The sequence below is a fragment of the Elgaria multicarinata genome, chromosome 11, assembly GCF_023053635.1.
Source record: "Elgaria multicarinata webbii isolate HBS135686 ecotype San Diego chromosome 11, rElgMul1.1.pri, whole genome shotgun sequence".
In the NCBI taxonomy this organism is placed as follows: Eukaryota; Metazoa; Chordata; class Lepidosauria; order Squamata; family Anguidae; genus Elgaria; species Elgaria multicarinata.
Window position 1 is genome coordinate 40,285,077 of NC_086181.1, and position 65,569 is coordinate 40,350,645.

At 50.7% G+C, this 65,569-nt stretch overlaps 3 protein-coding genes across 5 annotated transcripts; 1 reads left to right on the forward strand and 2 right to left on the reverse strand.

The window, feature by feature from the left end:
* Positions 1-204: 204 nt before the first annotated feature.
* Positions 205-21,657, forward strand: TOX4 (TOX high mobility group box family member 4). The gene is made up of 9 exons (XM_063137840.1): positions 205-318; positions 7,595-7,663; positions 9,049-9,291; positions 11,164-11,427; positions 12,510-12,791; positions 14,452-14,532; positions 15,669-16,373; positions 17,903-18,066; positions 21,258-21,657. Exons 1-9 carry the CDS (start codon positions 313-315, stop codon positions 21,319-21,321), a joined length of 1,878 nt encoding a protein of 625 aa, XP_062993910.1. The 5' UTR covers positions 205-312; the 3' UTR covers positions 21,322-21,657.
* A 1,982-nt stretch (positions 21,658-23,639) lies between these two features.
* On the reverse strand, positions 23,640-40,280 carry METTL3 (methyltransferase 3, N6-adenosine-methyltransferase complex catalytic subunit). Its single transcript, XM_063136469.1, has 11 exons — positions 40,153-40,280; positions 38,577-38,779; positions 36,503-36,895; positions 35,052-35,227; positions 33,279-33,495; positions 31,202-31,389; positions 29,930-29,968; positions 29,484-29,592; positions 26,364-26,429; positions 26,137-26,249; positions 23,640-23,904 (listed from the first exon to the last, which is right to left on the reverse strand). The coding sequence occupies exons 1-11, from the start codon at positions 40,244-40,246 to the stop codon at positions 23,793-23,795; spliced, it is 1,710 nt and encodes a 569-aa protein (XP_062992539.1). The 5' UTR covers positions 40,247-40,280; the 3' UTR covers positions 23,640-23,792.
* A 5,780-nt stretch (positions 40,281-46,060) lies between these two features.
* SALL2 (spalt like transcription factor 2) lies at positions 46,061-58,754 on the reverse strand. 3 transcript variants are annotated; one of them, XM_063138565.1, is made up of 5 exons: positions 58,563-58,754; positions 58,044-58,079; positions 52,950-55,276; positions 50,051-50,488; positions 46,061-46,360 (listed from the first exon to the last, which is right to left on the reverse strand). In XM_063138565.1, exons 1-4 carry the CDS (start codon positions 58,675-58,677, stop codon positions 50,063-50,065), a joined length of 2,904 nt encoding a protein of 967 aa, XP_062994635.1. In that variant the 5' UTR covers positions 58,678-58,754; the 3' UTR covers positions 46,061-46,360; positions 50,051-50,062. The 3 variants fall into 3 exon arrangements, with proteins under 3 accessions (XP_062994635.1, XP_062994634.1, XP_062994636.1); XM_063138564.1 differs by having other exon boundaries at positions 50,036-50,488; XM_063138566.1 differs by lacking the exon at positions 58,044-58,079 and having other exon boundaries at positions 50,036-50,488; positions 58,563-58,753.
* Between the last annotated feature and the right edge of the window lie 6,815 nt (positions 58,755-65,569).

The following is a 65,569-nucleotide window of genomic DNA, read 5'->3' on the forward strand; positions in this document are numbered from 1 at the left end:
GAGCGAGCGCGTGGTGTGAGGGAAAGTGGAACGGCCGCTCCTCTTCCCCACCACCACCACCACCACCACCACCACCCCGGGCCCCCTTCGCTCCCTCCTACCCGCCCAGTCACGGAAGGGTTAAACAGGAGCTTTTTTAAAAAAGCCCCCCGGAACGTCGGGCGGAAGTGACGCAGGTTACCGGCCCTGGGTTGGGTGGGCGGAAGAGGTTTCCGGCTCCGGGAGAGGAACTGGGGGGAAGAAAGAAGGGGAGAGGGGGAGAGTGCGGCGGGATCTCCCCCTCTCTTCAGCTGAGGCGGCTACGCGGAGGCCATGGAGGTGAGAGGGCGAAGGGGGTCGGGTGGTGGGGGTGGTGGAAAGAAAGGTAATCTAGTTAGGAGGGGAGGGGGGGTCTGTGCCTTTAAAGAGGAGGGGGCGATGAGATACCCCCACCCCCCACACGGCATGGCTGCGGGGAGCAAAGGCACGAGAGGGAAGATGGGGCTGTGTGGCTGCTTGTGGTTCCCAATTCCCCCCCCCTTGAAAGCAAGGAAGGTCTCTCAAGCAGCTTTCTCCAATCTGGCCCCTCGGCGACCCACCCCCAAGCCTGGATGTGTCGGAACTACATAATGCGGCATCACGTGCAAATCGCGTGTAAGATAGACCTGGGGCTTCCTGAGCCCCTCCCCCCCCCACACCGCCCCCACCCACCCCAACCACTCTTCACCCTTCTTCTTAAGACTGGTTGTGAAGAGTTGTGCTGGATCCAGCCACAGCCCTTGAAGCTGGTCTCTGGAAGATTCCGGACGGACAAAAAGAAAGCCCTTCTTTGCACATGGTTAAACGATGGAATTCGCTGCTACGAGATGTGGATGGCTTTAAAAAGGGGGTTGGATGCATTCCTGGAGGAGAAGGCTATCAATGGCTACTAGCCCTGATGGCTGTGTGCTAACAACAGTATCAGAGGCAGTAAGCCCATATATACGCCAGTTGCTGGGGAATATGGGTTGGAGGGTGCTGTTGCACTCACGGCCTGCTTGTTGGTCCCTGGTCAAAAGCTGGTTGGCCACTGTGTGAACAGAGTGCTGGACTAGATGGACCCTTGGTCTGATCCATCATGGTGCTTCTTATGTTCTCTGTCTAAACCAGGATCGTGTTCCTCAAAGTGGCCGGCCAAATGCCCAAGGGAAGCTAAGCAGGTTGTGAAAGTGATACCTCCCCCCAAGTTTATTTATTTCATTTCTATGCCGCCTGATAGCCGAAGCTCCCTGCGCACTTCACAAAGTTGCTTTCCCCCATCCTGCTTGGTACTTGGAGGTGGCTAATAGCGATGGATGGATGCATATAAAGCAGTAGGCCTGGTTGAAGAAAGAGAAATGCAGGCTTGGGGAATGAAAGGATGGTGGGTGCTGGTTAAAAAGCAGGAAGGCGCCATTTAGCTGGAGGGAGTTAGGGGAATGCAGGAAAGTGGCACGATATGGGGTCAACCAAGATCTATTGGGATGCATTATTGGAGAAGGGATTCTGCATGGACATGTTGTGTGTAGAGTGAAACTTGGACTGGTAAGGATGTAGCATATCTTGTGTGTCTGTGGCAGGAGAGTCCATGTACATTGGAATGGGCATGAGAGTTTTATCAGGAAGCAGGATAATATCTATAGAGTTGCCTTGGGGGTTTGGAGATAAAAAAATTAATCCCTAGATTGTTTTTTTTTTGCTCAAATGGGTTGGAGTGTGAGAAAGCTGGCTAAATGACCTCAATTAACCTCAGGGGGAAAGCCCTGCCCTTAAAACAGAAGCTGTGGTTTCTCTTTCATTGTGGGAATTTTCTTCATTGTGATGCTAATGAACTTAGGCTGAAATTGATCATGGGATGTTCTCCAAAATGGGAGCATCAGGACAAATTAAAGGTCACACTTCTTCACACGGCAGGAATTCTCTTCCACAAGATGTAGCGATGGCCACCAATCTGGATGGCTTTATTTTATTTTATTTATTTATTTATTTATCATACTTATACCCCGCTCCTCAGCCAAAAAAGGCTCTCAGAGCGGCTTACACTTAGGAAAAAAGACAGTCCCTGCCCTCAGGCTTACAATCTAATAAAGACATGACACACAAGGAAAAGGAGTCAAGGAGGGAGGGAGGGAGGAAAGGCTTTAAAAGGAGGTTAGATAGATTCCTGGAGGAGAAGATTAGCAATGGCTATTGGTTCTCATAGCTATATGCGATGAGAACCTATATGCTATATGCTGGTTCTCATAGCTATATGCTATGAGAATCTTGCAATCTGTCGGGGAAGCTTTAGGGTGGATTCCTGCATTGAGCAGGGGGTTGGACTCGATGGCCTTGTAGCCCCCTTCCAACTCTGCTATTCTATGATTCTATGCTGCTCTCCAGTATCAGATGCAGTAAGCCTAAGTACATCAGTTGCTGGGGAATATGGGCTGGAGGGTGCTGTTGCACTCATGTCCTGCTTGTGAGTTTCCCATTGGGGCACCTGGTTTGACACTGTGTGAACAGAATACTGGACTGTGTGGGCCTTTGGTCTGATCCACCATGGCTGCTCTTAAGTTCTTTGAAAATTATTAGGGAGAGCCTGACATGCATGCAAAGGATTCTTTACGAGACTGTAATCTCTCTTCTCTATATCCAGTTTTGGCTTAAAAACTTGTGTCCATTTCCCCCACTCTCTCTCCATATCTTTTTTTCAGGAATAAAGAAATACTCCAAATGGAGATACCTTGTTGGCCAGAGTATAGTTGTTGTGTCCATTCGCTGAATGCCATTTGCTCATACCTGTTCTCTCTAGTGCCAAGGAAAGAATAGATAATTCTATTCTTTCCTTGGTATTCTTTCCATACCAGAATAGATTTGGGTAGCAGCTGGTTTTGTGCATGACTCCTCTCCATTTTTGCCTGGTTTGTTCAGTCATCCCACTGTGGGCACTTCGGGTTCACACATGTTGCCTCTTAGTACGTAATGACAACCCATGGGCTGTTGGAGACGAATGGCAGAAAGCTTGCAGTGTAGATTAACTGTAGGTCGTTCAGCCTCTCAACAACCCAGCACTATGGGTTCCCACATCATGCTCAATAACCTGGCCAGTCTGTCCTGCTTGCGCACAGCAACTTGTGGGTTGTTTAGCACCTGAGCTGTCATTATGTTCAAACCATGTCACTTTGTTCACCTGCGTTTCTTCTTTCTATTTCTGTTTGTTCAGATGGCCTGTCTTGAACTTTGAGTGATGTATCCTGCCTTTTTTGTGTGTTTCTGTGTATGTTGCAAGGGTAGAGGGGCCAGGCATTGGATCCAATGAACTTTGAGTCCTTCCAAGCCTGTGATCCCACAGAAAACTGTATTGCTCCATGGTAGCTGAGCTGCATGATGTATGTAGCTGTTACCCCCCCTGCCCCAAAAGGCAGGCTAAATTGCCTTTTCTTTTCTTTACTCTTCAAACTGTGTGAGGTAGTAACATCTTTGCTTATCAATATGGGCAAGGCAGCGATTTTTCCTGTATAATATTGCCAGGATTCGATCATTTTTGTCTGTCTCTTCCGCCAAGACGCTTGTTCATGCACTGGTTATTTCACGGTTGGACTACTGCAACCTTCTTCTCTCTGGCCTTCCTTCTTCTCACATCAGTCCGTTGGTTTCTGTTCACCACTCTGCCGCAAAGATCATCTTCTTGGCTCGCCGCTCTGACCATGTTACTCCGCTTCTGAAATCTCTTCATTGGCTTCCAATTCACTTCAGAATCCAATATAAACTTCTCCTGTTAACCTTCAAAGCTTTTCACGGTCTAGCTCCTTCCTATCTCTCCTCTCTCCTCTCACACTATTGCCCCGCTCGTGCTCTTCGCTCCTCTGATGCCATGTTTCTCACCTGCCCAAGGGTCACTCCTTCCCTTGCTCGGCTTCGTCCATTTTCCTCCGCTGCCCCTTACGCCTGGAATGCTCTTCCAGAACATTTGAGAACTACAAGTTCAATCGCAGCTTTTAAAGCTCAACTAAAAACTTTTCTTTTTCCTAAAGCTTTTAAAACTTGATTTTGTTCTGACTTTATACTGTTAGTTTTACCCTACCCTGTGCCTGCTTACCCTACCCTGTGCCTGTTTGCATTCTCTTCCCCTCCTTATTGTTTTACTATGATTTTATTAGATTGTAAGCCTATGCGGCAGAGTCTTGCTATTTACTGTTTTACTCTGTACAGCACCATGTACATTGATGGTGCTATATAAATAATAATAATAATAATAATAATAATAAATCCAAAAAGCTCCCTGGAACATGTGTCTGAGTGGAGGTCAAAGTGCCACCCAGCTCGTACTTTACTGCAAAGTGGCTCAGGGTAAAATGGTGACGGCCCATGAAAACTGACTCTGGTCTGTTCAACTCTTTGCCTTTTCCTGCTGTAGAAGACTTGTACACTGAGTTGCCTGCGGAGGACTGTAACTTGGGCTTTTGAAGCGGCTGGAAGGCTCAGCAAGTTCTGAAATGACATTTGTCTTTCGCTCTGTGTGCGCGTATACATAGCTGTTTGGAGACCGCTGCATAGAGCTGGACGGACTTACAATCCTAATGTCCGTTCTTACCTTCCGGTCTGTGCCCTCTTGCGACCTGGCCACAAAAATGGGTTGAGGGATCTCCTTGTGCGGTTGTAGCGTACCTTCTGCCATTCCCCTGAACGACGTGTATACCCAGGAGCTTGGAACATCAAGGCAGGCACGTTCCGGAACAAGTCACAATACATGTGCACATAAACCTCAGTTTTGGCACTCTCAGGATGGGATGACCTTGGGTTGAAAATGCTAGAATCCCTTTCCTGGTCTCTCCCCGTTCATCTGCCCTGTTTTGGTACAGGGAACATAAACCTACGAATCTGCCTTGTACTGAATCAGAGCATAGGTCCCTTAATCTTGCCCCCTGGCTGCCAATTGCCTGTCAGGGTTTCAGACAGAAGACTTAACCATCACCTCCAATCGGATCCTTTTTAATTGGAGATCCTCGGGGGTTGAACCTTCTGCATGCAAAGCGTGTGCTCTACCACTGAGCTGTATAATCTCTCATGTTGCGTCCCAGCCTGCTCTTGCGTGGGCTAGTGGTGATGGGTCATTCACTCTTTCTTTGCTTCTACACAGTTCAGCGTTGGATGTTCCCGGAGGCTGTTCATTGGGCCTCGTCGAACTAATGTAGCAATAATTGATTGTACCAAATCTGATAGGGCAACCTTCCCCAACTTGATGCCCTCCAGGGGGGGTTGGACTACAACACCCAGCATACCCCAGCTGACTGGGGCATACTGGGTGTTGTAGTCCAACCCCCCTGGAGGGCATCAAGTTGGGCAAGGCGGCGATAGATCGGGTTGCAAAGCTGATCTCCCCGCCTTGGTAAGATGGCCAGGCTCGTACTTCTGTGCTCCTTAGCCGCTGTTGGATCTGCACTCATTTGCAGTTGAAAATGCTGATCTTAGTGCTGTGAGAAGCTTTGTGTGCCGATTCCTGCACCACAGACAGCAGGTTAAAGGCGCATCAGAAGTTTTGCCACGTATTTTTCTTGTCCGTCGACCACGCCAAGCTTTGGGTCTCCGGGGCCTCAGCTTTGGTTTGTTTGTGAAACGGGGCAGCTGTATCCAGTTCCACCCCATTGCCCCTTGGCAGAAGCATCTTTTCAACACAGAATCATAGAATAGTAGAGTTGGAAGGGGCCTACAAGGCCATCGAGTCCAACCCCCTGCTCAATGCAGGAATCCACCCTAAAGCATCCCCGACAGATGGTTGTCCAGCTGCCTCTTGAATGCCTCTAGGGTGGGAGAGCCCACAACCTCCCTAGGTAACTGGTCCCATTGTCGTACTGCTCTAACAGTCAGGAAGTTTTTCCTGACGTCCAGCTGGAATCTTCATTCCTTTCTCCTTCCCAAGTGTTGCTAGGGCCATGAAGCCGCTCCCTGCCCACCCACCCTCCCACCCCAAGCTATTCCGCTCAGGCAAAGTTGCACAAAGATGTAGGATGGGGGATAGATTTTGTCGGGCAGCCACCGGCCGCTGTACATAGGTCTGATAGAGCTGATCATCAGGTTTCGAGGGACTTGATTGATAATGTCTTCATTTTTAATGTATTTGCTGAGTGGCACAAAGAGAATGATTTAGAGAGTGGCCTAAGTCACAGCGTCGTATAGAGATTAGTGCAAAGGTAAGGCCGGTTGGTGATTTCCACATGTTTTGGACTACATGTACCCTAAGCCTAATCCGGCATGGCCAGTGGTTACGGATCCTGGGAGTTGTATTCCATAGCATTGGAGGGCTGCAAGTTGCCGACCCCTGGGTTTAGAGTGTCACGCTGGACCTGGGTTCTAGTTCTCTTTCTCAGCCATGGAGCTTATAAAGCGCTCCTGGACCATTCACTACCTCTCCCTACCTTGCAAGGTGGTTGTGAAGACAAAGGTTGGCAGTGGGAGAGCCATGCTTAACAGTCTGCGTGCCTCGGAAGGGAGGGCAGGATATATGGCTCAGGACTGGAATACGTGGTGGAGCACCTCTCCTGCCACAAATCCACCCAAACATCAGGAAAAACGTCCTCACTGTTTGAGCAGTATGACAATGGAACCAGTTACCTAGGGAGATCATGGGCTCTCCCACACTAGAGGCATTCAAGAGGCAGCTGGACAACCATCTATCAGGGTTGCTTTAGGGTGGATTCCTGCATTGAGCAGGGGTTGGACTCGATGGCCTTTTAGGCCCCTTCCAACTCTACTATTCTATGATTCTATGAACAGTCATGGCCTAAGGCCCTCATCCAAGTGCCTCCTCTGAGAGAAGCTAGGAAGGTGACAAAAAGCGGGAGGACCTTTTCGGTAGTGGCCCCCCAGTTTTGGAACGATCTCCCTGATGAGGCCCCTTTTTTTTTGCCAACGTTGTTATCTTTTCGGTGCCTGGTTCAGGCCTTCCTCTTCTCTCAAGCATTTGGCACCATGCAATCAGGTTTTAACCAGGTTCTGGATTTGTTTTATTGCTTGTTTAAAGTTGTGTTTAGGTATATGTCTATCTCTGTACGTGCGGTCTGTTTCTGCGGTTGTATGTAAATGCTTTCTATAATGTATTTTTGAGGTTTTAATCTTCGCCCAGAGAACTTTGGCTGTTGGGCGGTATGGAAATGTAATAAATGAAATTTCAAATACGTAATGAATAAAAAAGATTCGGTCACATATTCTGGATAAAGAGCCGGTGTGGCGTAGTGGCTAAAGTGTTGGACTGGGAGTCGGGAGATCCTGGGTTCTAGTCCCCACTCGGCCATGGAAACCCACTGGGTGACTTTGGGCCAGTCGCAGGCTCTCCGCCCAGCCTACCTCACAGGGTTGTTGTGAAGATAAAATGGAGAGGAGGATTATGTACGCCACCTTGGGTTCCTTGGAGGGAAAAAGGCGGGATATAAATGCAATATTAAATGAATGAATAAAAATAATGCGGTCCAGAGGTGGTGCTCAGAACTGACTGCTTTAAGTGCTCTTGATTTGTGAGTGGGCCTGCTCTGTGGATTTGTTTGGCTGTTTTTGACCAGTTGCCATACACAATAAGGCCATAGCAATGGGTTGCTAACATTTTCCATTCTCTCCTCAGTTCCCTGGAGGAAATGAGAATTACCTGGCTATCACCGGGACGGCCCACCCCTTCTTGTCAGGGGCTGAGGTGAGATCATGCGGGCTGCTTGCGCAGGCAACGGGACGGAGGGAGGGCCGGGGATGTGACGTCTACATGCTGCATGACAGGCATCCATCGGGTTTGCCAGCCACAGCTCAAGGGGGAGCTTGAAGAGACGCCTTACAAGCGGAAGGGCCCCAGTTCAATATCTGGCAGATGGAAAGGAGTTGTTTCATATAAAAAAGTACTCTAGGCAAGATACTCATTCTCACTATTGATACACTTTTCCTTATCCCGTATTTGGGTATCCCGAGTGAATTTGTGTGTACAGTGGCTCTGATAATTAAGTTTATTGAGTTCCTAAGCGAGGGAGAGTTATGAAGCCCTAAATGTCGCCAAGGCTTAGTAATCCACACCAAAGGAAGTTTCTTTTCTAGACTGGCTTGTGTATAACTGCAGATAGATTGACTTCAATCACCTCTGATTTATGATCGTTTGCTTTGTACCCAGAGATTATTTCTGGTAGTGCTGATAGTGGATTTATTATGTAGAGGACCGTATCACCTACAAACAAGCCTGCTTGATGTTCTGTATGTCCAACATGTATTCCTTGACTGGGTTCGGATGACACAATAGTCAATGGTGGGTTATTGTGTTGTGTGTCGGGACTATTTCACACCACGGTTGGTTTTTTCGGCCAAAATAACCAACACAACTAACCAACGCTGTGCAGAGTTGATTATTTGAACAGTCGTTGGTTATTGTGCCGTCTGCCGGGCACCGTTGGCTATTTCTGCGCACGCAGTTGGTTATTTTCGGCAACAACAGAGTCCCATGGTAAGAGTGACCAAAGCGGCAGCTGGCACCCTAGGCCAGCCAGCAGAACTCCCAATGGCTGATGGGATACCAGCAGGAGGACTGGAGGACTGGAGGGGGAGAGGGCAGGGGATGTGTCAATCAAACACTGTTGACTAATAGTCAACTTGACGCTGGCCTTAATCCACACCACAGTTGATTATAATCATTTTGTGTGGGGATCACCCCCTCGATAGCCAACTGTGGAGTTCAGTATTAACCCACCATTGACTACTGTGTTGTCCGAACGCAGCCCTTGAATACATGGATTAGCAGTGGCAGGAGAGTCATCAGCTAAGACGTACGGTAACGGAGATAATGGGTAACTTTGCTTTGTTCCCCTCCATAACTGAGAAGTTCATGAATTGTGATTATGACCAGAGACAAATGTTTGAGGACTTCAGTAACTGGATATGACGGGCTTAAAAATCAGGTGATGGGGAAAGACCCTTCCCAGCCTGGGAGGTTCTGCCAGCCATTGTAAATGATACTGGGCCAGTGGGACGATGTCTCCCCTGGTTTGGGGCACCTTCCGAAGTTTCTGCGCCTGCATCAAAGTCTCTCCTTTCCCCACTCAGACCTTCCACACGCCAAGCCTCGGGGACGAAGAGTTTGAGATCCCACCCATCGCGCTGGACGCCGACCCCTCCCTGGCCGTTTCTGACGTGGTTGGCCACTTTGAGGACCTGGGTGACCCCGTGACTGCCCCAGATGCCACTTTCTCGGCCCAGTATGGGGTGCAGGCGCTTGACATCCCCGTGGGCATCAGCCACGGCCTCATGGAGCAAGGGGGCGGGCTGCTGAGCAGCGGGCTGGCCATGGTGAGTCCGGTCGGTTTTCGCGTTGCCCCGGGAGGTGGCGTTAAGGGCAAGGTGAGGGAGCGGATCGGGTCTGCAGCAAGAATATCGCACTGGTGAGATTAGGGGCACATTGCTGTTCTGGCCAAATCTGGTTTATGGGTTGGCCTACCTCTCACTGGAACTCTGCAAAAGATTCTTCTCGCCCAGGGGTGTGCTATTGTTTTTGACTCTGAGATCCAAGGTAAAAAAAAGTGGACCACCTTGCTAGCACTATCAAGGAAACACCTTCCTTACCTCTCATCAGAGATTCGAGAAAAGGAAAGGGATTCTCTTGCTAGCACTAGCTAGAGAGTGCCTGGGTGTTCCCTCCTAGCGCTAGCAAGGGAATCCCTTCCTTATCTCTCATCAGAAATTGGAGATAAGGGATTCCCTCGCTGGCACAGAAAATCTCAGGCAGTGCCGCTGTGATATTTCCGGCAGCAGCAGGTGCAGCGGGGGTCCGGTGGCTGCCAAAAACTGCTTGGTGGGCTGCATACCACCCCTATTCTAGCCCAAGGCAAACTGGTTCCAGACTTAGCTGTCCTGAATGATCACTGAATGTTAGCTGCTGCCATTAGAGAGGAGGGGGGAACGGACATGCAATTTCTCCTGCCTTCTCTCCCTCAACCCACCGATGGGGGTCTATTAACAGGGCCTTTAAGGCCCCCAATGGCGGGCTGGGGGAGAAACGCGATTCCCCCCTCCACTCTAATGGCAGAGGCCGCCATTAGAATGGAGGGGGGAAATACGTGATTTCCCCAGCCCTGGGGAAATCACGTTCCCTCCTGCCCCACCCCGGTGCCAATCGTGGCCTTACGGGCCCTCTTGGAGTGGTGCAGAGGGAGGCAAAACACGCTTTCTGGTGTCTCTGCAAAGTGAGCGATTCCCCTGCACATGCTAATGGTGTGCCCAGGGGAATTGCGCACTTCACGGAGGTCCTGGAAAGCGCACATTTCTAGTCGAAAAGACTAGCTTCTAAATCCTAGGCACATCACGGTCCTGGCTTATTAGACTCCTACTTCGGTATACCAGATTCCTAAAAAGCACATGAGACTGGCACAAGTATTTATATAGTTGCACGGCAAGTGTGTAACGTTTTGTTAAAGAAATCCGGTAAACTTTCCAATACGTCTTGCGAACCATAAGCCAATTTAGGTGTCCCAGCAAAGCGAGCCGACGTGCAGACTCACATCCGCACACAACGAGATGCGTGCTGGGTGGGACGGAGAGAAGCCGTTCTACAGGCACGCAATACCACAAAACGTTTATTGCTCAATCCACAGATCATTGCAACACGTACAAACTTGAAATTTTACTATACTATTATACGATACCACATATGGTTAAAACAACAACATCCCCTCGGATGCTGAGGTTGTGCCTCTCTACTAACAACTTGGGAGTGGTAGGTACTTATTCCCCTGGTATGCTGGGTTTCTGCCTTCGGCTCGCCTCTTGACTGGTTTCCACCTTTGACAATGCCTGTCCATCCGTCCCAATGGCCAGCTGTGGTACCTTCATCCATCACCCTGGTCAGGCCCCTGCGGCTTCTGAGGGGAATGTAGGGAGTTTCCTTGCTTTATCTCCTTCTCCAGATGTTTTCAGTTGACTGCTACGCTTCCTGTTTTCTCCGCAATCCACACACCACATACTTCGGCATCCTCTACCTTCAGCCGTTAACTTTCCCACTCACAATTCCTCATTCACGCTTAAAACAGGTCAAGAGAATGCGAGGCAAAGCAGGCCCAAAGCTTTTCGAAACGGAACACCGGCTTTGTGGATTTGTGGCTCCTTACTTTCATGAGACCGTCTCCATGACCTCATGTATTTCTCCCCCCCCTACACCCATTACAGGACTTGGATCACCCCATGGGGACTCAATATAGTGCCAACCCGCCCGTCACCATCGACGTGCCCATGACGGACATCAGCTCTGGCCTCATGGGGCATGGGCAGCTGACCACCATCGACCAGTCAGAGCTCAGCTCCCAGCTGGGCCTGAGCCTGGGGGGTGGGGCCATCCTGCCCCCCGCTGCCCAGTCGCCTGAGGAGCGGCTCTCGCCCACCCCCTCGCCCGCCAGCTCCATGCACGAAGAGGAGACGGAAGAGATCAGGCGGGTGAGTCTTGGACTGCTTGTCGCCGGGGGCCGTGTGTGTGTGTTTCCTGAAGCTGCTGCTGGCCAGATTGCGGACACCTAGAACAGATGTGCAAATATGAAGGGCTCCATGCATTTATTTATGAGACAGAGAGAGACAGGCCTCACTCACAAACTCAAATGGCAAGGCAGAAGAGGGGAAGGGCAGGGGAGGGCAGAGGAAGAGGACAGCGCCTAGTTTCTCAAGGCCAGAACAAGGCACTGAGTTATAAGAGGGCATTTAAATGCATTTTGGGCCAGGCTGATCTTCCCTTGCTGGGGTTCTGAGCCCATCGGGCCTGTTCAGAAGACACCTTAAACCCTGCTGGTTAAGGGTTTTGGTTAAAACCCTTAACCAAAACCCTTAACTATGGGTTAAGGGATGGAGAAGAGATCCCGGCCCTCCTTGGGAGGAAGGGCATGTGCTTTTCCGATCCTTCTCCCCGAGTCAGGCGGGGAGCCTGTATGCCTCCAGCAGTTGTTGGACTCTTCTCTCCCATCATCCCTGGCAGTTAGCCATGCTGGCTGGGGCTGACGGGAGTTGTTGTCTACCCCGATCTAACCGTTATGTGTCTTCTTGGCCGGTTCAATAAAAATGCAGACTCACCTGACATGTGTCCTGGCAGCTGTTCGCGTATCATGACATCTCTGGGGCACCTTGTGAATTCTGTCCATCTACTGGCTGCCCCCTGGGGGCTCTCCCCTATTTGGTAGGGGGCGTTATTTCCCAAGAGCTGTGCTCCTTTTCTAAAAGCAAGGCGGTGCATGCTATCTCCTGCCCCCCGCCCCAGCTTTCTCAAAATCCTCTTTTTCCTTTCCAATTAACGGCCTGCTTCCCTTCTTTTGCACTGTGGTTAGGCTGTTTCCTGTGGGTTGCTTTTAGATCTGCCAGCCCGGCTTATCTGCCTCTTGCCCTTCTGTCTTTGCTGCCTCGCGCCCATTGCCAGCATCCCCTGGCAGCAGCTGGGTGCGAGTGAGCAAAGCGGGGACCCGCTTCCATCTTCCCGCGGGTTGAGTCTCCGCACCACGGGGCCCTTTCTGACCCTCTCCTTCTCCGCCCCATAGCAAGTTTCCGTGGCCAAGCCGGCCGTGACGCCTTCCGTGGTGGCCCCCGCGCCGGTGGCTCCGCCCGCCGTGGTGCTGGACGCGGTGAAGAAGCCGAAGCCGGCCAAGAAGCAGAAGAAGAAGAAAGACCCCAACGAGCCCCAGAAGCCCGTCTCGGCCTACGCCCTGTTCTTCCGCGACACCCAGGCGGCCATCAAGGGGCAGAACCCCAAAGCCACCTTCGGCGAGGTCTCCAAGATTGTCGCCTCCATGTGGGACAGCTTGGGGGAGGAGCAGAAGCAAGTATGTGTGGAAGGGGGGGAGAGGGTTTGGGGGAGGAAATCCGAATGGGGCTGGAGACTGAGGACGGAGGGGTGGGGAAGGAGGCGGCGTTTCTGCGAAAGCAGCAGAGGAGAGGACCTTTGGGTGCTGGCGAAAGCAGGACTCTGTTCTTCTGCAGCAGGGACAGGCAGAAGGTGGATCTCTGTGGGATTTGCAGCTGCCGCAAAACGACCCTCCCCAAATTACCCTGCCGGAATGAACAAAGCTTGGGAGAACCAGGAGGGGATTTGCGGTCGGAAGGGGGCCGTGAGTGCCGTTCGTTTCTAGCACTCGAAACCAGTTCCTGGCCTCCGCATCCTTGAGTTGGAAGTTAGCGCCTTTTGCACCAGGCTGACGTTGGGGGATTTGGGGTTCTGGTAATCCCTCCCAGCCAAAATGGATCCTTCAAGCCTGGTTTTTGCCCACCTCTGTTCTATAGCAGCATTCCCCAACCCAGTGCCCTCCAGATGTGTTGGACTGCAAGTCTCATCATTCCCAGCCAGCATGCTGGCTGGGAATGATGAGACTTGCAGTTCAGTCTTATCTAGCTGGGAGTGCAGGGAATCGAACCCGGAACCTTTTGTGTGCCAAGCGTGTGCCATCTCCCTGCTGCATGGGAGAAGGAAGCAGCAATTTGGAGGCAGGCTTGATTTCTGTACCAGCGCCTCCGGGGCATATCGCCACCAGCTACAAATATCCTTTGCTTTAGGAAGAGGGTTTTTTTAGGGGAGTGGGGAGAGAATTCTGTTTTGAGGTAACCCGGCATCTGCAGTCTTGGTAAGTTATAGGCCTGGTTTGCACGATCACCGCAGCCCACAACAGTGGGTTGTGTAACTTGAGGTCAGCCATTTTGAATATTCACCTGCCAGCGGCAGGTTGCCATGGTTTCTCATGTCTTCCGAACTTGAGTGGCAGGAGTTCTTTCTGAGGTTAGCCCTCAAATAACCCAACAAGTGACCGTGGGTTATAGGGATGGTTGCTTAACCCTCAAACAACCCCCAGCACCTGGGTTCAGACGACACGATAAACCATGGCAAAACCCCAAGGGTTTTTTTTTTTAATATTCAAAATGGCCGCCCACATGACCTCCAACCCACTGGGCTGTGGTGATCATGCGAACCGGCCCATTGCTGTTGCCCAATTCAAGGAACCGTAGTCGATAAGCTAATTTGAAGTCTGCGTAGGAGCAAAACCAACTACGTAGACCTCAAGAAAGCATCTTTTATTTGTAGGTGAGGCAGCCATTGTCATAGGAGAGGTCTCTTCCTTCTCCCTTAATGCAGGAATGACGGCCTCTTAAACCGCCTGTGTTTTTTTAAAAAATAACTACGACGTGTTTCAGAAAACAACACTTTTCCTTTAATTTAAATCTGCGGACCGATGAGTTGCAGGATCTTTTTAGCCTGTCAGCGTCTCCTTCATCAAACCGACGGAGCCTTTTGCGGCCTTACTTACGTGGCGTGTCCATGGGTCACTAGTCCTTGTTTTGTCTGGGCGTTCTCCTCCTTGCTCATCGTGGCAGGGGCTCCAAGAAGCCCCGTGGCAAGCACCGGAGGGGGTGGTTTAAGCGGGCGGCAAAGAGGTGAGGGTTCAAGGGGAATCCGGTACCTTGTGCAACGGCCTTCATTCCCTTCCCCTGCAGGTTTACAAGCGGAAAACGGAGGCAGCAAAGAAGGAATATTTGAAAGCCCTGGCGGCCTACCGGGACAACCAGGAGTGCCAGGTATGAAGGACCGGCCAGCTGGCCTCTGCCAGCCTCGCTTCTTTCCCACCTGGGAGGGCTTACCTGATGCGTGTATGGATAGAGGTGAAATGGACATGGGCCGCTATGCCCAGGGTTAGAGGGTTTGCATGGCAGGCCAAATCTAATCTACCTGGGGTCCTGGTCTGCCCCTGTGGGTTTCCCTAGAAGGCCGTGCCCTTCCTGTCCCCCAACGGTTGGATGGTTTCCTGGCGTTTGCACATTCTTTCCCCCCATTCTCAAAGGTTGAGCCACCTCCCCTGAGGCAGACAGAGCTTTGAGTGACAATAGGGTGGTGTTTTGGCCCCGCCCCTTTTGGCATTGGCCCCGCCCACCCCCTGGAATGCAGCCCCCCCTCTGAGACGGAGTTGGGCTCTTGGGCCCAAAGAGGTTCACCACCCTTGCTGCCCCAGATGGAGCCGAGGGCCCATCCGGCACCGAAAGGTCTCCTTTAACTGGCAGTTGCAGAAAAGGGTCTTTCCCCATCGACTGCTACCCGGTCCTTTTCAGCTGGAGGGGCCAAAGATTGAAACCGGCACCTCCTGCGTGCAAGCCCCACGCTCTGCCTCTCCGCGACGTGCCACGTTTGATGGCTCGTTCTGTGGCGCTTGTGACAAGGGGCCAAAAGAAAAAAAAAAGTGGGGGTGTTGCATCGCCAGTCTCTGCTTCCTGTTGGCGTGAGGATAGAGGAGGACTTCGCTGCCTGCTTCTGTTTCATAGGATCTTGACCCCCCCTTTTCCTAAGAGGCTTGGGAGCGGAACAGCTGTGCCTTCCCTCCCTGCCCCCTCTGTGTGGGGCAGGGCTAGAGAGGGGAGCCCTTGTAAGCACTCTTGGGTAAGGGGTTGGCAGTGTATTATTCCCCCCCCCCAAATGCTTAAAACATGACTGACCTGCCATTTCTTTAATTTTCTTTTTCCTTCCCTTATGACGCCTGTTGCCTCCTTTCCTCCCTTTTTTAAACACACCCAACAGACCCGGAGGTTTCGAATTAGATCCCCGAATTCCAGCGAGGGCGAAACCAGAGGGTGAACGTGTAGCAAGCCAGTCCCACCCCCACCCCCCGGGTCGTTTGGGGCCGGTTCTCACCTCCCTCCTCTCCCCGCTTTCCTCTTCGCAGGCGATCATCGAAACCGTGGAACTGGACCCCATCTCCTCGCCCTCCGAGCAGCCGGCCCCCGCGGCGGAGTCTGCCTCTCCGCCGGCGCCGGCGTTGCCCGCCCCGCCGGCTCTCGAGAGCCCCCCGCCTCCTCCTCCGCCGGCCATCGTCTCCACCCAGCCCACCGTCGTGGTGACCTCGGGCACGGGCCCCCAGTCGGCGGGCCAGACCAGCATCACCAAGATCATCATCCCCAAGCAGATGCTGCCCTCCTCGCTGGCTGTCACGTCGCAAGGGGGCGTGGTGACGGTCATCCCCGCCACCATGGTGACCTCGCGGGGGATCCAGCTGGGGCAGCTGCAGGCCGGGACGGGGACCACCCAGATCGTGACCCGCTCCGTCTTGGCGGCGGCGGCAGCAGCGGCCACCTCCATGCACCTGCCCCGGCTCCAGCCCCCACCTCTCCAGCAGATGCCTCAGCAGCCCCCGGCCCAGCCGGTCACCATCCTGCAGCAGCCCCCTCCCCTCCAGGCCATGCAGCAGCACCCCCTGCAGCAAAAGGTGCGCCTCAACCTCCAGCAGCCCCCGCCCCCGCTGCAGATCAAGATCCTGCCCCCGCCCGCCCTGCAGATCCAGCCCATCGCCCTGCGGACGGAAGAAGGCAGCCCCGAGCGGCCCGGCGCCGACCTCCACCCTTCCCCAGAGCCGGTTGACGTGGTGCCAGAGGTAAGTGCCTGCGGGAGAAGGGAAGCGGGTGAATCGAGAGCGCCTCTGAGCGCGTGCTGGGCTCCTGCGGGTCACCGGGTATCCCTGCGACGAAAGCCCGGCTTCCGACGGCGATGAGGGGCCAGAGGCCGTGGAAGGGAACGCGCAGAAGCCTCTAGCGCTGGGAGCTTCCAGGCCGCCTGGCGTCGGCGTGCTAGCACACCGGGCCCGGTTCCCGGAATAAGGGGCGAGTGGGACTTAGGACCTGATAATACCCTTCCCTCTGTCTTCTCTGTTCCGTGTCGGAAGCCTCAGTCGAGGGACTCGTTCTCGCCATCCAGACTGTCAAAGCACTCGCCCCATCCAGGCGAGAGAATGGAGAGGCGGGGGGCGGGGATATGCCGGTGCACCTCTGCACGTCAGGAGGCAGAGGAGCAGAATATCTGGCCCACAGGCCAAATTTGGCCAACGCGGGATCTCCAGGGTTTTCCAAGGTGCCCATCACCTTCCCTCTGGCCACCTATCATTTGAAGGATCCCCGGTATTTGTGCTCCCCCTCCCCTCTGTTTTAAAAGGCTGAAATGCCTCTTCTATGCCTAGGATTGCATCCATAGTTACTGGCAATAAGGTAAAATTGTGCTGTCATTCTGGCCTCCACTCCCCCCACCCCACCGCCCTTCTCTGGAATTGAATTTATTTATTTATTACATTTTTATACCGCCTAACAGCCAAAGCTCTCTGGGCGGTTCACAAAAGTTAAAACCATCATAAAACAACCAACATGTTAAAAGCACAAATACAAAATACAGTATAAAAAGCACAACCAGGATAAAACCATGCAACAAAATTGATATAAGATTAAAATACAGAGTTAGAAAAGTAAAATTTATATTTAAGTTAAAATTAAGTGTTAAAATATTGAGAGAATAAAAAGGTCTTCAGCTGGCGATGAAAGGAGTACAGTGTAGGCGCCAGGCGGACCTCTCTGGGGAGCTCATTCCACAACCGGGGGGCCACAGCGGAGAAAGCCCTCCTTCTAGTAGCCACCTGCCAATTTGTTCCTTGGGCCAAAAGAGCTTTGACCCCCATCTTAAGGAATGCCTCAAGTACCTGTTCAAATAAGCACATGGCACAGGCCATCGCCCGTCTATACATGGACATTGTTCACCTACATGTTCAAATCCCCCTGCTTGAAGGAAGCTAGCATGGGTGTTTGGGAACCTTGGCCCAGGAAAGAAGACTGTACCTCCCTTGACGTTTCTGTTGGCTGAAAGAAACCTCTCCCCAACCAACGCTGGGTGGTAACTGCATTCAGTCAGGCTGCAAATAAATCTGCCAGGTTTCTCAGCCGTCCCATTTTTAACGGTGTTGACCTGAAGGGGGCAGAGGAGGAGGGGGGGAAAGAGGTACGAATCTCCTCTTTCCAAAGGCTTCCTCCCTGCGTGCACCTGCTCGCTTGGAGGGAATTTCTGCTCGCCCTAGCTGCATGAAACTGATGAGGGTCGTCTTCCTTTCCTTTTCCGTCCCCCACTCCTTCCCCCCCTCCCCAGGTGGAGTCTCCGACGCCGATGCACGTGGAGCTCGTGTCCGAATCGCCGGTGGCCATGTCCCCTCGGCCTCGCTGCATCCGCGTGGGCTGCGACAACGCCCCTGTGGCCAACAGCGACTGGGACAACGAATACTGCAGCAATGAGTGTGTGGTTAAACATTGCAGGTGTGTGTGTGTGTGTGTGTGTGTGTGGGCTGCAGGCCTGTCTGATGCCAGGGGGCGGTACAACGACTGACCGTTCCAACCAAACAGGATCAGAGGGCCGGCCTACAGAGGACATTTCTCTACTGCCAGGTCTAAAGCTTTAGCCCGCCTGCTGGGGGCGCTATAGGGATATGGAAGGACAGGATTGGTTGTCATTTGAAATGGCTTAGGTGGAATCTGAACTCGTCACGGAGGTCTCCTCGTTTGCTCAGTCTAGCAGGGAACCTCTCCGTACTCAAAACAGTGAGGACTCTACGCTGAACTGTCATTTTAAAGTCACAAAACAACTGAATGTGTTACAGGCTAGCCAGATCTTCTACCGTAAGAACATAAGGAGAGCCCTGTTGGAACAGACCAATTGTCCATCTAGTCCAGCACTCTGTTCACACAGTGGCCAACCAGCCATCGGCCAGGGACCGACAAGGCAGGACATGGTGCAACAGCACCCTGCCACCCATGTTCCCCAGCAACTGGTGCACACAGGCTTATTGCCTTGAATACTGGAGATAGCACACAACCATCAGGGCTAGTAGCCATCGATAGCCTTCTCCTCCAGGAATTGATCCAACCCCCTCCTTTAAAGCCATCCAAATGGGTGTTCATCACCACAGCTTACGATAGTGAATTCCATAATTTAACCTTCCTCTTATTTTTCCTGGATCTCCCTCCAATCAGCTTCATGGGGTGACCCCCTGGTTCTAGTATTTTGAGAGTGGGAGAAAAATGTCTCCCTATCCCCTTTCTCCACATCACACATAATTTTCTCCACTTCTATCATGTCTCCCGTCAGCCACCTTTTTTCCAAGCTAAACAATCCCAGTATAACCTTCCCTCATAGGGGAGATGCTCCAGCCCCTTGGTCATTTTAGTCGATCGTGATGTCCAATTAGTAGACTCCCCGGTCCCACGCATATAAATCTGAGCAAGGGGCCTCAGCTGCCTCCAACGAAATGAGCCAAGCCCCATACAATTTGGGAGAAGATGGAGGGAGCACGTGATTCAACAGGGTCCGGGAGAAACATTTCCCCCCCAGTTCTCCATCATTAGTCGCAGCACTACAAAGGTGAACGTTACCAGCTGGGGGAGTGCCAACAGAAACCGCGCCAAACCTGGCCTGCTGGCAAACCAGAGGGAGGCACCGGCACGCTCAGGGGAGAACTGACAATTGCAGACTGCAAAACATCTTTTTTTAAAAGAACAAAAAACCCACTAATGCACGCCTTTCCACCCCAGAGAGCCAAATGAGAATTGAGAATGATCCGTAACCGAGGAATATTGTCAGTTGGAAAAGACAGAGAACAGGAGGGAGGGAGAAGGCTGTGCTCAAGCTCTTTACAGCACCTGGGAGCCCTCCAGGTGTGCTGGTGGAAGCTGTTGGGAGTTGTAGGCCTACACGTTAAAACATAAGAGCCCTAATGCTGGATCAGACCAAGTAGGCTGACCATATGAAAAGGAGGACAGGGCTCCTGTATCTTTAACAGCTGTTGGAATTTCAGCAGATGTCATTTGTATATATGGAGAACCTGGTGAAATTCCCTCTTCATCACAACAGTTAAAGCTGCAGGAGCTATATTAGAGTGACCAGATTTAAAAGAGGGCAGGGCACCTGCAGCTTTAACTGTTGTGATGAAGAGGGAATTTCACCAGGTTCTCCATATATACAAGTGACACCTGCTGAAATTCCCTTTTCTATGCAACTGTTAAAGATACAGGAGCCCTGTCCTCCTTTTCATAGGGTCACCCTATGACCAAGGGTCCATCTAGTCCAGCACTCTGTTCACACAGTGGCCAACCAGCTGTCGACCAGGGGCCCACAAGCAGGACATGAGTGCAACAGCACCCTCTTACCCATGTTCCCCAGCAACTGGCATACATTAAGGTGACCCTATGAAAAGGAGGACAGGGCTCCTGTACCTTTAACAGTTGTATTGAAAATGGAATTTCCTCTTCATCACAACAGTTCAAGCGGCAGGTGCCCTGCCCTCTTTTAAACCTGGTCACAGTATAGCTGCAGTATAGCGCCTGCAGCTTGAACTGTTGTGATGAAGAGGGAATTTCCCCAGGTTCTTCATATATACGAATGACACCTGCTGAAATTCCCTTTTCTATGCAACTGTTAAAGATACAGGAACCCTGTCCTCCTTTTCAGAGGGTCACCCTAGCATCCATAGCCATTAGAACTAGGGGCCATTGATAGCCTTTGCCTCCAGGAATTTATCCAACCCCCTTTTAAAGCCACCCAAATTGGTGACCACGATTACATCTTCTGGTAGCGAAGTCCATCGTTTCACTTGAAAAAGTTGCTCTCTTCTATCCGAACGGAATCTGCCACTAATCAGCTTCGCGAGATGACCCCACTGGGTTCTAGTCTTATGGGAGAGGGAGAAAAATGTCTCCCTCTCCACATTCTCTACACCGGGCATAATTTTGTACACACCTGTCATGCCTCTCCTCACACGCCTTTTCCTCCCCCAAGCTGAACAATCCCAGCTGTTGTCTAGTATCCCTGAAGGATATGTCTGGCTGGCAGGAATCCTGAACACGGTTCTGCTAGGATGTGACATGCTGCAACACTTTGTTGTAGCTCCCACTTATGCTTGAGGATTCCAAGGTACCCTTATACATTTTTGGAGTTAGAGAACAGCGTTTCCCCTCTTTTGGGATACATTAGAGGAGCCCTGCTGGATCAGACCAAGGGTCCATCTAGTCCAGCACTCTGTCCACAGTGACCAACCAGCTATCGACCAGGGACCCACAAGCAGGACATGGCTGCAACATCACCCTCCCACTCAGGTTTTCCAGCAACTGGTGCGCACAGGCGTACTGCCTCTGATACTGGAAGTAGCACATAACCATCAGGACCACTAGCCATTGATAACCTTCAGGAATTTGTCCATCCCCCTTTTAAAGTTGTGCTGTGTGAAGGACTTCCATTCATTTGTCTTGGATCTCCCATCAATCCGCTTCAAGGAATGACCTCATTGGGTTCTAGTCTTATGATAGGGGGGCGGGGAGAGAGAAATTGGGTTCTAGTCTTATGATGGGGGGGGGGGAAGAGAGAAATGTTTCCTCAGCTATTTTAGAGTAGATGCAGAGATGTACTAGGAAGCTTCATCTCAACGCTTTCTGCCTCTTCTCTCTCTCTCTTGCAGGGATGTGTTTCTAGCTTGGCTGGCCTCCCGCAATTCCAATAACAATGTCGTCTTTGTGAAATAACCCTCAGCCTTTTGGTGGGTTGGGAGGAGAAGAAAACGACAGTTTCGTGTTCCCACGCACACCTTTTCCAAGGACGACCAAAAAAGAAGAAGAAAAAGAATCGCCATGCAACTGTGGGGGGGGTTCGGGGACATGCAGCAGAATTGTTCACCATCCACGGAGCGTCAACAAGAGAAGACCACGTCTCTTCTGGGTGGGAGGGAACCGTTTGGGAACTGCAGACTTATTCCCCCCCCCTCCTCTCATTTTTTTTTCTATACACTGTCCCTTGATATGTTTCTCGTGATGGAGGCGATTAAAGCTGGACGAGGGATATGGGCGACGTCCTGCCATGTACTTCTTGGGGATGGGATTTTTGTTGTTGTTGGGGGGGGGGAGCAGCAGAGAAAGGAGAAATCCTTCACCCTGGGGTGAGTGTTGTGAATGGAATTTTTCCCTGTATCAAAGGGGTGGAGAGAAACAAATTTCCTAGAACAATGTCAAAAAGGTCACCCCGAAGTGGTCAGGGCTGAGTGATCTCTTCAGTTTGGCAAAGTACTGCAGTGACGGACGGTGAAGGAGAGCAGCTTCCTTTTTGACGTGGGTGATGGGATATGCTTTTGCTGACATGCATCCACACACCGGCCCTTAGGCGAGCAGAGCTCCATAATTTCTCTTGCCGTGGGCTTCCACTGCTGTAGCGGCAGAGAAAACAACCTTTGCCTTTTCCACAGCCCCCCCCCCCCCAATTTTTTGGGTCAAAGCCTGGAATCTGTTTTGGCTCGGTGTTTTCTAGGTGCAAGTGTAGGCTCAGAACGAGCCTCTGCTTCTCACTGCTGAGAAATGAGAACCAGGCAGGAGAAGGCTGGTGGGTTTGCAGCTCTGCCTGATGGCTGTTTAGAGCTTGGATGGCCGGCAGGGGCACAGAGGCAGAGACAAGCCCCTGCACCTGGAGCGCCAACCTGGAGACTTGGTACCTGAGCACCCGACAAGCACAAAGCTGAAACCAGCCTTCTGGCCGCCCACCCATAAGACACAGAAGGCAACGGTCCTATACCCGCAGTGTAGTGGTACTGAGCGCCGTGAATTTGAGTGAGCTTTCCTGCCCCCTCTTGCTTTAAGCCAAAAGGGAGGCGGGTGGGAGGGGGGGCTTCTCATGGCATTCCTCAGGCCTCCCCAGGACCAAGCTTGAGCGTGGAGAGGGGAGCAGGATTGGACTCCCTGATCTCCCCCTGCCCTTTCAGAGGCACCCCCACTCACCCAAGGTCAGGAAAAGCACTCCTGCCCTTTTGCAGGAGGGGCCTGATCTGGATAGCTAGGGGTGGATGCCTGTAGGGGCATAGCTGGTAGAGATTATCCCAGAAACCCTCCCTCTCCTTTCACCATTAGGGCCTAGGATAGTAACCCTATACCCTACAAAAAGGGAAGGGGAATGCCTGCCTCTCTAGATGTTGTTGGACTACAACTCCCATCAGCCCTCACCATTGACTGGGCTGCCTTGGGGCTGAGGGAAGTTGCAGTCCAACATTTGAAGCGCCACACAGTGCCCATCTGTGCCCCTGGCCACAACCTCCCGCCTCCCTCCCCAAGATGGTTTGGACTTCAACTCCTATTAGCCCCAGGCAGCCTGGGGAACGGTCAGGAGAGGCCTAAGCTGCCTCTCCCGTGCAGTTGTGCTTCCCTGCAGGTGGTTCCTGGCTCTGCCCTGCTCATTTCCCAGTAACGCGCCTGTAGACGCGGAAGGAAAGACGGCCCAGCCAGGGCTTTTCCTGTCCCTCTGCTGCATGGGTGGAGGAATGTGCAACCCACTCGTTCCCATCAGCCTTAGCTAGCAGAGGGAATGGTAGCCATTGCAGTCAAACAGCATCGAGAGCAGGCTTCCCCAACCTGGCGCCCTCCAGGTGTGTTGGACTACACCCCCCATTATCCCCAACCAGCTATGCTAGCTGGGGAGGATGGGAGGATGTAGTTCCACGCCTCTGGAGGGTGCGAAGTTGGGAGAGGCTGCTGTAGAGGATAAGAGATTTTTTAAAATGTATGTATTCATTCCTCCAAGGTGGCCTACATAATCCTCTCCATTTCATCCTCAACAGCAACCCTGTGAGGTAGGTTGGGCTGGAGAGTCTGTGGCTGGCCCAAAGTCACCCGGTGGGCTTCCATGGCCGAGTGGGGATTAGAACCTGGATCTCCGGACTCCTAGTCCAACACTTTAGCTGCTATGCCACACTGGCCTGTCTCTTCCTTATTGTAAGAGGCGGAATGAGAAAATACGGGGGCTGAGGGACGTAAAGACCACATATCGAGGAACACCGGAAAGCAAAGGTTGATTCCCTAACAGCTCTGGAAAAAAAATCCATTTTATTAAAAAACTAAAGATCGCCATACATAGCCTTTCCTTTCTCACTCACGATGCACCATAACAGACAAGTCTTGGTCCATAGCATGGGTGGGTGTCTGTGGGTGTCTTCACCCACCACTCCCCTCCCCTCCCGCTACATGTTCTTGGGCTTGGAGATGATGCCGTCGGGGTACCGCTGCTTGAACTGGGCCACCACGTCTGGGTCCAGCAAGTGGATTCCGTCCAGCTGGTTGCCGAGGGTGATCCTAAGGGGCGAAAGAGGGAGATTACAGGGGGGGGAGAGGCGGCCTTCACGCCACAGGTAGCAGTCCCACCTCAAGGGTTCGTTAAAGGATATACATCAGTGGTGCAACACGTCGAGGCCAGAGGCCAAATCCAGGCCTCCCTGAGCAGCCACGCTCTCCAGCCAGCCCACAACCATTCCTGGCTTTCATGCCGGTTTCCCCCCTCCGTTCTAAAAGGCTAAATCGCCTCTCCTAAAGCTTAGTTGCTGGTAGTAAGAAATTAAGGGCGCAATCCTATGCATGTGGAGACAGGGGGGAAAAATCCTACAACTCCCAGCATGCCCCAGCCAGCTGGCTGGGGCATGCTGGGAGTTGTAGGATTTCCCCCCCGTCTCCACATGCATAGGATTGCGCCCTTAATTCTGTTAATGACTATTTAGAATTCATGGTCCAGTATTCTACCTACATGCTAAAGGTATCAAATCTAAACCTATTAGAACTGCCTGAACAAGCCCTGTTAGAACCTGGCTGTCTCAGGAACTGCCCATCTCATTATGAACCTGCCCAGGTATTTGGATCAGCAGGAAAGGCCTATTGGAAGACACCTGTACCCACCAAGGCCCATTTATCTGGGATGGGTGAAAGAGCTTTTGCCTAGGGTGACCCTATGGAAGGGAGGACAGGGCTCCTGTATCTTTAACAGTTGTGTTGAAAAGCATTCCAGCAGGTGTCATTTGTATATATGGAGAACCTGGTGAAATTTCCTCTTCATCACACCAGTTAAAGCTGCAGGTGCCCTGCCCTCTTTTAAATCTGGCCACAGTATAGCTGCAGTATAGCTCCTGCAGCTTTAACTGCTGTGATGAAGAGGGAATTTCACCAGGTTCTCCATATATACAAATGGCACCTGCTGAAATTCCCTTTTCTATGCAACTGTTAAAGATACAGGAGCCCTGTCCTCCTTTTCATAGGGTCACCCTAGCTTTTGCCTGTGTTGTTCTCAACTGTGGAATGTGCTCTCTCAACAACTACGATCACCGCCCCCTCTCCAAATTGGCTTTTAGAAAGGGTGTGAAGACACATGATTTCAAAGTAGCATTGTAAGCTACGTAGGTGCTTTAATTTCTTAGGCATGTTAAGATAGAAAAAAGTCCTACAGGGTTGTTGTTGTGAGGTTAAAATGGAGATAAGGAGGATTATGTACGCCGCCTTGGGTTCCTTGGAGGAAAGAAGGCGGGATAATAACAACAACAATAATAATAATAATAATAATAATAATAATAATTAATAATAATAATAATAATAATAATAATAATAATAATAATAATAATACAGCTCCCAGCAGGGCTAACTGGGCAATGCTGGGAGTTGTAGGACTTTTTTTTATGTCTCAACATGTATACTATTACGCCCTTGGGCCTGGCCCATCATTGGACTGAGCTTCTCCAAAATGGAATTCAGCTCTTTGGTCCATCTAGCAGGCTGCTCACACGTTTGGTAGACATTTGGAGCCTGAAAGAAAGGGATTAGAATCAGAATAGCAGAGTTGGAAGGGGCCTAAAGGCCATCGAGTCCAACCCCCTGCTCAATGCAGGAATCCACCCTAAAGCATCCCCGACAGATGCTTGTCCAGCTGCCTCTTGAATGCCTCTAGTGTGGGAGAGCCCACAACCTCTCTAGGTCACTGGTTCCATTGTCATACTTCTCTAACAGTCAGAAAACTTTTCCTGATGTCCAGCTGGAATCTGGCTTCCTTTAACTTGAGCCCGTTATTCTGTGTCCTGCACTCTAGAGGATCGAGAAGAGATCCTGGCCCTCCTCTGCGTGACAACCTTTTAAGTATTTGAAGAGTGCTATCATGTCTCGCCTCCGCCTTCTCGTCTCCAGGCTAAACATGCCCAGTTCTTTCAGCCTCTCTCCCGTCTTTCCCACAATAATGGTCAGCAACATGGCTGGCTGTTTATGAGCCTGGGATAGCCTGGGCTTGAAGAAAGATCGGGTCAAGATAAGGGGAAGGGAATCTGGTTGGTTGGTGCCAGCAAGCTTCTTTTAATCAGATCCCCTAAAAGGAAGATCTCATGGAAGAGTACCTCTCTACAAGGAGAGGCGGGGAGAGAGAAGCCTTTCGGAATTTTAAAAACGGAGGAGCAAAGCAGCGCTTCTGAAATCTGGCCTAAAAACGCCGCGAGGGGTCTAAAAACGAGGGATCTGATTGGTGGTTCAGAGACACGGGGTGGTTCGGGGCCCGCTTACCAGTTGGGCTGCACGTTGTGGGGTCTTCCGAAGAGCTCGATCTTGCGGGTCCCCGGTGAGAGACGCTCGATCATGCCGTAGATCTCATCTGGTTTGTGGCTGGTGGAGCGAACCTGCAAAGCGTGGAGAGGGGCAGCATCTTAGGGAGAGTAAATACGGGGATGGGGGGAGGAAGCCACAGGGGACACACGCCTGTGGGGGCGCCGGGCTGGACGTTCCCGCCTCACCTCAGCCACGATGACGTCGCAGTCGAGACCCCGGTTGAACCCCTGGGGGTTTCCTTTCACCCCGACCTGCCCGTGAGAAAAGATCGACAGGTGGGTTAGTCATCACCTGGGTTCAACCTTTCAGCTTGATTTTGATTTTGGAAGTTTAACGCTCTTCCTGCTCCTAACTAAGGGAATTTCACTGTTTTAGAATGGGGGGGTGGGGTGGAGGGAAATGCAAAGAAGCTGGGAATCCACCAAATGATTGGCTGTTAGAGGAAAGGGAATAGAATCCTAGAATAGTAGAGTCGGAAGGGTCCTCAAAGGCCATCCAGTCCAACCCCTTGCGCAATGCAGGAATCCACCTTAAAGCATAACTGACAGATGGTTATCCAGCTGCCTCTTGAATGCCTCTAGTGTGGGAGAGCCCACGACCTCCCTAGGTCATTGGTTCTGTTGTCGTGCTGCTCTAACAGTCAGGATGTTTTTCCTGCTGTCCAGCCGGAATCTGGCTTCCTGTAACTTGAGACCCTTATTCCGTGTCCTGCACTCTGGGAGGATCGAGAAGAGATCCTGGCCCTCCTCTGTGTGACAACCTTTCAAGTACTTGAAGAGGGCTATCATGTCTCTCCTCAGCCTTCTCGTCTCCAGGCTAAACACGCCCAGTTCTTTCAGCCTCTCCTCATAGGGTTTTGTTTCCAGACCCCTGAATGGAGCTGGGAGAAGGGGAACATGGCCACCCCGGCTACCCGAGAGGGCCAGATTCAGCCCTCCGGCTTGAGGCGCAACACCCCTGGAATAAACTGAGGGCTTCTTCAGGCGAGCATTTTATGGCAGGCTCGTGACTGGCCACTCGTGCTTCTTGGCAGGGCATTTTGACGATGAAGCCTTCCTCCCGCTCCTTCTGCTCTGTTTTCCGTCACAAAATGAGCCTCATCAAATCCGATATATATTTTTTTGGCTATAAAGAAACTCGCCGCTATTTTTCGCTGTGGGCAGGCGAAGCCGCATGGTTAAAAAAAAGCTACACGGCTGCTGCTTGCTTCCTCTTTCTTTCCCGTGCGAAGAAAGAGGAAGCTGTTCGTTCCTATTGTGAGACAGAATCAGGAGGCAGGGCGACGGCAGGGAAACACGATTTCCCCCCGTCTGATGATTCTTGGAGCAAGTGGTGCCAATTGAAGTGCAGACGGCTTTGTTAGGCATCGTATCTTGCAATGTTCATCAAAAGGGGGGGGGGGGGGCTGTTGTCTGCAGCCAGCAGCCTTGGGTCACTAGGTGAGATTATTGCCTGTGGCCAGCATCCTAGGGACATACAGCACTAGGGGTGTGCACGGACCCCCCGCTCCGCCCATAGTCCGCTCCTCTTCGTCGCGGAGCTCCAGCTCCGAATCGGAGCTCCGCAGTAGAGGGGAGTGGTGCCAGGTAAGGCCCCCCTCACTCCTCTCCCTTACCTGCAGAGACCAAGGGGGAGGGGGGGCCTTACCTGCATCTGTCCGCGGTCCCTCGGCTTCTTCAATTGAGCCCGTGGCTCAATTGAAGAGGCCGAGGGACCACGGACGGACGCAGGTAAGGGAGAGTGGTTTACCTGGCCTTCCCGCCGCCGCCGCTCGTGCGGCGACGGCGGGAGAGCCAGGTAAGTGACCAAGGGGGAGGAGGGCCTTACCTGTGTCCATCCGCGGTCCCTCGGCTTCTTCAATTGAGCCTGTGGCTCAGCCGCGGGTTCAATTGAAGAAGCCGAAGGACCGCAGACGGACGCAGGTAAGGGAGAGGAGGGAGGGGGGATTTACCGGGCCCTGCTGCTGTCGCTGCATGGGCGACAGTGGCAGGGCCCGGTAGACCCCACTTACCTTTCTGGTGGAGCAACGGATCGAGGCGAAGGATCCGCCTTCACCTCGATCCTCTTCACCACGCTCCGCCGGCCCCCCAATCCTCTTCGCTGCCGCCTTAAGGGTAGGCGGAGCCTCCCGCTCCGCTCCTGCTTCTCCGGTTCGAGGAGAAGCGGAGCACATCCCTATACAGCACCCAGGGTGGGTCCTCCGACACCCCCTCGGGCAAAGCAGAAAGATGTGGGTCTGATGACACTGCAAGTGTCTCAAGGTTTGTTTGTTTTTTGCAGCCCGCACGTCAACTCGGTGCGGGTTGAGACCTAATTCCATAATCTACCTTTTTCAAACGACCTGGGTGTTCAAGCTTTTCTTGGCAGAGGAAACAAAGGGGCAGATGGGATGGGGAAAAGCCTGGAGCATTTCTCACTTGTCTTCGCCATGAGGACTAGCAGCTTGCTCTTTTTTTAAAAATAAAATTAAAATCTCTTCTGCCAAGACTCTTGTTCATGCATTGGTTATTTCTTGGTTGGACTACTGCAACCTTCTTCTCTCTGGCCTTCCTTCTTCTCACATCAGTCCGTTGGTTTCTGTTCACCACTCTGCTGCTAAGATCATCTTCTTGGCTCGCCGCTCTGACCATGTTACTCCACTTCTGAAATCTCTTCATTGGCTTCCAATTCACTTCAGAATCCAATATAAACTTCTCCTGTTGACCTTCAAAGCTTTTCACTGTCTAGCTCCTTCCTATCTCTCCTCTCTCATCTCACACTATTGCCCCGCTCGTGCTCTTCGCTCCTCTGATGCCATGTTTCTCACCTGCCCAAGGGTCTCTCCTTCCCTTGCTCGGCTCCTTCCATTTTCTTCTGCTGCCCCTTACGCCTGGAACGCTCTTCCACAACATTTGAGAACTACAAGTTCAACCGCAGCTTTTAAAGCTCAGCTAAAAACTTTTCTTTTTCCTAAAGCTTTTAAAACTTGATTTTGTTCTGACTTTATACTGTTAGTTTTACCCTACCCAGTGCCTGTTTGCATTCTCTTCCCCTCCTTATTGTTTTACTATGATTTTATTAGATTGTAAGCCTATGCGGCAGGGTCTCGCTATTTACTGTTTTACTCTGTACAGCACCATGTACATTGATGGTGCTATATAAATAAATAAATAAATAAATAATAATAATAAATAAAGATAAAAAGGCAAATTCCTACACTGTGAAATATCTGGACCTGATGGCTTCTACATCGATGGTGAATCCTGCCTGAGGCCCCCACCTGTCCCTTCGGGACTCCGAAACCAACCGCCCAGCCCCCGAATTACCAAGCAGTGTTCCTTGCCGTGGTTGAGCCAGTGGCCTGTGCGCCCCGTCCGGATAATGCGCTGGAGCTGGTTGGTTTTCACCCAGATGATCTCATCCACCCTATCATACCTGGGGAGGATGTTGGGGGCAGCGGGGAGGGGGGGGTCAACAGCAGGGAGTCAGAGAATGTGAGGAGAAGAGAAACCATAGAGAGCAGTCAACATTCATTCATGTATTTAAAACATTTCCTGGCCAACTTTCAGGGCAGGCGCCCTCCCAGGGCCACTTACGGTAATAAAATCCATAAAAACAGTTGAAATATTAGAAGCCCTAAAAACATCAAATACAATAAAATAGAGAGAAAAAACAAAGAAAAGCCAACGATAAAGCCAGCAGCAAAAACCACAACAGTGACGGCTGTCCTATCAAGGGAATGATACACAGACGCCGGCCAGGTCGTACTCACCCCCAAAGATTGAGGCACTCTCGGCCCAGTTCCATGGCCCTGATGGGGAAAGATGGAGAGAAAAGGAGCTTTCTGAGAAACACGACAATTACTTAGTGCTTTCACGGTCAAATCAATGCCGAGCGCGTAGGAGGAATGCTGTGGCCGTGAAGCTCGACTTTGAGCCGGTTGCCATCTCTCTGCCTAAACTAGCCCCCCGGGGTCGTTGTGGGGATAAATGGGGAGGGAGAAAGGCACCCGCCACCCTGAAATCCACAGGATACAGGGCAGCCCATTTACTAACAGAGACTGGCCGGCGAGATCACATCACACCAGTCCTTTTACAACTTCATTGGCTGCCAGTCCAGGTCCGGGCCCGATTCAAAGTGCTGGTACTAACATACGAAGCCCTAAACGGCTTGGGGCCAGGTTATTTGAAGGAACGCCTCCTCCCATATGTACCTGCCCGGACCTTAAGATCATCCAAAGGGGGTCCTTCTCTGTGAGCCCCTGTCAAAGGAAGTGAGGCAGGTGGCTACTAGGAGGAGGGCTTTCTCCGCTGTGGCACCCCAGCTGTGGAACGAGCTCCCCAGAGAAGTCCGCCTGGCGCCTACACTGTGTTCTTTTTGTCACCAGCTGAAGACCTTTTTATTTTCTCAGTATTTTAACACCTAAATTTAAACTTTGCTGTTTTAATTCTGTGTTTTAATTCTATATCAATCTCTGCTGTGTGGTTTTATCCTGGTTGTGCTTTTTATATTGTATTTTGTATTGGGGTTTTTAGATTGTTGGAGGTTTTATTATGTTCTTAATGGTTTAAATTTTTGTGAACTGCCCAGAGAGCTTCGGGTATTGGGCGGTATAAAAAATGTAATAAATAAATAAATAAATAAATAAATAAATAAGGGCTCAAAGGTTCGTATGTTGGCGTTACGTCAGCCTTTTTTCCTACCCTGTGCCTGCTTACCCTACCCTGTACCTGTTTGCATTCTCTTCCCCTACTTATTGTTTTACTATGATTTTATTAGATTGTAAGCCTATGCGGCAGGGTCTTGCTATTTACTGTTTTACTCTGTACAGCACCATGTACATTGATGGTGCTATATAAATAAATAATAATAATAATAATAATAACCAAGGGCCCTCCAGAGGCACTGGACCAAATCCCATCATCCCCAGCACCTCTGGAGGACACTCGCTTGGGGGAAGGCTGGCCTAGGTTTTCCCCACACCCGTCTCTTCTGTCGTTCCCCCAGTCCCGGGTTGGCCCGGCCTCCCCAGCTTCTGGCGTACCTTCCGGTGACCCACAGAAAGAGGAACCCGTCGTCCTGTAGCACGGGGATGTTGAGGCGCCTCATCTCGTCGTCCGTGAGCGTCCCGTAGGGCAGCTCCATGTGGATGTCCCAGGGCGGGTCGGCCATCACCACGGCGAACTTGCCCAAGATGCTGACGTCCAGGTAGCGGATGTCACAGCAAATCCACTGCCGGCAAGCCAGAGAGAAAATGCACGGGGGACCACGTTAGAGGACGTGGAGCCGAGATGGGCAGAAGGCACAGCTCTAGACGCTTTGGACTTCAGCTCCCAGAACCCCCTGCCAGCGTGGCCAGTGGTCAGGGATGCTGGGAGTTGAAGTCCAAAGCACCTGGAGATCTCCTTTGGCGTAGAGGGTTCCTGTTTTCTGCTACCGTCCCAAAAGGCAACACCCCAAATTTGACAATTAAACCCCAACACATTTTGCAGAGAGGACATTGAAGTGTTTTATCTCATTTGCATACATTTGCATAATTGATCTTTAAAAATTCTATCCTGCTCTGTCTTCAGGATAAGCTACGCAAAAGGCTGTGAATTTAGTTATCGGCTGCAGAAATGCTGAAACGGGGCGCTTTTCTTTCGCTATTAAAAGACAAATTGCTCGTCTTCATGGCCAAGCAGAGGAACTGGGAAATTAGGATGAGCAGGGGTGGAAAGAAGGTGGGACGGGAAGGGATGAGAGACTTTGGGGGGGGGGGGGGTGTTTGCTGGAAGACAGGATAATGGGTCTTGGGTGCTTTATAGACCTTCCACGTGCCTTATTCTCATAGTGGATGACAGATAAGGGCCCTGTTCCAAACAGAATACTGAAAGGACCTCGAGCGTTCGCGGCATCAATCAGGACACCTTCACCAGATGACCTCAAGGATCAGATGCATCTTTTATTTATTTGATCTAGGTTTTACCCCCATGCAAATGTCTGCAAAAAGGCTTTTGCAGCTGTCGGTAGGTTAAATGATGCAAAAAATATGCAAATATAGGCAAAGGAGCTTGATCTGCATAGCCCATTCAAAAATATAAATATACATGTACACATCATCCAACTCGTTCTTCCTTGACACCCCTCCCCCTCTGCCTAGCTGTCGCTTGATGCCGGGATGCATGACGGCCAAGCGCTCCCACCTCAACACTTGTCACTGCTGTGGCATTATCCCACAATTGATTATCTTGTATATGTCTGCATTAGTATATCTGGTAAGTAGGGAATGTTAGAACTGAGTGGGTGTGGTTTATCATGTATTAGGTGGGGTGTGTGTGAAGGAGTATATAAGGAGAGTGTTGGGAGTTTGTGAGTGTGTGTGTGTGTGTGTGTGAGTGAGGGGAGTTGTTTTGTGGCAGAGCAAGAAGAGTTTGGGTTCTAGGGACTTAGGATTGGTGTGAAGGCAGTGCGGAGGTTAGTGTGTGGACAGTTTAGATTAGGCAGGATTGAAAGTATTATATTTTTATTTAAAGCTTTTAAATAACAACACACTTATTATTATATTGTTAGCTAGGTTGACCCTATGAAAAGGAGGACAGGGCTCCTGTATCTTTAACAGTTGCATAGAAAAGAGAATTTCTGCAGGTGTTATTTGTATATATTGAGAACCTGGTGAAATTCCCTCTTCATCACCACAGTTAAAGCTGCAGGAGCTATACTAGACTTACTGGATTTAAAAGAGGGCAGGGCACCTGCAGCTTTAACTGTTGTGATGAAGAGGGAATTTCACCAGGTTCTCCATATATACAAATGACACCTGCTGAAATTCCCTTTTCTATGCAACAAAGATTCAGGAGCCCTGTCCTCCTTTTCAGAGGGTCACCCTAGGTTAGCTACCCAATACCATGTGTCCGCTTGGCATTATTTACCTGCCTTACAGTTATTAAACACCCACACCAGATTATACCCACGGTATATTCAGAGAGATCCAATATTAAACCTGTTTCCCTCAGAGCTAGGGGAAAGGTTTTATTTAACTCTCCCTCAGGTTTTCAAGGGCTGGCGCTTGGCCTGAGAAGGGTTTATGCGACGGGCCTAGTGGAAGGGTTTGTTACTTCGCAACCGCCAACGCCCGGTACCTGAGGGGGGAAGAGACGGTCGACGCTGGAGTCCCTTCCAACCGCCTGGGGCAGCGCCAGCTCCTGGCCTGCGCTGAGCTCCCGCCCGCAGGGGGCGTCCAGGTCGGCGCAAGCGTCGATCTCGTAGTGCACGTATTTGCAGGTGTCCATGTGGAAGCAGGTGTTGAGGAAGGAGCAGTCGCCCAGCGACTCGTCCGTGTGCTTGTTAATGATGCGGCTGGAAGAAGAAGACAACATTGACAGCTGCCTCAGTAGCAACGCATCTTCAGCGCCTTCCAAATCGGTCCCCGAAGAAACACACTTCTCCCACAAAGCCATGGGTTCAACCTCCCTGGTGCCCATGGCGGATGTGTTGGGACTACAACTCCCATCACCCCTTGGCCATATTGGGGGGTGATGGGAGGTGTAATCCAACACATCCAGAGAGCTCCAGGTTGGAGAAGGCTGGCCCAAATGGGTTTTATAAAATATTTATTACATCCTTTTCGGTAGTGGCGCCCACCCTTCTGTTGAAACCCCACTGGCTTCTCCGAAGTGGGACTTCATTTCCCTGCCTGGAACTGGACGTGCAACTCGGGGCTTCTGGTTTCCAGTCACACATGAAAGAGAACTTAATTTTAAGAGACTTCATTTTTTTCTTCCTCTTCCCTTCCCATTCCACTTTCCTTGTGTGCTGTTCCCCTTTTAGATTGTAAGCCTGCAGGCAGGGACAGTCTTGGGGCTCATCTACACCAAGCAGGATATTCCACTATGAAAGCGGTGTATAAAAGGCAGGAGCCACACTACTGCTTTATAGTGTTATTGAATTGCACTGACAACTGTTGGGGCCCATTGACACATACCATATACCACTTTCATAGTGTTATATCCTGCCTGGTGTAGATGTGTCATGGGCCCCAACAGTTGTCAGTGCACTTCAGGACCACTATAAAGCAGTAGTGTGGCTCCTGCCATTTATATTTTGTGAACCGCCCAGAGAGCTTCGGCTATTGGGCAGTATAAAAATGTAATAAATAAATATACCGCTTTCATACATCTTTCATAGTGGAATGTCCTGCTTGGTGTAGATGAGACCTAGGTTTACATGTTATATGTGAACCATTCCCACATCCCTTTTTCGCTAAGGGGTGGGTGAAAAATACTTTCAAGAAAGAAAGAACCAACCGATTCAAACTCATTTCCCTTCCTGGAGAACAACACATAGGCAGCTGCCTTCTACTGGGTCAGACTATTTATATTGTATATTTTATTTTATTGACTATTTGCATTTATATCCTGCCTTTTTTCCTCTAAGGAACCCAAGGCAGCATACATAATCCTCCTCCTCTCCACTTTATCCTCACAACAACAACCCTGTGAGGTAGGTTGGGCTGAGAGTCTGTGACTGGCCCAAAGTCACCCGGTGGGTTTCCATGGCCAAGTGGGGACTAGAACCCAGATCTCCCAGCTCCCAGTCCAACACTTTAGCCACTACGCCACACCGTCCACCTATCCTAGTACTGGCAGCGGTGTGTTGAAGATAGACCTCCAAATGTTTTGCAATTCAGTTCCCAGCATTCCTGACCATTGGCCATGCTGGCAGGGGCTTCTGGGAATTGAAGTCCAAAACATCTGGGGATCTAGCTTCTGTCCACCCTTGGCCTACAGTTCCCTGCTCAAAATCCCCAGAAGTTGCAAAAACGCCCGCGCACCCCTTCCCAAACTACCTGCTGTGTGTGTGTGTGTGTGTGGTGTGCGAGGGCCACCAGCAGCTCCCCTCCTCCCAGAGCTCACCGGAAGTGCAGCTTTCGGCAGGGCCGTTCGGCATCGTTGGCCTTCATGCACTCCTCCTTGGTGCCGTAGTCGCAGAACTCCTGCACCTGAGCCCGGCCCCGCGAGCGGAACTTCTCCACAATGGACTGCTCCTTGGCCGTCGTCGTGTTCAGCAGCTCCAGGATCTCCTGGCTCACCTGGAAAGGCAAGGAGACTGAGCCCAAGTGGGTGGAAACAAAGAGGCCCAAGGTCCTAGCCCTCATGGTTCCAACTGGGCTACTTTTGTCCCCATCCACATTGCGTGCAAACGAGGGCAGGCCTTTCCGGGTGGTGGTTGTTTTGCAGAACGAGGGATATTGGGTCACGTTTCTAGCAGGATATCCTTAGGGAGAGGAAGCACTGCTGAGGACGGCCTTCATGAAGGCTTCTCCTCCCTCACCTGTTACCACCAGCAGCCCTTTCAGCAGGCCCTTCAGAGGGAGAGGCGGAGGGAAGAGGGAGCCATTCCGCCAGCCCTGCTAAAAGACTCCTTCATTTTTTTTCCTTTTCCCTCCTCATCCCGTTTTCCTCGTGTTTTTGTCCAGTTTTTCCCCCATTCAAAAAGGTGGAAACACTTCTAAAGCTTAGACTTAATGGTTCCCAAACTTTTTCAGGTAACCGCCCCCTTGGTTCCACAAACTCATGCTCAGTGCCCCCTACCCTACACTATAAAAATCATTATTCAGAATAGTGGTTTTCAACGACCCACTAAGGAAGATAATAACAATAAAATTCAAAACAGTAACAATTAATTGAATATTTATTCAAAATCCAATTACATTTTTTTAGTTCATTCAGTTAAACATAACTGATGAACTTGATCCAGTGATATCATCTTTTCAAAGTCTGATAGCCATTTAGCAAGAATGTTAGATATCGCATTTAGTAACTAGCGTAGAGTACCTCGCTATTCTGTAAATTCTTAATGTGATGGATGGGCTTGATGAAGTGATACCAGTTTCCCAATGTGTGGTTTAAAGTCACTTAACTTGAGTCTTAAATCACCACGTTTAGTAAACTGGAGTCGATTTCTTTGCTTGGAGAGAAGTAGTCAGACCACAGTAAAACCACATCCCACCAAATATGATGTTGGAAATGCAACCAGGGGCTTCTGAACCACTCTCCATAGTGCAGGAGAGCGATCAGAAATGTCCTTCTGTAACCAAAACTCCTGGTACAGAAAAGACCACCTCGAGCGCCCCCCGCCGCCCCTTTGCCTCTTAGCGCTCCCCTATGCAATCCCACCCCACCCCCCAAGGGGGCAGTACTGCCCACTTTGGGAACCACTGAGCTAAAAGACGCTGGCATTTTTGGCTCCTCCCCTTTAGCCCCGCCCACCACTGGACCGCGGCCCCCAAGAACGTCTCCGCAATGGAATTCGGCCCTCGGACTGCAAGAGGTCCGACACCCTCGCCTGCCACAAACCTCTCTACCTTCTTGCTCTGCTGCTCCTTTGTGGACTGCTGGCTTAACAAGCTCTCGATCTCGAGGTCCAGGTCCGAGGCCTGCTTCCGAGACTTCTTGGGGGGCTCTTTGAGGGGCTCTGAAGACGCCAAGGTAGAAGGGGAGGCCACGGAGGCAGACGCCCCAGCGTCCTGCTCCGCCCGCCTCTTCACCCCTCCGCCCCCGGCGCCTTCCGCCGCGCCCTTCTTCTCGGCCACGGCGCCCATCATGGCGGAGAGCTTGGAGTGGTCGGCGTAGGTCACCAGCATGGGCAGGTCGTCGTCGTCATCCTGCAGGAGGCCCCGTTTCACCTCAATGAGCTCCTGGGCCGCAAACTTCTGGAGGAGGCTCTCCACGCTCCGCTGCGTGGCAGGGGCTTCGGGCTGCAGGAGGAAGAACAGGCCAATCAGAGGGGCGGGCGGCATCACAGCAGTGGCCAATTGGCGAGGCAGCCCTGTTGCCCCCAGAATGCAATGGGAAGAGGAAAAGGCCACCAGGGGAGAATCCAATGGTGCCCGCTAGTGGCGGACCTGGCTGCAAATTTTGGTCCACCAATTTCATTCCACGAGCAGCTCCTGCTACTTGCAGAACGATTTAGCACTCCTGGGGGCAAGCCCCGAAATGAGAAGAAACCCTCGTTTCTGGAAGGGGGCAGGTGGACGGAACGCCCTTACGCCTTTCCACTTGTTTGGGAACCAAATTGTTGATCTGGAAGCAGTAGAGGCCTCGTGCGGAACGGAATTGGCGGGGCTGGCCCCGTGAGTAAGAGCAGCATGGGATTCTGCCCCAGGAACCACCATGGGCAATGGTCAAGAATGCTGGGAATTGTATCACCATAAAGCCTGAAGACCACGAGGTTGGAGAAGGCTGCTGTAAGCAATGCTCAGCGAAATAGAACAACGGTCCAACCGGGCATTGGGTCAGCAGCTTCCTAGGTGTTAAAACGCTATGCTACGACTACAACCTGACTTTAACGCAGCACAACCGCAGAGATGAGAAGTATGCACAGCGCTGTACAGGCACGGCCTGCGTGAAATGATCCCACAGTTCATCGAACATTGCCTATAGGGCACGAAGCCCTGCTTAAGCAATTGTATACAGCTGCAAGGTCATAAAGATGCATAACTGGGAATCTCCAAAGCAGTTGGCTGATAACATCTGGGAGACTATGATTTAGACGGCTTTTAAAGGGGGTTGGATCAATTCCTGGAGGCTATCAATGGCTACTAGCCCTGATGGTTATGTGCTATCTCCAGTACTCAAGGCAGTAAGTCTGTATGCACCAGTTGCTGGGGAACATGGGCGGGAGGGTGCTGTTGCACTGTGTCCTGCTTGTTCATCCCTGGCCGATGGCTGGTTGGCCACTGTGTGAACAGAGTGCTGGGCTAGATGGACCCTTGGTCTGATCCAGCATCAGGGCTCTTCTGTTCTTACGTATAAACTTGCTCTACAAGAGCAGCGACCTAAGAATTCCAATTTTAAGAAAGGTATCACAGCACTGTGGTTTCCATTTATTTCCTGTGCGAAGGCCTTCAAACTTGTGATCAGATTCCACACATCAGATGCTACACAACTTTTATTTTTATTCTTTCGTAGTTGGGTATTTTTGTTCTAGTGATAAACTAAGAATTATAATCAGTGAATTTCTTTTGTTAGCGATCTCCTACGTCTTTCTTTTTCATTGCCTTTATTTTTAATTTTTTTTATTACAAAATAAACTAAAGTTTCAGAGGCAGGGTGGAGGGAAAACCTCACCCACAGTCATATCTATATCTGCAGATATCTGTAGATAAAATATTACTGCAACAAGTGGATCTGTCTTGCTAGGGATGTTGCAGAGGATGTTAAAAGATAGATACGGATATAGATAAAATGTATCTGCAGCAAGGTGGACTAGTCTTGTTCAGGATTCTGCAGAGGATGGCGAAGTTTCCACGCCAATTCCCAAATCCCTCCGCGGTCCCTAAATATGAACGGACCCAACAGGAAGAACACTGAACGCCCTAAGATGAGGACAGGGCCAAGGAGGGCCTGAGGCAGCAGCGTTGCTGCCTTGCTGCTCACCGTGGAAATGGCGTGGCAGATGGACAAGGCATCCGTGGGCAGAGCCAGCCCGAGGTCTGAGAGGTGATGAAGGAGTTTCTTTTCAAGCTCAGGGTCAGCCACCAGGTCCCCCGGCTCCGTGGCGCTGCTGGGGGTGATGGACGAAGGCACCGGGCTGTCGCTGCGGAAGGGAGGAGTGAGTGCCAGCTCCGGGTTCCTGAGGTCTGGGAGAAGGGGGGCATTATAACAATGTCCACTTGGAAAAGGTGGTCTCGTCTTTTTACTTCTCCTCCTCTCCACCCCAAATCCCATCTTTTGTTGCCTCTTTCCTTTCCTCGACCCACCCGTTGAAATTTTGTATCCAGCGTTTTGGAAGAGCAGCCCTGCTGCTGGATCAGACCAAAGCCTAGCATCCTGTTTCCAACAGTGGACAGCGCGAAGCTACCATCCTCTGGCGTTCAGAGGTAGACTGCTGTTGTACAAGGAGGTTCCATCCGGCCCAGGTCAGGAGGCTGGGACGTCTCCCTAAGCTGAAGGGCTTGCGTCCGATTCTGATTCACGCTCTCTTCCCCTGCTGAACCCTACGAAATTGGGTTGGCACTAGATCCAGCACAGACAAAAGATGTTTTTTCTTCCCACAGCCATAATCAACTCACCACAAAGGTCAGCTGTGGAAGGAGGACCTTAGCTCTGTGGTTGAGGACGTGTTTTGCACAATCTCTGGGATCTCCAGTTGAAACAACCTTCCCCAACTTGGCACCCTCCAGACGTACGGGACTACACCCCCTTTGTCTGAGCTTCCTGGAAGCACCTGCTTCGCCACTCCTGTACTAGAATCATAGAATTGTGAGATTGGAAGGGACCACAAGGATAATCTAGCCCAACCCTCTGCAGGAAAACCCATTAAACTATCCATGAGAGGTGGCTGTCCAGCCTCTCTTAAAAACCTCCAGAGATGGAGAACTCACAACCTCCTTACATAGACTGTTCCACTGTTGTACAGATCTTACCACCAGGAAGTTTTTCCTTACATTTAATCAAAATCTAGGTAGCTGTAACTTATACCCATTATTTCGGGTCCTAATTTCTGTGGCAATGGAAAATAATTCTTGACCATCTTCCTTGTGGCACCCTTTGATGTACCTGAACACTGCTAACCTGTCTCCCCTCAGTCTTCTTTTGTCCAGACTGAACACCCCAAGTTCCTTCAGCCTGTCCTCATAGGGCATCCCTGTATCATCTTTGTTAAAGACCCACCTCAGGCTGAGCCTCATCTTATATCCTTAGCCACGGTGCCTAAATAGATCTTCCATGTTCAAAGGCAGTGAGCCTCCTGGGGATCAAACAACAGAGGAAGAGGGCTGCTGCCTCAGTGTACTGCTTGCAAGTTTCCCGGCTGACCTCTGTTGGAAACAGGATACTGGGCTGGATGGGCCAATTTTGGTTTAATCCAGCAGAGCTCCACTTCTGTCCTTAACCCCACATAGTGTCCTGTCCCTTGCCCTCCCTGATGTTTTCTGACCCTCTTTTACATAGCCCACCGGTGACCTTTGACCTCCCATCCAAACACCACCTTCCTCCCCTGCTGCCTCCTCACCCAAGGGATCCTGCTTGCGCCTCCGCTGCAACCGCTCCCGCAGCGAGTCCAGCTGCTTCTTGTGAGCCTGGATCGAGCTCCATGTATCCGACATCGCCCCGGCGAACCGGGCAGCGGCTATAGTAACAAAGAGGACCAGGCAAGGAACCGGAAGTATCGCCTGGGGGACGGGAATAAGGAACGCACACTTCCGCTCCATGCCTTCACTTTGAAGCTCTCGAGTGAATCTGGCAGGGAGGCTGAGGGCAAGCAGCCATTCTAGCTCAGGGGTTGAAGCTCAGGCAGCCATTTTTGTAATGGGTTCATTTTTTTATTTTATTTTTTGGTCTATCTAATTTTTAAAAATAATTACACCACGGGTAGATTTCCAGATGTTTAGGACTTCAACTCTCAGAAGCCCCTCTAAGCATGTCCAATGGTCAGGAATGATGGGAGTTGATGTCCAAAACATCTGGAGAACTGTCTGCACACCCCTGCCTTATGCCAGGGATAGGCAAACGCATGCCCTCCAGTTGTTTTGGACTACAACTCCCATCAGCCGCAGCCAGCATGACCAATGGCCAGGGGCAACGGGAGTTCTAGTCCAAAACATCTGGCGGGCATTCGGTTACCTTACATACTATAGACATAAGAAAGACTATAGAAATTATTAAAGAGAACTGTGAGGTTATTTCTAGGATCCTCAGCTATTATTATTATTTATTACATTTATATACTGCTCTGCAATTTTATATACTTCCGCAGGGGAAATCCCATTGAGCTGTATGGGGCTTCCTTTTGAGTAAATATGCTCAGGATGGGGTTACAAGGGTTCCTTCTGCATTACACTTTGTACTGAGGTGCCAATTAGTGTATTCAATTGGCAGCCAGAAGATGAGGAGACATGGCTCATTGGTAGATCACTCATTTTGCATGCAGAAGGTCCCAGGTTCGAGGTTTGGCATCCACAGGTATGGCTGGAAAAAAATCCTGCCTCAAAGCCGGAAGGGTTAATGCCTGTCAGTGTCAAAAATACTGGGCTACATGAACTCATGGTCTGAGTTGGTATAAGGCAGTTTCCCAAGATCCTATACATTGGCCGTTGGACGTTGATGTCTCCGAAAGGGTATTAAACAAATTCATGCAAGAGTAGGGTGACCATATGAAAAGGAGGACAGGGCTCCTGTATCTTTAATAGTTGTATTGAAAAGGGAATTTCAGCAGGTGTTATTCGTACATAAGAAGAACCTGGTGAAATTCCCTCTTCGTCACAACAGTTAAAGCTGCAGGTGCCCTGCCCTCTTTTAAATCTGGTCACTCTAGTATAGCTCCTGCAGCTTTAACTGTTGTGATGAAGAGGAAATTTCACCAGGTTTTCCATATATACAAATGACGCCTGCTGAAATTCCCTTTTCTATGCAACTGTTAAAGATACAGGAGCCCTGTCCTCCTTTTCATATGGTCACCCTACTTTAGTAATTACTCCCCAGATTCACTATTTGCAGTAGTTTACCCTCTACCGGTTAGGGAAGCCACCACACTTGCGGGTCTTCTCAGTGTTTTATTTGCCTTCATGCTACGCCTTGCATCATCCACACATAGAAAGGGGCCATGCCAGGGAGTCAGGGAGGGAAGAGAAAATAATTTTCCTTACCTAGAAGACAGAGTGTTCATATGGTCACCCTACCCTATGCAAGATAGATCAGTTGCCACTTGGAGAAAAATAGAACCTCCATCCCTAGAGGTACCGGATACTAGTTGTTGAGAAACAACCGCACGGGAGGGTCTGTTGCCTTCATGCTGTCATTGCTGCTGGGATTTTCCAGCAGTTAAGAAACAGACGGACCCTTGGTCTGATCCAATAGGGATGTTCTTGTATTGATAACTCAGCGCCAACTCAAGCTGGAGGAGGCCTTGGGGAAAGTGTCACCCGGTGGGTCTCCTCCTACGTCAGTGGCCTCCTAACACACACAAACATAATACATGCATCTCATCTTAGACAGAAGGGACTTGACTGGTCCCTTCTATCCCTTGAAATGGAAAAAGTGCAGAAAAAGGGCAACTAAAATTATCAAGGGACTGGAGCAACTCCCCTATAAAGGAAGGTTACACGAGCTTGGATGGTTTCGCATGGGAAAAAGGCGAGTAAGAGGAGATGTGATAGAGGTGTACAAAACTATACATGGTATGAAGAATGTGGATAGGGAGACATTTTCTTCCTCTCTCATAATACTAGAACCTGGGCTTAGCCTATGAAGCTAACTAGTGAGAGATTAAGGAGAGATGAAAGGAAGGAGTTCTTCACACAGTGCATAGTTAAATTATGTAATTTGCTACCATAGGGCACAGTGATGGCCACCAAATTGGATGGCTTTAAAAGGGGGTTGGAGAAATTCCTGGAGACGAAGGCTATCAATGGCTACTAGCCCTGATGGTTGTGCGCTATCTCCAGTATTCGAGGCAGTAAGCCTGCATGCACCAGTTGCTGGGGAACATGGGCGGGAGGGTGCTGTTCCACTCATGTCCTGCTTATAGGTTCCCTGACAACAGCTGATCAGCCACTGTATAAACAGAATGCTGGACTAGAGGGACCCTTGGTCTGTTCCACAACGTCTCTTCTTACGTACTTATGACTGTAATATCAAGAGGATGTGTGTCTGTCCGTCCAGCCGTCACCACCATTGTGCCAAGACCATAAAACCTAGACACCTGAAACTTGACATGCATACCAAAAGGACTCTAAAGGTGTGCGCCTCCAGGTTATTTTGTTTCAAAAACCCATTCATTAATTTTAATTAATCTAAATGTGTCCCTGTGGATGAAGCCTGCAGTATAACTTCAGCCACTAGGGGCAGACTTCCCTAGCCAGCACATGGCTTTGCAGTCAATACAGCCGAAGGCCTAGGAGATGAGTAGGCCGAGGCACCGAGTTATAGGCCTGCTTTCTCCCCACTCATGTGGGGCAGCCCACCCTCAGGGGAATGGAGCAGCAGGAAGACCACTCCCTCTGGGGGCTATAGGGACGTGCCATAGCAGGGGCCAGGCCTGGGGATGCCAACAGACATGACTCCATACAGACAGGACGGGCATAATGTGTCCCACACTTGACAGTTCGCTTGCAGCCGTATCAACAGAAGAACTTTTCTCATCCCGGCAAAGACGGGCCCGTCTGCCGGTGTATAATAAATCGCCGCTTTCCCCTCTTGAAATGCATCCGAGGTCACTAGAAAAATAAATAAAGCTAGTCAGGAGGGGCTGCGATGAACGTTGGGGAGGAGAAGTGAAGGTCGTTGTGGGGAGAGATTAGTTGTGAGAAGGAAGTGTCCCCTCTCCTTTGGAGGCCTGCCAGGTTGAAGCGGCAACAAAGGAAGCCCTGACCGCGTAAGCCGCTAAATGGCATTATCCGTAACTGATGTGGGTGGGGGAGGGATGCGATGCCAAAAAGCATTAGCTCGACGGACGGAAGGAGATTTTTCAACCTGGCACAAAGGTGCTTTATCGGCAGGGCAGATTTGGTCTGTTATAAAGTATCGTCAAAAGATGGACTGAGAAGACCTGGTTTCCAAAGTATCTGTAAGGAAGAAGCAGCCATATGGGTGTGGGAAATTGTTATTTCTTTCAGCGGTTTCCTTCAAAAATGCTGCCAGCCACGGCTCTGGGGAAGCAAGCGTGAGGCCTTCGGCTGCTTCTCTGCCTCTTCCTTTCTTCTTTCAGAGTTACGAAGTCGATCGAATCGAATCTGTCACTAGAGGAATTCATCCAAGGCCACTACGGCAGGAGGAAGAGAGTTTTCGACTTTCTCAGAATCCTGTTTGGAAACGCCAAAGGACGCAGACTCTTCTACTAAAACAATGCCACATCATTTGGGGTCCTTGATGAGACAACCACTCTGTTGAGTGGTCTGAGGATCGAATGTAATCTCAACCCCCTCCAATGGCTTTTAAATGATCATAATGTCCAACCAAAACCCACCCCACTTAACTGAAGATCTAGGCCTGCCCTTTGGGGGCAGCTGAGAACACGTCTTTGCCCCTTTCTACGTGACAGAGAATTAAATATCTGATGGATGCTATCATGCCTCCCAGCAGTCTTCCCTTCTCCGGACTAAACATACCCAGAGGATCCACCTGCTTTCTAGGTCTGCAACATTTGCAGCACGATACCTACCTGAGAATAAGATCCAATGAACACAGTAGAACTAACTCCTAAGTAAGCATGCAAGCCCACTTACGAGGGAGTAATCTGCACTGTGCTGAGTGAGATTTACTTCTGAGTAAACGTACTTGGAATGGCACTGCACATCAATCGGTGTACTTGATCTGAGTATAAGCCATTGGTCATTATTTAAAAGGTGCCCCCTCCCGCAATTAAATCATGTAGCATGTTAAAAGTTAATCATTTTTAATACAAAAACCTTGAGCTTGGAAGAAAGGCATTCCATGCTGGGTGGAAGAATAAATGCCACTTCTAAACAGATGGTGCCCTGCTATGACATGAGCTCCGCACCATCTTAAATAAAAGAAAACGATGCTTTCTCTTTCAGTATTCTTTTAATTTATGTGCAAGTGTATGCAGATTAAATTGTAAAAAAATTCAGACGAGCAATCATAGAATCATAGAATCGCAGAGTTGGAAGGGGCCTACAAGGCCATCGAGTCCAACCCCCTGCTAAATTATTTATTTATTTATTTATTACATTTTCATACCGCCCAATAGCCGAAGCTCTCTGGGCAGTTCAATGCAGGAATCCACCCTAAAGCATACCTGACAGATGCTTGTCCAGATGCCTCTTGAAGGCCTCTTGAAGGTTGTGGGAGAGCCCACAACCTCCCTAGGTAACCGATTCCATTGTCGCACTGCTCTAACAGTCAGGAAGTTTTTCCTGATGTCCAGCTGGAATCTGGCTTCCTTTAACTTGAGTCCATTATTCCGTGTCCTGCACTCTGGGAGGATCGAGAAGAGATCCTGGCCCTCCTCTGTGTAACAACCTTTTAAGTATTTGAAGAGTGCTCTCATGTCTCCCCTCAATCTTCTCTTCTCCAGGCTAAACATGCCCAGTTCTTTCAGTCTCTCTTCATAGGGCTTTGTTTCCAGACCCCTGATCATCCTGGTTGCCCTCCTCTGAACACGCTCCAGCTTGTCTGCATCCTTCTTGAATTGTGGAGCCCAGAACTGGACGCAATACTCTAGATGAGGCCTAACCAGGGCCGAATAGAGAGGAACCAGTACCTCACGCGATTTGGAAGCTATACTTCTATTAATCAATAAAGGTTTGAACAACCAGATGATGGGTATTATTGCTAGAAATGAGATTCCAGATCCAAATCATTTTCATGCTGATCCTTGTTCACCTGTATTCCCAGGGCCCTGGATCTCTTCCCCAGTGTTGAGAATCCATCAGTGCCAATGGTATTTCCGTCCCCCCTTAATTTAATTGCTATGCAGGGGTGATTTTCAACAGGGATTGCAGCTGGGGAGGGAAGCATTAACACCCCCCTCCCATCTCTTCATGCCTGGCAATTATGCTGAGAAAAACCACAATTTTGAAATGATTTAAGGCAACGTGCACATTCATTGAGGGATTTATTTTGAGTGATTTCAATGAGAAATTAATGGGCTGACTTCCTAGTCATTATTTCTGCATTTGCATATGTAGATATAGATCAGCACATGCAAAGTATATGAACATGTGTGTATGTATATATATGGGCCTGGGCTCCCAAACCTAGCAATGCCGTTGCAGCTGTAGTCACTGCTCCCCTGACTGCTGGACAGAATGCTACATGTCAAAAGAGTTCATAAATATGGGGCCACTCCCTAAGACCCTGCTTGCGCTGGAGTATGTGTGCGTGTATCCCATCAAGTGGCTAAACAAGTGACCTCTCCATCCCTTGCCAAAAAAATAAGAGCCACATTCTTGTTCATTCTGCCAAACTGCTTTTATTGAGGAAAATTCAAGATGCCCTCCCTTTTGCTGGACTGGGCTGCCTGGCATCCCTGCCCTATACTAGAGGGAACCCATTTTATTATTGCCCAAAGGGTACAGGGTGGTTGCCATGCACTCCCGCCCCATGTCAGGATCTTTGCCTTCCGGCCAACGGACTTCCACGCTACATTAAAAGTAAAAGACTAAAATACTGCTAAGATTAGACAGGAGTCACTTCTCTTGCGGGGCCTGGCGTGCAGTTTATTTGCCCCAGCGCCCTCGGGATTGCTAGAACACTTCCCCCTGGAAGAGAAGGAAAGAAGGAGAGGCAATGTTACAGGGAAAGAGTGCACGGACAGCTCCATTCTCCACCATAGTCCTTCATGAAGACACAAGAGCTACTTCGACCCACCAGAACGACCGGCGATCTTTGGTAATATAAACCAGGGATGTTGACAATGAGGCCCGCAGGACAATTGTGGTCTACTGAGGATCCAAATGCTGACCCCAGATGGCCACGCCTTTTTGTCAAGCCATGCCCCTTTCCCATCGTCATTGGGCGGTTTCCTGTGGTTTGTGTGATTTTTCCCCCTCCACCTCCCCCCATTCTAAAAGATTGAAATGCCTCTCTTAAGGCTTAGTTATCAGCAGTAAGAACTTTAAGCTAAAATACGGTGATATTTTGGCTACGCCCTCTTTGCCTTGGCTCCACCCACTACTGGAAGGCATCCCCACCTAGTGTGACCATATAAAAAGGAGGACAGGTCTCCTGTATCTTTAACAGTTGCATAGAAAAGGGAATTTCAGCAGGTGTCATTGGTATATATGGGGAACCTGGTGAAATTCCCTCTTCATCACCACACTTAAAGCTGCAGGAGCTATACTAGAATGCCCATTTTAAAAGAGGGCAGGGCACCTGCAGCTTTAACTGTTGTGATGAAGAGGAAATTTCACCAGGTTTGCCATATATACAAATGACACCTGCTGAAATTCCCTTTTCAATACAATTGTTAAAGTTACGGGAGCCCTGTCCTCCTTTTCATATGGTCACCCTATCCCCACCCCTACCTGAAGACCTTCTCCAAAATGGTATTTGACACAAATCCTACTGCAGGTGGAGCCAGAGCACAGGTGAAGAACCTTTCATGCAGAAGAGGGCATTTTGGATGGCCCCCATTGCTCACATCATGGCATGGCAAGGGTTGGAAAAGTGGCATCTGTCGAGAAAGTCCTCCTCTGCACTGCTATAAAAAGGTTCAGCATCCCTCGTGGCTACCGGTTTAGACAGCTTTCAAAAGGGACGAGATAAATACACAGAGAGGAGACGGCGAAGTGGTTAGTAATATCAAGCAGGACCTGCAATGAAACCCTGGAAGCGTTTTCCTTCAGGGTTCCTTCCAGCCAGCCATGCCCTATTTCACAATACTCTATTCCGTTCCCCCGCTTTCCTCCCCACCCCTGACATTCAATAATCCATAGCCCCTGAACATTACAGTGTGCATTGGACAGTTTGGTTTTTTGACCCCCCATAGGTTTTTCGCTTGTTTTTTCTTCTGCTGCTGCTTTTAAAAATAAAATAAAACCTGCAAGCTTTGGAGTTCCCCTGAACATGCGGTTATCTCCCTTTTTGCTTACCTGGCTACATGGGCCATCAGCACTCATTGTCTAGAGTTCGCTATTACAGGCCATGTTGATGATTGACGAACGGAGCCTATCAAATTCAGAGGTGTTGCAGTGTGTTGGGGTGGGCGTAGCAGCAGGAGGGGGCTGTTGCTTTCTACCCCTACTTGTGGACTTCCAGGAAGCATCCACTGTTAGAATACAAGAAGTGCCCTGATGCTGGATAAGACCAAAGGTCCGTCTGGTCCAGCACTCTGTTCACTTTGGCCGTAGCTAGACCTAAGGTTTATCCCAGGATCATCCCGGGTTCGTCCCTGCCTGAGCGCTGGATGCCCTGTGTGGCACTTAGATGAACAGGTTTGACCCCAGGACAATCCTGGGATAAACCTTAGGTCTAGCTACGGCCACAGTGGCCAACCAGCCATCGGCCAGGGATGAACAAGCAGGACACAGTGCAACAGCACCCTCCCACCCATGTTCCCCAGCAACCGGTGCACACAGGCTTACTGCCTTGAATACTGGAGAGAGCACACAGACATCAGGGCTAGTAGCCATTGATAGCCTTCTCCTTCAGGAATTGATCCAACCCTCTTTAAAAGCCATCCAAAATTGGTGGCCATCACTACATCTTGTGGTAGTGAGTTCCATAATTTAACTCTGCCTGTGTGAAGAAGTGCTTCCATATATCTGTCCTGAATCTCCCACCAATCGGCTTCATGGGATGGCCCCGGCTTCTAGTATTTTCATGGGATGGCCCCGGCTTCTAGTATTTCATGGAATGACCCCGGCTTCTAGTATTTTGAGAGAGGGAGAAAACAGGAAGCTGGACTAGATAGACCAATGGCCCAAACCCACAGGATTGTTTTTATGTTACAAGAATAGTCCTTCCTGCACTGGAGCCAGCGAGATGTGCTTCCTTCTTTCCTAAACTAAACCCACAAGCACCCAACTGGTTTACCCTTACCCATTTGGGGGGGATGGAGTTACTAACTCTGTTTTGTGGAAATCCCACATCGTGGGGTAGGGTGGGGGGCAGCGCAACATGGTAAACATGTTCTCCGTTGCTGGCCACTCGCATGACATGCCTGCCACATCAAGACGGTTTCCGGCACCACTTAAGACATGGCAGGTAAGTTGCGAACCGGCCCTCAAAATCCAGAGGCAGTGAACTGGGGACACCTTCTGGAGTAGTAACTAGCAGGGCCAGCCCTACCATGCAGGCAGGGAGAGGAAGTCATCTCAGGAGGCAGATACTGAGTGTTGTGGAGGAGGCACACCAGTCTCTTTACTCTAGGCCCACCCCTACGCTACAGACATCACCTCAGCATCCCACGGATCCCTTCCTGCTTGGCGAAGGACAGAACTGCAACAGCTACCGCCTGCCAAACGCCCCAACACAAATTATTTACGCAAGAGCCCACCATATTTGCATAATCATCTACCCCGATCTCATCAGGAGTTTGGAGTTCAGAATTGGACCGGATTACTGCAATGTGCTCTATGTGGGGCTGCCCTTAAAGCTGCTCCAGAAGCTGGAGCTAGTGCAGAACACAGCAGCTCAGCTGTTGTCGGGAGCTGCCCCTTTTCAGCACGCAACTCCTGTGCTGAGAAAACTGCACTGGCTGCCTATTCGCTACCAGGCCAGGTTTAAGGTCTTGATACTGGTTACAAAGCTCTAAATAACTTGGGATCCGGATACCTAAGAGAGCGCCTTCTCTCTTACCAACCTGCTTGGTCACTGAGGGCATTAGAGGGCATGCTCCTGGTGGTTCAGCATGGACCGATGGCGTGATTGGAGTCCACCAGGAGAAGAGCCTTTAGTGTGGTGGCCCCTTCTCTTTGGAATTGGAGGTGAAGGCTATCAACGGCTACTAGCCCTGATGGTTGTGTGCTACCTCCAGTATTCGAGGCAGTAAGCCTGTGTGCCCCAGTTGCTGGGGAACATGGGTGGGAGGGTGCTGTTGCACCATGTCCTGCTTGTTCATCCCTGGCCGATGGCTGGTTGGCCACTGTGTGGACAGAATGCTGGACTAGATGGACCCTTGGTCTGATCCAGCATCAGGGCTCTTCTGACGTTCTTATGAACTCCCTGTCCCTAGAGGTCAAGCAGGCACCAACACTGTGCTCCTTCCGGCGTCTCCTGAAAACAGCTCTTTTCCGGGAAGCCTTCCTCAACTTACCTGCCACCGTTTTTATTGATATTCTGTTTTAAATTGAACAATTTCAATTCGCGTTTTTCTGTTTAATTCCTATTTTCACTTCTCCTGACTCTATTTTAGATATGGAGCGGTATATAAATTTTGTAAATAAATAAATAAATTGTATTGTGCGACGTCGGAGTGGGGCCCTCTCCCTTACCCGACGGAGGCTCACGTCGTGATCAAGTTACTTCTCTCCTTTCCCTTGGGTCTCCGGGACGACCTCTGGAGCTGGAGCTGGGGTCGATGGAAGCAGGAGTAGAGATCCCACAGGCGGTTTCTCCTTAGCCTCGCTAGGGCCTGCCCTTCCGGGCGCGTTGCTTGATCCGAAGAGGCCTTGAGAGGCCACATTGGAAGCGGAGGAAGCGGAGGACAAGGTGGGAGCAGCCGCGCTGTGGGGCGGCTTGGTCGGAAGGCCTCCGGAGAGGAAGGCCGTGTACTGATTCCAGAAAGACAGGGGTCCTACCCCGACGAGCTGGGCTGGTACGTCCCGTCCAAGGAAGTCCTGCAACTTCACCTGGCCTCCGGACAACACAGGCACAGGCCCGTCGAGGGGCAGGCGGCGTCCCCGGCGCGCCTGGCTGCTGCTCCATACGTGGCTGCCGAGATTAACCTTTGGGAAACAAGAAAGCGTCGCGGGAAACTTAGCGCAGGCGGCATCTTGGACGGAAACCCAGAGGGGACATGTTGCCGATGGGACAAGAATTGGTTCCGGAGGGAAAACGGAAAAGCCAATTGAAACACCACCATAGTTTCCCTCCAGGAAGCCTGGGATGTATAGATTTCTGAAGGTCTGCCAGAGATTTAAATGAGCCTGAAAAACTACAGTTTGCAGCAATTCTTGGAGAAGGAAGTGAAGGCATTTAATTTACAGCTGGAGTCTTCATAGAATCATAGAATAGTAGAGTTGGAAGGGGCCTAAAAGGCCATCGAGTCCAACCCCCGCTCAATGCAGGAATCCACCCTAAAGCATCCCTGACAGATGCTTGTCCAGATGCCTCTTGAAGGCCTCTAGTGTGGGAGAGCCCACAACCTCCCTAGGTAACTGGTTCCATGGTCATACTGCTCTAATAGTCAGGAAGTTTTTCCTGATGTCCAGCTGGAATCTGGCTTGAGCCCATTATTCCGTGTCCTGCACTCTGGGATGATCAAGAAGAGATCCTGGCCCTCCTCTGTGTGACAACCTTTTAAGTATTTGAAGAGTGCTATCATGTGTCCCCTCAATCTCCTCTTCTCCAGGCTAAACATGCCCAGTTGTTTCAGCCTCTCTTCATAGGGCTTTGTTTCCAGACCCCTGATCATCCTGTGGTGCCCTCTCTTGCCAACGTGCTCTCTCTTGGTGCTGCCAGGCTTCAGCGCCCTACTTGATTTTAACTTTATTTCTCAAGTGGTTTTTTTTTAAATAATCAATTAATTGCTTTAACTGGGGCCAGAAAAGCTCAGTGCTGCCCTCCACGGCTATCTTTATTGGGGCTCACAAGAACGGTTATTTGTTTTAGATCTCAGTTCCTACTTCTGTCTTGTACTTAGGTTCTAGGAAAAGTTATTTTTCTTTTGGTCTTCTGGGAAGTGAGCATTCTGTGACCGGCTGTGGTCACCATGGCAGCCATTTTATGAATGGCTAATAAACGCAATGGCAGCTATTTTGGGAGAGCGTTGATGGCACTGTCAAAATTCCAGATGTGGCCACCAACCCCAAAAGGCCGTGGACCCCTGATTTACAACATGCCAGTGTGGCCCTGTTCATAGGGAAAGCAATCAATATCTTTTAATCCCTAAGGAGAGATCTCCAGTATAAACAGAAGCCCGTTTTTACTGAAGCTAGTTCCCTCAAGGAACCCTGGGTGTTGTAGTTTTAAGCTATTGCTCAGAAGTCTCCCCATGAGAATATTCAACTCGCTTACAGCCTGATTATTCCCAATATTTCCTTAAAATACAACCCATGGCTGTTAATTCCCGCGAGCCTTATAATGCAAAAACAACTGTGGTTCTCTCGTGAATTGAGGCAGCCATGGGGGAAGCTCAAAGAATGGCAACAAGGCAGAGGGCCTTTTCAGTGGTGGCCCCTCAATTCTGTAACAATCTCCCCGACAAGGCTTGCCTGGCGCCAACATTGTTATCTTTTCGGTGCCAGGTCAAGACTTTTCTCTTCTCCCAGGCATTTAACAGCATATGCTGAGTTTTTTAATTGACCCCAGAATAGTTGTTTTAAAATAGATGTTGTCTGTTTTTGTTTGTAATTTATGCTTTTTATGGTTTTAAATTTTATATATTTCTTTTTAATGTTCACTGTTTTTAACTTTTGTCAACCACCCAGAGAGCTTCGGCTGTGGGGTGGTATATAAATGTAAATAATAATAATTACAATAATAATAATAATAGTAATAATAATAATAATAATATGGTTGCCTACCAACCACTTCTATAAAAAGATGGTGGAGTACCACTTTTGGGCCGACCATAATCATCAGAGTGAGGGAAATGACACCGCCATGTTTCTGTTGAGGAGAATCCCTTGATAAAGGAGGGTGGGAGAGTCCCCACAGTCTCATTGGGACTAGCAACGCAATTTGACGTACAGTAGCACAGGCTTATGAATGAAGCCAGCAAGCGGCAGTGGATGATGGGTAGTATGCTACAGGCCACCATGTTTAACACTATCAGTAAATGTTATGGCCATAAGCCGTAACAGCGTGGCACAGTGCTATCGTAGAGTGGCCTACAGCGACCGCACTTCTCCAACATGGCACCCTCCAGATGTGTTGGACTGCAACTCCCGTCATTCCCATGATGGCTGGGAATGATGGGAGGTGCAGTCCAACACTTCTGGAGGGTGCCAAGTTGGGCAAGGTTAATCTAGAAAGTTATCTGGCAGAAAGGTTAGGAATGTTTATATGACAAAGACCTACTCTCTACAGTGGAACCTTGCACATCCCAGTGTGGCCTCCAGAGGGGGACAGAGAGCACATCGAGGGGAAAGCAAGATGGCAGAAAAGACCTTGTAGGAATAAGCAACTGGGGAAACACAAGCTCAAGTAGAAGACATCAAGAAGGAGCAACGGTCTCTCTCTCACCTGGTGGTGGGCAGTCAATGCGTGTTTACGTAGAGCGGCCCGATCCGGGAAAGCCTGTTTGCAAAGACCGCAAAGCAGCGTCGGCCCCTCTTTGGCTTGGCTACCCTGCTGCCTCTCCGAGGGGCCTTCCCCGCCGGTTCCCTTCTCCGGTTCCTCCTCCTCTTGCGGGGTTGCCCCTTGTTCCATTTCTGCCTTCTCTTCCCCTTCCGGCACGGGGCGCCGAGGGCTTCCAGGCCCCAACGGCGAGGTCACATTGGTGCCTCCGCCTTCCTCCTCCGCCTGTAATGCTTCCTCCCCTTCCTTGGCAGGGCCCAGAGCTTCCTGTTCGGGGCTGGAGGGGCCCTCGGCTTTCTCCCCGCCGCTTTCCAGAGAGTCTTCGTCAGTGGGTTCTTCTTCATCCTCCTCAGAGAGTTCTTCATCCTGTGGAGGGGCCTGCTGCGGCGGCTGCTGCTGCGGCTGCTTTTCCCCTTCGCCCAGCGGGGTCCCCTCGGGAACGGGAGGCTCAGGAAGGAGCGCCCCATTGGGGATCTGCCCGCCAAGGTGCATGCGGACGTGCTGCTGGAGGCTCACGGCGTTGGTGAACTTCTTCTGGCAGATGGGGCAAGAGTTTTGCGCTCGGGCCGCCGAGCTGGTTTTGTGGCCCGCAAAATGGGCCCGGAGGTTCCCCCGGGTGGAAAAGGCGCGTCCGCACACCTTGCACTTGAAGGGCCGCTCTCCGCCGTGCTGCCCGTAGTGGAGCTGCAAAGCCCGGGGGCAGCTGAGGACCCGCAGGCAGATGACACACTGGTTGGGCCCCGAAGACGTGGGCGGGGAGGAAGAGGACGAGGAGCCGGCCACGGCTTGGGCGGTGGCGGGGACGGCGCACGAGGACGACGACGGGGAGCCCTGGCGGTCGATCTTCTCCACCAGCTGCTGCAGCTTGGACGTCTCCGAGGGCGAAGCCTCCAGCACGTACGGGAAGGGCCCCACCGCCGCGCCCGCCTTGAAGTGGTTGGCCAACAGAGCCCAACTGGGCAAGGAACCTACCAGCTTCCCCAGCTGGAGCCGGGCGCCTTCCGCCTCCCTTTCCGGAGGCGTGTTCTCGTCACCCTTCCCCTTCGCTTCCACCGCCTTCATGAGGACCAGCTTGTTGAAGCTGGGCAAGGCCTGGGCCGCTGCGGAAGGGGAGGCCCCGGAGAGCAGGCTCAGGCTCTCGGTCGCCGTGAGGGCTTTGCGTTCGGCGGCCGGAGGGGCGGCCGCCTCCTCTCCGGGCTCGGCCTTCTCCGGCGGCACCGACATGCCGTAGGGCAAGCCCGAGGTGGTCAGGACGTAGTCCAGGTGCTCGGGGACCGGGTGGGGGTTCATCTGGACGTGAGGGTATTTCTCCCGGTGCCGATGGAAGTGCACCTTGAGGTTGCCGCGGGTGGTGAAGCGGTTGCCGCAGATGTTGCACTTGTACGGGCGCTCGCCCGTGTGCGAGCGCAGGTGGATCTGCAGGGCGCTGTCGCTGCCGAAGACCTTGCCGCAGAAACGGCACTTGTGGCGCCCGCCCGGCTTCTCCTCCAAGCTGGCTTCCCCGCCTCCTCCGTTCTTCTGCCGCAGCAGCCCTGGGGAAGTGGCCTGCTCTAAACCCCGAGCGGCGCCCAAGCACTGAGCGGCCAGGAGGCCCGTGGCCGTGGGGAACGCCGGAGCCAAGAGCTGCTCGGCTTTGGGGACTCTAGCCCCGCCGGGGAAAGGGTGGTAGAGGTGGAAGAAGGCCGGCTTGGGCACCTCCGGGGAGGCGGACGCCTGGGTCCTTCCCGGCTCCGTTTTGATGGAGAAGACCGGCAAGGGGGGCTTGGGAGGGAGGGAAGCGACTGGGGCCGGCTCGGCAGAAGGCGCCGGAGAGCCCACCTGCCCCAGAGACCCCAAGAGCAACACCTGGCGGCAGATCTGCTCTGTCATCTGCATCTGGTGGAGCTGGCGCTGCTGCAAGACACGGAGCTCTTCGAGGATCAGAGGGATGTTGAGGTGCCCCGCGGGGACGGTGGCGGCGGTCGGAGGCAGCGGAGGGGGAGCGGGAGCAGGCGGCCGGGGCCGGGCCGCTTCGTGGGTTGGGTCTGTCAGCAGGGGCCCAGGCTCGACGTCCATGCTCGGAGGACTTTCGGGACGCACCTCTACGGAAGAGGAGGAGGAGGAAGAGGAGGAAATGCTGGAGTGGTCCTGGCCAGCAACGGCCGTAGCAGCAACAGAACAGGTAGGTTGCTCCGGACAGCAGGAATCCACATGAGCCGATAACTCGGAGTGATCCTTGAAGCTGGTATGGCAGGAAGGACAGGATAACGGGGCTGACTCGTCCCCAGTGTCCCCTGGGGAAAGTAAGAGAGAAAAAGAGAGAGAGAGAAAAGGGATGTGGTTATTCTAGATCTGTGCCGAGGCCTGTGACGGAGCCAATCAACCAACGGCGGCTCCTTGCACAGGAAAGATCTTCAGAACGCCTACAGGAGATGTCTGCATTTCAGAAACCCATGAGCGTCGCCCTCAAACTTTAAGGAGCAGAAATGCACATCAGCTCTCTAACTAAGAAGAGCCCTGCGAGATCAAACCAAAGGGCCAACTGGTCCCATCTCCTGCTTCTGACAGGACAGACAAGATGCCTTTGAGGAGACCGCAAGTAAGATGTGTCTCCCGCTATTGGCCCTGCAGCAACTGGTATCCACCGTAACCTCACTTCCCCTACTAGCAACCCCGTGGGGTGGTAGGAACCATGGGGACTGGGCTCATACAGTACTGGGTGAGGAAGGAAGAGGCTGAATCTAAACTACTGTGTGGTGCCTGCAGGCCTCCAGGACCCGTTTGCTGAAAAGGGTTGCGGGGGGAACCAGTGAGTGACTTATAAAACAACTGGAATTTATTTAAGAAGGAATAGGAAAGGGTTGTGTGTGTGTGTGTGTGTCATGAAAAATCTTATAATGATTTTTCTGTATCTGAATCTCACCCCCATGAACTGTGAACCGCCCAGAGAGCTCTGGCTATTGGGCGGTATAGAAATGTAATAAATAAATAAATGATTCCAGCAATTTGTAACAAAGGGGAGAGGAAGCAAAACAAACATTCAAATGAATAAATGTATTAAAGCAAGTCTCTAAAACAATATAATCAAAGGGAGTTCCTGGGTTGTCGTGACTTGCGGACCGAGCACTCGGGGTAGTTTAGGGTTAAACAACCCACAGTTTTAACCCATAATTTGTTGCGGCGTTAAAACTCTTAATGCTAAACAACCCGGAATGCTGGGTTCAGACGTCACAAAAACAACCCAGGAATAAGGAGTCCCTGGGTTGTTTCCAAAGGGGAAACAGCACACAAACCAGGTCAGTCTCTCTTTCTCTCTCTCTCTCTGCTTTTTCATTCTTCACTTGGAATCTCTCTACAGTGGCTCATCAGGGTCAAAAAGGGTTGAGATGCTGGCATTCCACTAGAAGGCTGTGTTACATTTAAGGTGCAATCCTAGGCATGTTGAGACAGAAAAAAAGTCCTACAACTCCCAGCATTCCCCAGCCAGCCATGCCGGGAGTTATGTATTCCACTACCTTATAGTGAACTACAGTTATACTGAATTGGCCCACCTAGCTAATATTGTCTACTCTTGAGTAGGAGTGGTCTTTCTTAGCCCAACAGAGGTCCTTTCACTGGAGATGCTGAAATGGAAGCAGGCACTGTTTTCAAAACCCTTGAGCCAGTGTGGCACAGTGGATAGAGTGTTGGACTGGGACCTGGGAGATCCGGGTTCTAGTCCCCACTCAGCCAAAAAACTTGCTGGGTGGCTTTGGGCCAATCACTGAACCTCACACTAACCTACTTCACAGGGTTGTTGTGAGGATTAAAATGGAGAGGAGGCGGCCAGATTTACACTTCGTGTCAAAACATCACGATCCCAATCATGGTAACGCTCTTGTGCCTTGATACCTCGTATTATTATTATTATTTGTTGCAATATTTTGGATAAAGTGGAATAAAAAGCAGGAAAGAACACCACGAAAGCGATATATGGAATGTGTAATGTGCTCTAACAGTTATCAGTGAACCCTCAATAGTGCTATAAAGCAGTAGTGTAGATCTAGACCATGTAATAGGGTCACCACATGAAAAGGAGGACAGGGCTCCTGTATCTTTAACCGTTGAATAGAAATTTAAGCAGTATACATGCAACACCTGGTGAAATTCCCTCTTCATCACAACAGTTAAATCTTCCGGACCCCTGCCCTCTTTGTATCCAGTTTTCCTCCTCTTCCTCCTCCTCCTATTATTATTATTATTATTATTATTATTATTATTATTATTATTACCCAATCCCTCCACTTTTGGAATCAAATATGCCAAAGGCTTAGCAATGAAGGATCTTAGAAATGTCAGAGGCGGCATATAGAACAGCCTTCCTCAACTTGGGGCGCTCCAGATGTGTTGGACTGCATCTCCCAGAATGCCCCAGCCAGCTGGCTGGGGCATTCTGGGAGTTGTAGTCCAACACATCTGGAGCACCCCAGGTTGAGAAAGGCTGATATAGAAGAACTGGGTAGAAAAGCAAAAATGTGCAATTTTTTTAAAAAAATGATTAGATGCAAAGAAAGGTTTTGCCATCAGCACAGCACCTAGCTTACCCTCTACCCCCTTACAAACAGATCTGAAATTTCACACCACCTGCAATTCGTTCAGCCTCCCCCCCCCCCCCCCCCAAGACGAGTTCGACTGCAAAACCCAACATTCTCATGTCTGGGAACGCTGGGAGAGTCGCAGTCCAAGGGAAGCATCCAGCATTAGTCCTGTGTAGAGTAGACCCATCGAAATGAACGGGACTTGTTTGTCACAACCAAATTAAGCCCCATTCATTTCAATGGGTCTACTCTACACAGGACTAATGTCTGGGAACGCTGGGAGAGTCGCAGTCCAAAGGAAGCATCCAGCATTAGTCCTGTGTAGAGTAGACCCATCGAAATGAACGGGACTTGTTTGTCGCAACTAAATTAAGCCCCATTCATTTCAATGGGTCTACTCTACACAGGACTAATGTCAGAAGGGCCTTGGGTCAGGGAAAGCGGAATGAGTCCATTTGTAAAACACCCTTGATGGGGCACCCACCTTTGTAATGATCTGCCCATTCGCACATCCCGCTCTCTAGAAAAGGAAAGAAGGAACGAGTCATCTGAAAACGATCCACCCGGGGGTCCCTACAGACCATGTTAACCCACCTATCCTTGGGGAGGGGGGAGGTAAGCGTGGGGAGGGGGGTCGGATGGAGAAGGCAAGAGATGACCAGACAATGGGCTTGAAGGAGACACACACACAGACCCAAACAAACAAACGGCAGAGCAAATAGGTGCGCGCAGAGACGGCCTTTGGGAGAAGGAAGAGCCAGAATTAGCAGCAAGCAGGAGCGGAGCTGGCGCGAGTGGGGGAGGGGACGCGTGCAAAGGGAACGTGTGAATGCATGCAGGGATGGCTGAGCCTGGTCTCCGCGGTTTCCCCTCCACCCCCACTACTAGGAGGCCCCTCTGCCGTCCCTGGCGGAAAAAGATTCGGATGGCGACCTCACCCCCCCCCCGCCCGACCCCCATCCCCTCTCCCCAAGCCTGGCCAGCAACAGGGCGAGGCCTCCACCTGCGGGGTCTCCCATCACGTCGCCGGCAGCGGCTCCAGCCGACGCCGGCTCGGCCTGCTGCTGCTGCTGCTGCTGCTGCTGCTGCGGCTCCCCGCGCCCTCGGGGGCTGCTCATGTCGGCGGCCCGGCCTCCGATCCCGGGGGATGGAGGAGGAGGAGGAGGAGGAGGAAGAAGCGGGAAGACGAGCGATCGGCGGCCGAGAGCGGCTCCCACCGCCCCGGCTTGCAGCAGAGACCTCTGGTGTCTGGAGGGCGGCCGTCGCCCAGGAACGGGGACGCTGCGCCCCCGTGCGCCATGGCTCCGGAGCGCACCTGGGCGAGGGGCGGATGGAGCCAGGGAGGAAGAGGCCAAGGGGAGAGAACTGCAGCCAAGATGCAGAGCCGGTGCCAGACTATTTTGCGCCCTATTATTATTTATTTTTATTATTATTATTATTTATTTATATAGCACCATCAATGTACATGGTGCTGTACAGAGTAAAACAATAAAATAGCAAAACCCTGCCGCATAGGCTTACATTCTAATAAAATCATAATAAAACAATAAGAAGGGGAAGAGAATGCACCAAACAGGCACAGGGTAGAGTAAAACTAACAGTATAAAAGTCAGAACAAAATCAAGTTTTAAAAGCTTTAGAAAAAAGAAAAGTTTTTAGCTGAGCTTTAAAAGCTGCGATTGAACTTGTAGTTCTCAAATGTTCTGGAAGAGCGTTCCAGGCGTAAGGGGCAGCAGAAGAAAATGGACAAAGCCGAGCAAGGGAAGTAGAGACCCTTGGGCAGGTGAGAAACATGGCATTAGAGGAGTGAAGAGCACGGTGAGCTACTTTCACACCCACACCCCCCCCCCCCAAAATGCCAACTTTGATTTTTAAGAACATATGTTTCCTGGAAAAAATAAGAAGCACAAAACTTGAAACTGCTAAATTTATTTTAAAGTGGAAGAAATACGTCATGCCAATTATAGCAAACAAATTGGAAAGGACCGTCTATGGGTCTAAAATGCATGATTTAATAGGAACATCACCTCCAAATACCCCCCTCCCCAACTCACACGCGCGCACATTTACACACTCAGCATCACTCACTCTAAACAAACACATGCATTCACTCAAAGACCCCATGCACCCCATTCAAGTTCCGGAAGTCCGAACGGGAAGCCTCCCACCCAAGCGTCCCTGGCTTCGCTTTGGCGGTCGAGATGGGGCCCCACGCCCGTCCAGCCAAAGCAAAGCCAGGGACGCTGGGGTGGGGGCGGCGGCTCCACGTTCGGACTTCCACCCGGAAGCCGCCCTCCAGGCGGCTTCCGGGTGGAAGTCTGAACGTGGAGCCGCCGCCCCCACCCCAGCGTCCCTGGCTTTGCTTTGGCTGGACAGACGCGGGGTGCCATCTCACCCACCCAGGCCCAGCTGAATCCTCAGGCTGGGCCGGCTCACAGCCAACGCACATGAGTGCTGAGCTGCACCCAGCGCCCCTCTTAGCTTGGCGCTCTAGGGGGCCGCCTGAGTGGCCTCTATGGTAGCACCGGCCCTGACAAGAAGAGCCCTAAGGCTGGATCAGACCCAGGGTCCATCTAGTCCAGCACTCTGTTCACACAGTGGCCACCCACTGCCCAAGAGAAATCCACAAGCAGGACATGAGTGCAACAATTCCCTTCCGCCCATGTTCCCCAGCAACTGGTGGACTAAGGACTCATCTACACCAAGCAGGATATTCCGCTATGAAAACGGTATATAATAAGCAAGAGCCACACTACTGTTGGGGCCCATTGACACATACATACCATATACTGCTTTCATACCACTTCCATAGTGTTATATTCTGCTTGGTGTAGATGTGTCACTGGGCCCCAACAGATGTCAGTGCACTTCAGTACCATTACAAAGCAGTAGTGTAGATCCTGCAGGGCACTTTAATACCGCTATAAAACACTAGTGTGGCTCCTGCCTTTTATATACTGCTTTCATAGTGGAATATCCTGCTTGGTATAAATGAGCCCATAGGCACACAGCCACTGAAACCAGAAGTAGCATCCAAATACCATAAATTAGTTATGTGTTGTATGCAAGGAATCAGAGGCAATAAGACTGTATACACCAGTTGCTGGGGAACATGGGAGGAAGGGTGCTATTGCACCCGTGTCCTGTTGATGATGATGATGATGATGATGATGATGATATATTGCGTTTTTATACCGCCCAATAGCTGAAGCTCCCTGGGCCGTTCACAAAAACTAAAACCATTCAAAGTATAAAACAAACAGTATGAAACCATGATATAAAATACACATTAAAAACTGATTAAAAACATACCATGCATGATTAAAACATCTTTAAAACATCCTTAAAACATCCTAAAAACATTCTAAAATTTCACTGGATGCTTGAAGGTTCCTGGTCGACAACTGGTTGGCCACTGTGGGAACAGAGTGCTGGACTAGATGGACCCTTGGTCTGATCCAGCATCAGGGCTCTTCTGATGTTCTTAATAAACCCGCATTTACCACATCACCTTCCATCCCTAGGTCAGAAGTGTGGTGGTGATGTGGAGTTTCAATGTGGGTGCTGAAGAGATCTGGATTTAGGCGCAAATGTAAGCCTATCCCCCATAATCTCTTCATGTCTATTACGGAGCCATCTTTCATCCACCATGCCAATTTGATTAATGACAGAAGAACATAAGAGCTGCACTGGACTAGTCCAAGGCCTAACTTGTCCAGCATTCTGTTCCCACACTGGCCCACCAGATGCAACTGCTGTGCCTAGGTATACTACCTCCAATACTGGCAGGTAGCACAGAGCCATCAGAACTAGTAGCCATTGATAGCCTTCTCCTCCAGGAATCTGTCCAATCCAATCCTCTTTTAAAGCCATCCAAATTGGTGGCCATCACAACATCTTGTGGAAGTGAATTCTATAGTTTAACTATGCACTGGGTGAAGAAGTCCTTCCTTTTATCTGTCCTGAATTTCCCACCAATCAGCTTCGTGGGATGACCCCGGGTTCTAGTATTATGGGAGGGAGAAAAATGTCTCCCTCTCCACTTTCACCTTCATAGAATCATAGAATCATAGAATAGCAGAGTTGGAAGGGGCCTACAAGGCCATCGAGTCCAACCCCCTGCTCAATGCAGGAATCCACCCTAAAGCATCCCCGACAGATGGTTGTCCAGCTGCCTCTTGAATGCCTCTAGTGTGGGAGAGCCCACCACCTCCCTAGGTCACTGATTCCATTGTCGTACTGCTCTAACAGTCAGGAAGTTTTTCCTGACGTCCAGCTGGAATCTGGCTTCCTGTAACTTCAGCCCATTATTCCATGTCCTGCACTCTGGGAGGATCGAGAAGAGATCCTGGCCCTCCTCCTTTATGTGCATCAGATTTGGTCTGAGGACATGTGAAGCTGCCAGTTTGCTAAGCTAAGCAGCTGTGGCTCTGGTCAGTGCCTAGATGGGAGACTCAAGGGAACGCCACGTACTCCACCTTGAATGGAAGAAAAGTGGGATATAAATGAACACAGAACTCAAATCCTGGATCTATGAGATATGATGTGGGCCACACTGAGCTTTTCTACACATAAGCCTCATTCAACAGGGCTAGGGTGACCATATGAAAAAGAGGACAGGGCTCCTATATCTTTAACAGTTGTATAGAAAAGGGAATTTCAGCAGGTGATGTTTGTATGCCTGCAGCACCTGGTGAAATCCCCTCTGCATCACAACTTAAGCTGCAGGAGCCCTGCCCTTTTTCGTATCTGGTCACTGCTATAGCTCCTACAGCTTTAACTGTTGTGATAAAGAGGGAATTTCACCAGGTGCTGCGTGCATACAAATGGCACCTGCTGAAATTCCCTTTTCAATACAACTGTTAAAGATACAGGAGCCCTGTCCTCCTTTCCATAGGGTAGGGTGACCATATGAAAAGGAGGACAGGACTCCTGCATCTTTAATAGTTGCATAGAAAAGGGAATTTCAGCAGGTGTGATTTGTATGGAAGGCAGCACCTGGTGAAATTTCCTTTTCATCATAACCATTAAAGCTGCAGGAGCCCTGCCCTCTTTTGTAGCTGGTGTTGCTAGACAGGGCTCTTGCAGCTTTAACTCTTGAGAAGAAGAGGAGATTTCACCAGGTGCATACAAATTACCCCTTTTCTATACAACTGTAAAAGATACAGGAGCCCTGTCATCCTTTTCATATGGTCACCCTACCGTAGGGTCACCCTAAACAGGGCGACTTCTTCCTAAGGAAATGCACATAGGATTGGGCTGCGCATGGGTTTTGAAAATAACCGATATAAGCAGGCCGCAACCTATCGACACATCCGATGAAACTCGCTTACCAAAGTTAACCTTTAAGGGACCCACGCTTAATTACAGCTGCATTTCCTTTAGCCTGAATAAACAGTTCCCCAAGAGATCATAAACCCGTCTACTTTGTAGCTTGCTGGAGCTAAAACGTATTCTTCGCCGAGGAGGGGCAAACCAGCACATCTAATCCGCTGCTTCCATTTGCCCTCCTCCTTTCTCTCTTCATCTCAGAATCTTGGAGGAAGCTGGAATCCAGTCAACCCAACACAACTGTCACAGGCAAAGGCCCGAAAAGAAAAACAAGGGGAGTTGGGGGAGGGGAGGAAAAGAGATCTAACTTAACACAAGAGAGACTATCTAGAACACTGCAAGTTACTTAGCAACAGCACAAAGAGCAGAGAGGGCTGGAGAGAAAAGAGGCAGTGTGTGGCAAAAATATGCGCGTGAGGGAGTGTGACAGAGTGCATATGTGTGTGACCGTCTTCCTGGCTCCCGGGAGCCGCGCATGAAATGGCGCATAAGCCTGGGAGAGGACCGCACTAGTTGTGAATGCGCGGGCACGCGGAACCGAGGCGTGAGCCGCTGAATGTGGGGGAGCAGCGGGTGGCTGCTGGCCAGAACGTGGACCGGAGGACGAAGGCCTGACGAAACATGCCGGGGAATGTGCAGATGGGCCTGGGCGTGCTGGCTTGGGAGGAAGCTGCACCGTGTTCCATGGGGATTGCTCCCAAAGACATGCAGGTCGGATTGGGGCCGGCGGGTGCAAGGGAAACCAGCCTGTGCGCATGTCTGCAACAAAATTGTGCCGGTGACAGTGTGTATGGCCACAATCCTAAGGATGCTTATTTACTTCTGAGTAAATTTGCATAGAATTGGGGTCAGGATGGATTTTCCAGCTGGGTCAAATCAAGTGGAGGCCTTCCTCTTCCTCCTCCTCTTCCTCCTCCCTGCTTTATCCTCTAAAATGCAGTTTGGCTCACTTGTTTGAGCTCCCTGAAGTTGACACCTTTTGCGAACAACATCCTATGAGGCAACTGTACTCTGCTTGTGGCAAGATGAGGTCTGGATTGTATGATAGAATGGGTATGTGTGTTGTGTGAGGCAGCATTGGATAAACGATGGATGGTCCCACTTCATAAGATGGTGTTCAGAGCTGACACCTTGGAAGATTATCCAGAAAGTCATTCAGCCACCAACCCATTAGTTGGCTTTGATTGTACTGCCATTTTTTTATCCTTTCTGCCCATCTGCAAAATGAGCATAATGATAATACTAGCCTACCTTACAGGGTTTTTTTTGGGAGGGGCATTATTATTATTATTATTATTATTGTTGTTGTTGTTGTTGTTGTTGTTGTTGTTGTTGTATCCCACCTTTTTCCTCTTGCAAGAAACCCATGGTCCTCATTTTCTCAATTTTATTCTCACAACACCAGCCCTGTGAGGTAGGTTAGATTGAGCGCCAGCGACTGGCCCAAGATCATCCAGTGCATTTCAGGGCCGAGTGGGGACTAGAACCCAGATCTCCTGAGTCCCAGTCCAACACTCCAAACCACTCTGCCACAGTGGTTCTCCAGTGAATATTTATGATTAATTAATTGATGCAATGCCATTCCTATACATGATGCGTTTCAACAAATGGGAGGTTAGGTCTTTGCACCCAAGGGGCTTCCAATAGAATACATCGACACAAGGGAGGTTACTGAGATGAAGTACTCTCCACGATGGGGGGGGGGGGAGAAGCGTTTATTCATCTTGTTGAGCCAGTCTGTCTTTGAGATTTCAAAAATCAGCGCATGAACATTGCCGGTAGCCCTGCTGTGTTTTTTTAAATCTAATCAGCACATTTCACACACAGGCCATTACCTTACAGAGTGCTCAGGAGAGGGCTGCATGGGATCTTTCTTGGTTTCTGATGGGATGTGTGTGTATGTGTGTCAGGGAGAGAAGAAGGAAGGCACTTATACCTGTGTGTGTGTGTGTGTGTGTGTGTGTGTGTGTGTGTGAGAGAGAGAGAGAGAGAGAGAGAGAGAGAGAGAGAGAGAGAGAGAGCCAAACAAAGTGTATTCGTCTATGTGCATGGCACATGTATGCAAAGGGGATCAAAATTCATGTTCCTAAATAGGTGTCTGAGCATTACAGGGAGATCTAGATCTCGGATATCCAGCCAATCTACTAGTTGCAATCCTATTTTCTGAGTTTCCTAATAACTTCCTTCTAGTTTGGGGTGGAGGGGGGGGGGGAAGACCAAAACTTTTTTCCTCCCATCTCCTCTGCAACCCTCCTCTGCCACCCAGCTCTTGACATGCTCAACCCCCCTCCCTCAACAGGCACTTTCCCACACTCCTGCCGTCCCCCCACCCACCCATGGCACCTGCCAGAACTTCTCAAGACACCCCCCACCCATCTTCCTCTCCCCTCCAGGGCACCCACCGTTCTCAGAGGCTGTGGAACCTTCGCAGTCTGAGATCAGTTGCTGGGGGTTGCGTTGTTTTCTCCGGGACATCCCTGCGGGCTGGGCTGGGGAGGGGACCCCAAGTCTCTCTCTTTGGTGGGGAGCCAGTGGGCACCTGATTCCTCTCTCCCAGGAATAGGATCCCTCCTGCAACCCCCCCTCAGCCCCCTCCTCTTTCACACTCACATTCTCAGGAGACACGCCTCCTTCCTTTGTGCCCCTCATTGTAAAAGCAAAACTCTTAATCTTTCTGTA

Bases quoted from the DNA above. Each gene is read 5' to 3' on its own strand.
- TOX4 (XM_063137840.1), top strand. The intron at 14,533-15,668 runs GTATGAAGGACC...TCCTCTTCGCAG, and splicing joins GGGACAACCAGGAGTGCCAG to GCGATCATCGAAACCGTGGA. The intron at 16,374-17,902 runs GTAAGTGCCTGC...CCCCCTCCCCAG, and splicing joins CGGTTGACGTGGTGCCAGAG to GTGGAGTCTCCGACGCCGAT.
- METTL3 (XM_063136469.1), bottom strand. From the start codon at position 40,246: ATGTCGGATACATGGAGCTCGATCCAGGCTCACAAGAAGCAGCTGGAC. The intron at 36,896-38,576 runs GTGAGCAGCAAG...TTCCTCCTGCAG, and splicing joins TCTGCCACGCCATTTCCACG to CCCGAAGCCCCTGCCACGCA. The intron at 26,430-29,483 runs GTAATTCGGGGG...TCTCACGGGCAG, and splicing joins ACGGCAAGGAACACTGCTTG to GTCGGGGTGAAAGGAAACCC.
- SALL2 (XM_063138565.1), bottom strand. From the start codon at position 58,677: ATGAGCAGCCCCCGAGGGCGCGGGGAGCCGCAGCAGCAGCAGCAGCAG. The intron at 55,277-58,043 runs GTGGGTGCCCCA...TACTTTCCCCAG, and splicing joins ATGGGCAGATCATTACAAAG to GGGACACTGGGGACGAGTCA. The intron at 50,489-52,949 runs GTGAGAGAGAGA...TGTTTCCCAAAG, and splicing joins CATTGACTGCCCACCACCAG to GTTAATCTCGGCAGCCACGT.